The sequence below is a fragment of the Phytophthora infestans genome, genomic scaffold (genome assembly GCF_000142945.1).
Source record: "Phytophthora infestans T30-4 supercont1.9 genomic scaffold, whole genome shotgun sequence".
Classification (NCBI taxonomy): Eukaryota; Oomycota; class Peronosporomycetes; order Peronosporales; family Peronosporaceae; genus Phytophthora; species Phytophthora infestans.
The window spans coordinates 926,181-996,764 of record NW_003303750.1 but is presented as its reverse complement, the minus strand read 5'-3'; the positions used below and the strand labels follow the sequence as shown (position 1 = coordinate 996,764).

Sequence of the window (70,584 nt, the reverse complement as noted above, 5' to 3'; positions counted from 1 at the left end):
TTGGGCGTGGGCAAGAGTCCTTAAAACGGATGCCGCTCGACACAAGTAACCACTTGAAGCATACTACGATGGCGATCTGCAGCTGTTTGTATTTTCCACATTTCGTCTAGAAATTGCTAATAGAAAAATATGTAATTACCCCAAAAAAACGTAAAAGCTTGCATGGAAACACTTCGCATTTCTAGCTGCATACAATGGAGCCCCTCGACATCCAATTAATCCACCGACATAAAAACCAAATGTCATAGAAAGAATCCGAAATGACACGACTTAGAAAATAGCCAAACAGTATCATAAAAAATCCGACCCGTAATTTAATTACGCAAGGCCTCCGATCTTACGTAGAGACAGAAAGTAACATTCGCCGGCCATTTTCTCCTTCGTAGGTTCACTCAAGGGGCCTGGTCGAAATGGATAGAGACATTGATACAGGTATGCAGAGCTCAAAAGACTTGATGCAGAACTCGTCCTGGCGTTAGCCGCATAAAATAGCATGTACAGCTCCCTTTAGCTCTTAGTATCATACTGTAACACGATAATTGCTTGGCTAGATAGGAGCGATGTGTTTCACCGAAAGTTTTGTACTTTGAAGCGCTTTCCATTTTATGGTACTACCTAAGCTTTACCATATCCAGGATGGTTTAATGGCGCCCTACCTAGGAGTGGAGGTCCTACAAAGGGCCCTAAATCGGAGGGTACTTTGGCAGAAAGGGACAATACAACTGCAGTATGAAAAATGCAAAAGTAATCTATGAATGAACAAAATCAATTGCTAACCATGACGAATAACCAAGGTATTCCAGCAAGCTGACAGCTTAGACGTACAGCCGATCGGAATCTTGATCTCAATATCGCCACAGGAGGGCTGCCGCACTCCGGCCTGTAAAAACCCATCCACATGCTATATTTATTTACAGTCCAAGTTTCGAAATCAATAAGATACTGTGTAGTCGTTACGAGCAGCGAAGCTCGGCATGACGAAAAGATGCTGAAATTTATTCCATCAAAGACGACAAAACCTTCTTGACGAGCCTACCCCCCCCCCCTCTCTCCACACAATATACACTGATCTAAAAATTGTATCATGATTGATAAAAAAAAATTGAGGTGAGACATAGTAAAACGAGGGTGCTATATCCGGTTAATGTTTTGTCGATCTTTTGGGAGATGTTGTCCCGAGTGCCACCGCTTTGTGGTGGAGGCGAATTCATATTACTACCGTGTGGTGCATCCGTTCGCTCGCTGCGGACTCGCTGCAGTACTCACCTGATTCATGGAAAAGCTGTAAATAAAGCAGGCTCGCTCGGTAGATTCCCAAATGGTACGTATGCGGAACTGATCGGATTAGAGATCAGGATTTGAGACCTGAATTATGAACAGACTGAAACCAAAGAAAAACACTTTTAAAGGGGAGAAGATGAAGCATTTACCGAGGTCTTCTGGTTGCTACACGGACATATCTACAACGTAGCACTAGTGAGTGTACTACCGTCCGCTGCGGGTGTAGCAACTGCCTCCAGTTCCTCCAGTGGAGGATCCACGTCGCTGTCAACGTCAGAGGGAATGTCCACAACCTGTGGTAGCTGAATGACCTCGCGAGGAACACGGCGGGCTCGCCCACGAGGAACATCAGCAACGCGGCGTACGTACTCAGCTGATATAGCCTTGATCACCGTCACAAATGTCGCCATTGAAGGATGCGGGGTTGGGAAACGTGTATTAAGCTCCCTGTTAAACCTCTCCAGGGGATTATTCGTTCGTGCGACCAACTCGTTGTTCATGCCGAATACGTTCCAGACATCGATGGTATACTGCTCCAGCCAAGTGCGGTTGAAATACCCCCAAAAATCGGCCCATTTTTCAGTAGAGTAGGTCACGCCAGCTTGAGCACAGCGCAACTTGATCTCACGCTTTACCCACTTAATACCTCGCTCGATGTGAGCAGGATCAATCACCGTCAGGGTGTCTAGGACACCACGTGTCATTGCAATCAGACACTCTTCCTCCGGAATAGCATAGCGCTTCATAGCCCGTCGGAGTGCTTGTTTCAGATGAAACAAGCACCCCAACACAATTGCGTTCGGAAACTGTGTTTGTAGTGCGTCCAACAGTGGCGCTTCGAAGTCACAAACAATTTCGGCCGGTTCGAGTTGCTGGTCCGTTGATTGTACGATAAAATGAATCATATCCCAGTAGGCGTCGCCAGTACGCGAGGTGCTCAGAATGTAGAACACCGGCACGAACACTCCAGAGGCTCGGTCGTGGACCATGAACACAACGCACTGTGCGTAACCCGGCGGGACACACCGAAAAGTGCCATCCACAAACAACGTGGTACCATGATAGCGTAGTAGCGCGACCAGAGATGGATGCGCCCACCCAAGCAAGCGGGAAGGCTTGTTCAAATCGTTGCGGTTAATGGTGACGTAGTGAAACTGGAAAAAGGAAAGCTCCTCGTCTAGTGCCAATGAAAGCGGAGGAATTTCAATAGAGCCGTGAACATTGCTAGAGTAATGCGCGCTTCTTGCTCGGTGTACTCGTCGGACAACTTGTTGCTCTGACAACCCACGAACAACGTTGGGATTGTCAGCTGAGTAGAACTGGCGTCGCAATTCTTCCCACACTTGGCGCACAGGCCAAGCGACGTGCTCAATCGCAAGAAGGTCGGCTTGAGCTTTCATCTGGTCCTCAACGTTGATGACGACGTTGGCAATGGCTTCGATGCGGCATGTGTGCAGCTTTACAGCAGCATACGCCATCGATGCAATAGTAAACTCCAGCTTTCCTCTGCAACCTTGGCGAAACTTAGAGCATCTGTACACAATTTTCCTTGAGGACGACCATGCCTTGCAGTACTTATAGCCCTTGTAGAAGCATGTCGTCCGCTCACCACGTCGTGGCACAGACCCCACATCATTTGCGAGTTGCTGTCGAGCTTGCTCGAACAGCAACTCAGTGCTAACGACGTCCTCGACCGGCTCAGCTGGCTCCACTCCGCCATCCTCCGGCGCGCCCTCAGCCGGCTCAGCAGGCTCCACCTCGGCATCCACCGACGCGCCCTCGTTTGCCTCTCGATTCATCTTCTCCACTGACCAACGCACGAGCAGCCTCGAGGCTGAAGAAGTGCGTGAACTTACCAATCATTTTCAGATCCCATGTCAGATCTCCAGTGAGATAAATATCTGATCTAGAATCTGATCAGTTCCGTATACGTACCTTTTCGGAGCTAACCGCTCGCTCAGCTCGGCAGTCAATGAATTTCAGATCGAATCGAATGACGGACGGACACGCATATACATTTGTTATTTAATGGCACGGCTTGTTAAAGAAAAACATGTTTTTGAATTTGAAATGCTTTGCGATTTCGCGTACGGCAAAGTTCGATCCTGTACAAATACTTCGTCGTCTCGGCTGGCCTCCTTTAAATTGAATTTACGCACTTAAAACATCCGTGATCGTACACGGTTTTTGTAACCTCTTGTGTGTTTCGAAAGCTTCCGTAGTTCGGTACTTCGCATCGAGCTCCACCCTCTTCAGTGGTCCGAGCTCTTTCAGATTTTTTGGCCGGTCGCTGTGAGCTCGCCCAGTGATTCGTACTGCTCATTGGTCATGCTTTCTTCCTTGGCTTTGTGTTTTACCGTTATACGGCGCTTTTTCGGGGCTCCTAACAAAACTTTGATAAGCCTCCGTGGCGCCATCTTTTTCAGTAACCGTGGTCGTCAAAGGTCCGTGAGCGTCGGTGGCCTTTTTCCTCTGGTGGCTTCGTTACTGCGTACTCTCTCGTTGTTATTTGCGTCCCTTTATTTCCGGTGGTACGGAATGCTCTGTCGTTGGTGCCATTATGCCCCCCCCCCGCGTGTTCCATTTTGTATTTTACACCGCTTTCTACCGAGTATATGTGTCTAGTGGATTGGTGTTCCTCTGTGATTTCCCGTGACTTCGTCCCTGCAAGCTCTTTTGTGGCTACGCGGTATCGAGATCTAACGTTGTCCGTCATATTACGGACTCATAGTGTGTTTCTGTCGCTCGTGCTATCTCGTTCTACCGTAGTATTGTGCTCTATAGATCGGTGAGCTCCGTTTGTACCCGCCTCCTTTCGCACCTAATCGGCTCGAGATGTTGGTAACATGATCCGCGGATCAATGGTTTCACGACCATGGTCTGACGTGGCTACGTGTTCTTTCGAGTTTTGCTTTTTGCGTGCTCATCCTTGGTCTGTGGGTTCAGAAATTTGAAGCGATTAATGGTACGGTTCTGTGCCGTGGCACGTGTGCTATCGTTTCGTGTACTTCCGTCTTTTCCTGGCTGGGGGATCTTTCGTGACTCGTGCCATTCAAATTAATTTGGGGGCCTTCCTTGGCTCAGTCCTCAGTCCTCACTCGTTAATCGTGACCCTCCGTGATTTCGACTCTCCGTGCTTCCGCTTTCATTCCATCGTGTACACTGGGCGGTCTACATAGGATCAGTGCTCTCCTCTGATTCGTGATTCCATTTAACTCCCATCGTACACATTAAATTTGGTTTAATGTATTAGTAGTGTATGTGTATGGCGCATACCGTTTTGGAAAGCTCACACGCTTTACTACCCCGACACTCTTTGTGTGAAAGTGTAAAACGTTTCAAATATATATTCGCAGTACTGGTAAACCTACCAAGAACAATAATATCAAAGTATAACTCTAACAAGGAAAACACCATTCAAGGCCTCTTGAAACAAGACTCAGCTGTTGACTTTAATTCTTCTTAAAAAAAATTACTTAAAAATGGTAGTGGAAAGCGCAAGCGTGGCGTAATATGATCTACTCCGATTAGTGGTCGAGATCCATAGCAGATTGCACTGCTACTAAAGCATAACTAAATACGAGTACAATCAAACTCATGTTACAAATAAATATTATTAACGTTATTGGAAATTTGTGTTTATTGAATAATAAACAAGCGCTCGCATGTCCACCGACGTACTAAGTAAAAAGCGTGGAGTATCCGATAGCTATTAGGATGGACATGCGATGCCACACACCGTTTCAGGTTGTGTCCGCATGCGCGGACTCTAGGGTGACTGTAAAAATGTCATTTCTTACGCTCCAACAAAAGGAAACGATTAGAGCTCCCAATTTGCACTACATAGGACCGGGTTTGAGAAGTAGACTCTACATTGCATGAAGCCCGATGTTCAATGCCAGTCGATGGCATTCAATCGGTAGCATTCATTGTGCTTACAGAGTGCTTGATTTCGTCCAGCCGGAAGTGCGAGAGACGATCTACCGACAAAATTGGCCTTAGTGCGACAACTATTTTGTCGTCAAAGTCATGTCAGCTACAAAACCTCGCTAGGAGTTTTAATGGACCCTTTAGATTACATCCGTCCTATACAGACAGCAGATTGTATTTTAGAGATCTATCTCTGGAGGATGTGCCACCCATAAAAACTAGGACGTCGTGGAGGGGGGGGTTAGTACTTGTCTAACGGATTTATTCAGAATTTCAGATAGCCAATAGAATGCGTGAAGATGCCTCTTCTATATTAGTCATAACTATAACTGCAATGTTGGAAAAGCTAAGTCGATAGCATTGGTCAACAAGCGTGTCTCAAACTTGCATCCGAATTAGAATGACCTGATGTTACTCTCCCTCTATGTGGGATTTGGAAAATTCAAGAGTGATTTAATTTGTTGAGTTAAGCAAAGAGAATATAGTTCACGAATCTGGGGTCATCAACGTTCCAAGCTGGCTACCTCAGCACTCCCCCACCAGCGCTGAAGACGGCGTCGGTAGTGAGCTCCACAACACCGATGGTGGATCTTAGCTCACGAAAGCAAACAGTTCCAAGTGCCTTGTTCAAGCCATCGGCCAACCTGATGGGCGTGGGGCAATAAGCGAGCTGGACGTCACCTGAGCTGACGGCGTCACGGATTGAGAAGAAGCGGCAATGCACAGACTTTTGAGCCTCCGACTTTTTTCGTTGGTCAGTCTTTTGATAGTCGATTTGCTATCTATCATGGCTGGAATAATGGACATCTGTTGGGTCCCCATCAATCTTTGAAGCGTTGAACGTGTTCATAACGCTTCCACGGCTCCGTCGCTGCGGCAATGTATTCTGCAATAGTTGACGAGCTGGACACGAGTCGTTGCCGCTTGGTCTGCCATGATACAGTGTTTCCGTAAACTTGGAGAAGAATCCCCGATACCAATTTTTGATCCTCCTCATAATTAGCTTAATCCTCGTCTGTATGGAGCTTGACGGGTCTGAATCTTCATTTCTTTTACAGACTAGTCCCTTTTGTTTGGTTCCTTCAATGTACCGTAAAATGTTTTTCACTGCATTCCAATGCGCATTGCTTGGGTTGGATGCGTGAACAGCGACTTGATTGACGGCGAAGGCGATGTCTGGTCTTGCAACTCGTGCAAGATAAAACAGGGCGCCGACAGCTTGTCTGTAGGGAGCATTCCTGCATCATCTTCATCCGGAGCTTTGCTGTATAATAGTACTCCATGATCAAGTGACGTTTTGCGAGGACGGCAATCGTCCATTCCGAAGCGCCGAAGAAGCTCGACCGCAAATTTATATTGGTCGAGAGTAGTCCCTCCGCTCGATGGGTCCATGGTGATCTCTATTCCGAGAAACCAACGCACGTCACCTAAGTCCTTAAATTGGTACTTGTTCTTCATGGCTTGCATTAGTCCTTGAGGTACCGGTTTATCTCTGTAGCCTATCAGAATATCATCGCCATTAATGAATACAATCAGGTCGTCAGCTGGATGGGTGTACACGCATGGCTCCTCTCTCGTGGGTTGAAGTCCATATGAGACTAAGAACTTGTTCAGCTCCATGTTCCACTCTCGCCCGGCTTGTTTGAGGCCGTACAGGGCCTTTACCAGGCGCCACACATGCGACGTACTAGTTTCTTCAAAACCGCGGGGTTGCTAACTTCAGTCAACCCTACGCTGTAGGGACATCGCCCTGGCGTACGCGCGTCTTTTTTTAGTAGCCAACGCAAGAAATACGCGTATTGAGTTGAGTTTGGCTACTGGAGCGTATGTCTCAAAGTCATCCTTCAGAAAGTCTTGTGTAAATCCTTGAGCACAAATGCGGGCCTTCAGCTGCCCAACTTCCCCATGTTCGCTCATTTTAACGCGAAACACGATGGTCGAACCAATTTTACGGGAACCAAGTAGGGTTTTCACCACGTCGAACTTGTCGTTGTTATGTAAGGCCTCAATTTCCCTCCTGATTGCTTGCTCCCATTGGAGCCACTCGTTTGATGCTTTTGCTTCGTTTTCGTTGAGTGGCTCGCGAAAAATTTCTCTCAGGGTAACGTGGGCAGCGCTTGGATCGAGTCCAAGCGAACGGTTTGCAACTCGTTCGGATCGTCGGGTACGCGTCAATTCATTAGTACCGTTCAGCTCTGCCACTTGAGAGGGAGAAAAAGCATGGTCGGATTGGTCGTGCTGGATAGTGCTCCGATTGAGTCTCTCTCAGACCACGCTGGCTGAAAGTCTCTGACTCACCCCTACCCCAGCTCGAGTCGGCTGAAACTTCATCTTGCTGTTCTGCATCTTCATTTGCACTCGTGGCTGCTTGGAACGGGTCCTCGTGGCTGCTCGGGTCGCGAGAAGCTGCTTTGGGTTCGGAGGCTCGAGAAAAATGACACTACGGCTGTGAGCTACCCGGTTTCCTTGCCCGGAAACGTACACGAAATACCCTTTTCTTTGCGGATCACTTCCGATGAATACGCCTGACCTTCCCTTTGTTCTGAATTCGTAAGCTGTAGTGATTTAATTGTTGAGTTAAGCGAAGAGAATCCAGTACACAAATCTGAGGTCATCAACGGCTCCAAGCTGGCTACCTCAACATGACCCACATCCGCTTGCTGCAGTATGGTACGAGTGGTTGCACGCTTGTACGCATCTCGCTATGTCAAAAAGACTAACGTTGTTCGAGTTTTGACACACCAGAGGACGTATGATATTGTTCATATCCAGTGGATTACGTCGGGCTGCATTGGGCAGCTAAAGTTCTTTGTCGCCGTTTGGCTGTGCTGCATCACGTAGTCCCTGTTCACTGCAATTCTGGCACTCGGACCTTTTCGAGTGGTATATGCCCTCGAGGAGACATAGATTTTACTGTAACACTGTTCTAGTAGTACGTTGTTCTTTTTGGGACACTTTTGGCTGTAGCTCGTACGGTATATAGTTTACTAACCATTGTTGTTTTTCCTAGCGCCATGCGTTCCTTAACCATCGGCTTCTCAGTGGAGCTGAATATGCTGTACATGGCTCGCTTTTGAAAGTCTACCACGACGAAACGTTGATGTGACCGCCTAGGTCCGCGTGCGGAAATAATCGTTCTGGGAGATCGCGATTGCTTCGCATTCCTTCACTATTGCACCGGACGAGCTGGGGCCGCTAGTATCATGACGAGGATGGAAGGTATTCAAAGCTCATGGGAGCCATCACAAAACTCCAAAAGTGAGGTCCAAGCTTTGGTGTCGATTCGACACTGTGAAGTATGCGTTGATGAATGGCGTTGATGAACAGCAGGGAGATAAACTAATTTGTTGGTTATACTTTAATTCTTTGGTCGGATACAGATTAGTTTCGTCTCACCCTCGACGCCTCTCAGATTGCGACTGCGATGCGACGGTGTGCACTTATAGTGAGCTGTATGTTGGTTGAATAGAGCGCGTTCATCGAGAGCAGCAGGTTTAGAGCAGGAAGTACTCGCTGCTGCACTGGCACTTACAAGCATCATGCCGATGCCGTATGTCAATCTCTTTCCGCCTCACGAGGAGTTTTAAATAAAGTCTCTGCTTAGGAATCACGCAATGCCAATACTACTACAAAATCGGTCGCTCTGCTTTGTATTTGTGTCTGGCGGTCGGTACTGTGCCTTTCTTCGCTTTGATGATGCTGTACAAACACGTTTACATCCATCAGCTCGTTCTCGAATAGAATGGTATTTTCGCTAATGGTTTAAAAATGCAAACTTTGATAAAAGACGCTGAATATATATTTTTAATCGGTGTTAAATCTTGGTTTAAAAAAACTACCGATCTATCTCGTCTATAGATTATTGCGAATCAAACAAAAAAACAATAGAAACGGAATTTATTCCTAAGACCTAACCACTTTGAGCAGGTCATGGACTGAAAAATTTCTAAGCCCGTAGACGTCCTTGGGAAGCACTGGGAGAAGACATCGACCCCTCTTGAGCTTAGCATCTTGTCAGCAACGTAATAATTGGGTTTCAGTAGCTCAATTGACGCGATGCCGGACCCAAAAAGCCTTTACAGCTCGCTTTAGTGCATCTTCGGAGAATCCTATCGCGATATTTTACTTTTTCCTGCCGAAGGATCTGTGGCGAAAGATTGCAGCCGAGACGAACAAGTATCGTACGGACAGCATCGACAGTACTTCGCAGCAAATGCGTGCACGGGCACGTCAGCGGCGCGAACGCGTCCCCTCAACAATAGTGCTGACCATTGATGAGTACAAGGCAAAACTAGCGCGCAAGCCATCCATCCGGCCCCACGAGATCATTCGGTTCATCGGTTTGCTTATCGCACGAGCACTGGAGCCACGCCGAGAGAGTCTAAGTCGGCACTGGGTCACGAAGGTCAAGGGTGCACTCGCGCGCGGCACGTTTGGCCAGTTCTTGAGTCGGGACCGGCTCCAAGACATTGCGCGGTATCTCCACTTCAACGACAACGAACGACAGTCCGACAGTGGGGATCGGGTCTTCAAAATTCGGCCCGTGGTTCAAGCGTTGCAGAAGATGTTCTTCAGAGGATACCGAATGGGTGCACGGATTTCGTTCGACGAAGGGATGGTGCCGATGCGTCATCGCCGCAGCCCAATGCGCCAGTACATGCCGGCAAAGCGATACTCCATCCAACGCTTGATTCGCATGCGGAAGTACTACAAGACGATATTTCTCGGTCTCGTTGATATTGCAATGGTGAACACGTTCATCGTCCACAAGATTGCGATGCGCAGCCGCGGGAAACCGGTGCCGACCCATGCGGCATTCATGCGGCGACTGTATACCGATCTGCTGAATTAAGCAAGTGAGGATTTTGCTGCTGGTGACGACTTAGCAGGTCTAGTTACAGAGCCTCTCCCATGTCAACCTCACACACTCGAGAAGACCAAGGAAATGAACGGCGTGAAGCGTCGTCAGTGGTTGTGCAAGGTGCGCTCAGCGTACGCTGGGCCTGGCGTACGGAGCTACGAGACCAGCTACTTCTGTGCTTCGTGCTCAACGGTCAAGAAGGGGAGAGTCACCTTGTGTAACAAGGCGCGCAGATTGGGGCACGGCAGCGCTCTAACATGCAATGAGGTGTGGCACCAGAGCTGGAAGAACGGCATACCCATCCCCCCAGAGATGCAGCACAAGATCAGGTTTGTTAGGAAGCGTAGGCCCGAAGTTGAGAGCGAGGTCGACGAGGAGTAAGTGAATGAGCAGTTGTGTGAGTTCTAGTGTTGTCTCGTTGTTGCTGTACGGTGTAACGGTTTTGCAGGGAGATCGCAATTGAAAGTTTTATGGACAAGTTCTGTTCTGCACATCATTCACAATTAGCCAATCACATGCCATAATCTGGACACGTGTCACGCGAAACGGCTCACAACAGGGTAAATTGTACTGATTTTCCGGCATACATTAACTCATATATTAAGAATTACGGATACTCCGGAATAATCTTCGGATTAGAGGGGTTAACAGAAACTTGTTATGGGTCCCGGAAATACCCTATGGAAACAGTACGCAGGAGATGTATTAAAACTAGAGGCCTGCAATAAAATGAATACACGTACAAGTACGTGAACGGAGCAAGCACATTGCTGCATGTTTACACTTCATTAGACACTTGGCGACGTTGTCAGAGGCTCTGATCTAATAAACAACTTTGACTTTGTTTTAGATTTATGGTACTAACACACACTTAGCTTTAGTATGCGAGTACGGCTCTCATTACTCTATTCACATGTAAGTATGCTATCGGTTTCTCTAGCGCAAAGGTACCATACCATACCATCATACCATCACCCATTGGAGAATTAAAAGAAGAATATATCTGTAGTAGCCACATATAATCCAGAGCTGTCCCGTACAAATGCGCAATAATATATGAAAATGTTGAAAAGGGAAGCTGCAGGTGGAAATAGCACACCTTTCACCTTCAAAATGGCAAGTTCGTAGCTCAAGATGGCAAAATGTAAATTCAAAATGTCACCTCGTCTGAAAAGCGAACAAAAGCGATATGTGCTTCTCAGCGAATATGCCATGTGATTAGATACTACAGGTCTTGGTTGATAAACACTTCGCGCGAGAGTGACCGTCTCGGTTTGCCGATCTTAATGGGGATGCTGCATTCACCCACCATCATTACGATCTACGGAGGGGCCTGAATTTTTGCCGTGGTGAAGAATTGACAGCGTTAACGGCGCGATGTTTCAATCTAACAAATGAAAGCAGAGATGATTGGCAGCAGTATAAGCAGTTGCCATTTTGAAGGTGAAAAGGTGCAGACAAAAATATGTGTGATATATGCAATGCTGCAGTTATTAATACTTGTACAACTTAGCACGAGAAACGCAATTATGTTGCATACTTCAAAGTGTTTAATAGTAGCCTTACTATTTTTGATAAGTTGTCTTTTAATGGGTAAGGCGCAATGGAGTCGGGCGTAAATACATGTATATGAAAAAAAAACGAATCCAATGAGCGAGCTTGAGTTAGTGATGCACAGACGAGCTGGCTGATTGTAAGCGTAAGAGCTGACACGCTTCGCAAGCTAACGGAACGTCCGAAAAACAAGCTAGCAGTGTGTCTAGTAGTATACACTGCTCAGGTGTTTTCATAGGAGCGGGAGATTAACCACTTGGTGGAGTTGTACGTAATATACTCCGCAAGTAATTTCTTGCAACAGGCGATCTCTTTCCATCTTCTAGCGAGAAAGGCTTGAATCTATTGAGCTGTTGTATTCTTCTTCATCTTGTTTGCTTGTCGATCCTGCCTTGTCGTTCTTTTTCCGTTTCTCGCGCTTCCGCCTCTTGCGTTTTTCCTTCTGCGTGGCAGACAAAGTCTTGCGTTTTTTACCTTTTTGTAGCGTATCGACTTTTGCCGTGTCTTCCTTTAACAAAGTTGGTAAGGACGTCAGATTAGTGCTGCTGGGTGTCTCCTGCCCTTGTGCAATGCTATCAGCTCGTTCGAAATACGCCACAAAGAATCCGTTAGTCGAGTCCTCGAGCCCATTGGCTCGCACTAACGCTTGGGCCTGTTCAGCCGTCAGCCCTGCAACTTGAAGCCCACGACGTGGCCACGACGTAAGCGCTGGTTTAAGCACAAATGGACGCGTCACGCCGCTGTTCTCTTCTGATTCCAGAGCTGCAGCCACAACCTCCTCGTCTTCTTTCTGGAAAATCGAACACGTCGAGTACACGACACGTTTGACCTGTGGGAAGGAAAACGCTTTGCGCAGCGCCTGTAGCTGAAAGTCAGCGAGCGATTGCAAACGTTTCGCTGTGTCTTCCTCGTATTCCGCGCCATGGTCAGGCTCTAGTACCGTGTCATGCGAACTAGCAATGTCTAGCAAGTGATCTAGGCGGTTTGTCATGCCTGAACCAGAGCAAGATGGATCGAGTAGAATGCTACGAACATTACGGTACATGTCGTCATCCACCGGCACGTCCAGGAAGCTCTGGAGTTCGACTTGTACTCGAGTCGCCGCCCCCGCGAGCGTCATACGGCGCTTTAGTAAGTCGAGTCGCTTGGGTGACCGATCGAACGCAAACACGCGTCGCTTGGGACATGTGGCGTCCTCTCCGTCGCCATCTTGTTGCTGCAAGAGCATGGCGAGATGACTCGTCTTGTTGCCAGGCGCAGCACACGCGTCGATGACGTCGCCCTGGTTGTCCTGGGCTTCCGCGTGCTCTCCATGCAGCACATAGGCCGGGAAGCAACTGGCTTTATCCTGTAGCACGAGTTTTCCGCTCTTGACCATCTCGTGCTCGTGCAGCTCCGTGCCCGACGGTAGTACGAGCAGGTCGCGTACGTCTCGGTCCTGTTTGGCATCGTACTCGCTCGCAAAGGCCTTAGCCTCCTCGGGCGAGGCCAGTAGCGTGTTAATACGCACGTAGCGAGGCAATGCAAGGTGTTGCTGACGGTTCTCGGGCGGCAGCAACGCCTCATTGGACGCCACTTTGCGCTTAATTTTAAGTCTCGCCAGCGCCGCGCGGAAGCTCGTCTGGTGCTGCATAAGCGCCTTCTTGACGTAGCCACCGCCCTGAATCTTCTGGCGACCGAGCAACAGGTCGTAGAGCGCCACAAACACGAGCGCAGGCGGCTCCTTTGCGTTCTTGGGCGTCTTGAGAGCCTTGTAGCACTCGGGCACGGCCGCCAGCAGCTCGCGAAGCAATGGTTTGTAACGCAGCGTCTCACACACCAGCGCGAACGAGCTGCGTTTGTGCACTGTAGAGTCCGCATACGCCAGGCTCTTGAGCCCACCCTGACGCTGCTCCAGCTTGTGCAGGAGCGCCGCGGCCTCCTTATACAGTTCGCTCATGCTGGTCAATACAATCGATGACTGGTCCGGCAAAATGTAATGTTTAGCTTTAAACAAATTTAAGTTTCAGCTTTAGCTACAGTCAAAATATCAATCGGTAGTCTAATCCAAATATTTGGGGTTCTGAGACTCAGAATCAGAATCTGAGCAGTTGTTGTCATGTGATTACTCATCATCAGCGCCAAAACAAATTTATATTTTAGAAAAAAAATATCTTTCTCAGTAGTAAATATCAATAGCAGCTTAGATTTTCAAAAGTTGACATTTTTTTAATATTAGCTCGAAGATTTAAAAAATATTAGATACTAGATGATACTTTATGACATTTTACTTAAGTACGTTTCTTGCCACCTTACCCTCTGCTGAGTGAACCGAGGGCTCACCAAAGAACTCATTCGGTCAGAATCTACGGCAGCAGTAGTGATGGCAGGCTTTAAAACTGACGAGTATTTGCTCTATTGTACTGGCGAGATGAAATGCACCACCAAATGTTGCCCAATTACCCAAATTATATAAGATTTTTTGTTGTTGGAATTAAGTAGTCATAATCAGTCTTGAATATCTGCTCAAATTCGCATGCTACACTACACAAATAGTATTTCACTGTGACAGGCAAGTCGGCACTTTCTTTTGAAACGATAATAAATAATGTGCCCTTATTAATAAATGTTCTGGAAGCTAGCTCTTCTCTGACAATGCCGTTTCGATTTTTTAAGGGATTTGCTAAGTCAAAAAGTAGTATGGATCTGACATTTGGTGATATCAGAGGAACAAGCACGTCTACTACCAGGGGTTAATGGTGACTCCAGAATCGGTGAAGTAACATCGCAGCTAATTAAAAATATTTCATAATATAATCTTCTGAGACGAAATGATATTCTTTAGTTTCTGGCTTAATTAAAGTGAATACGATATTATATTTTCAATGACTGCGTAATCGGTTTTAATCCACCGACCGATGAAGCCCGGAACAATTGTGAGAGTAATAGTAAGGTTGGTGTGGTGTGTTGACACTGCTGAGCGCCTTAATCTAGCGTCACAGGCTACAGATTTATTTAGATGCACGATGTGGACGAGGCTGTCGACAGAGAACAAGAACAAACACCTTGGTTTCGCTTTATCGACTTTAAACAACTGCAACCGTTTGCATTTTTTAAATCTCGATCGCCTACATGCCTGCAGATTAACTAATTAAGTGCAGGTGCGCTGAGCCGATTACATGTACCTGTTTTGAAGTGTGTAATTTCAAATGATTATTATCTGTCACTACAGCTCTTATCACAGGCTCATAGATGAGTTACCAAGCTGCTCAAAGTTTGTCATTGGCACTTTAAAATTAGTTTACCGGCGTCCGTAACAGGTGATAGCTCGTAGTAGTTTACTTTGTCACGCTATCAGCAAAGGCTACTCCTTTCAGGCCACCTCTCTCGCCGGGGTTGGCCGACTACTGTATGCTGATGGCGCCCAAGATTCGGCACTGCATATCCTCTCGCACGATACAGTGCTTACTCACTTTTGACGCTGGAAAGGTCCGCAAAATAACATCTGGCCACGAAAAGAGTACAGTAAGGAATACAATCGAAGTTTTGCCAACAGTTGGACTGATGTCCAATAGTAATATGAGAATTCTGAATATTCAATTTTCAAAATACTATCGCCCTCTGGCTCGATAGTAATACCACGAAGTCGCTTTCACTAAATTTGGTGGAAAAAATCAGATCGACTCAGCCCATTCGTTTCCACTTTTTCGCATCTTTCGTCCTGGTGAACATGACGGACGCAGTTACACAGGCGAAGCTTAGCGGATCCATTGACACACCTTTGAGATCAGTACTGTTTTCGTGCCTGGAAGACGTAGCGCTGCTAACGACCGCATCAGAAAAAAATGGGAGGAAGAATACGTTGAGAAATTCAGCGCTGCTGCTCTGCTTAATTCTATCGTGGGGACGTCGTAAGTTTATCGAGAGCCGTTCGACCGAGTGGTCAGCCGTTTAACGACTCGTTTGCCATCACGGCAACGTGTCACTGGACGCCAAAATAGTTCGGGACGGGCGATTCTTCAATCATTTTCGATGCCACCGTCATGCTGTCAAGTCTCAATAAACGCAGTCAAACGCGATGGACTATTTGTTGTCACGAGTCAAAGACAGAGGAAGAATGGTCTAATAACGACGAGTGTACTCCTCCCACCGCGCTTGATACCACGGATCCAGAGTTGGTGGAACACTCCCCACAGTGCGTCGCGGCGCTAGAGAAGGCGATTGTCCTAGCGACGGTACAAGCCGAAGCGCTCGCTACAAATCAGCGCCGACGACGTGTCCGACGGGTGTCCAAAAATTGCCGTACACTGAGCAAATTGGACCTTACGAGTGCGCATTTCAGACGCGTGCAGAGCTCCAAGCCCGGCTCGAACCAGACCGAGACTCGGCGTGAGATTTTGGCGAGGCAAGAGATGCAGCGCATGCGTCAACAGGTGTTGGCTTTGGAGAGACGACAAGCGCTGCTCTCGGCACTGAGCCTAGCTCGTCGAGCGAATGCCATGCAGCTCGTGGCGGACAAAGTACACGCGTACTACCGCAGCTTCTCGCACGGATACGACCCAAACCACAGCAATGCGCCGATGGTTGAAGCGCTGCTGCGAAGCATGATGCTACCAGACGTGCAGTCTTCCGCTTTCCGTGACCTAGACACGTTCCTAATGCAGTGGCACAACTACTCGCGCTACCACGCAGAGATCACGCTACATTGCCAGGAGATCCAGCCGCTGCAGAGCGACGACCCGGACGTGTATCCTGTCCAGTGTATTGGCCGAAGCACCCTGCGAATCTCACGTGACACTATCAAACATTTCTTTCAGCCACTTCTTGCGGATGAAGACATGGTACAGCGTCTTGTCGGCAAGACTTATGACTTCCCCTTCGTATCGCGCTTTCACTTCAATTCTACTGGTCGAGTTTTCAAACTGGAGCCCCGTGCCGAGTTGGCAGCAGGACTCTTGGACCTCGTTGTGGATCCGTTTTCTACAGTACGCATGCTTGGTGCCTCCAGGTTGACTGACGATGGATGTCTTCATGCTTACTCTAATCAAGAAAAAGCTGTAGTCGAGGGTTCATGAGGCTGCAAGCTTAATGCAAAGTTGATAATCTTACTGTGAATTCCGGTCCTACAACATTGAAGCACATGCAACATTTAGGCACTTGCACTCACTTCAAAATTACCAGTTTTTATTGAAATCGCAAGCGCTAGCACGTGAGCCTATTCGAAGTGATAGCAGGAACTACATCTAAATAGTACGCTCTAACTCTTAAATCTGAGTGAGTTACAACCACCGATGTAGTGCGTGATGCGCGGAGTGTGGCGTAATAAACTAACCGAGAAAAACGTTTTTTAGTCAGCCTGGAACAATTATAAACCATTAGAAATGTTTATTGAAGTTGTATGCCAGCGAGCTCGGGTTGGACCAGATGGGCCGTCGTAGAGGGGTAATGCATCGTGTTGCACTTGGCCCGCGTGGCGTTCATCGAACACCTCCCACCCCTCTGCTTGAAGTCTGTCAAGCTCTGGACCAGTCACGCTAAACTCCACTGGCACTTCGTCACGCTCAGTTGCCACGTCGTCATCAGCTTGGTCATCAACAGCAACAGCAACTGCCTCGTCCTCTTCATCGTTCTCGTCCGCCAGAATGGACTCTTCGTTAGCTTCCGCTTCGGAATCTAGAGGGATCAACCAGTCGCCACCTCCAATGTTTATATCATCAGCATCAGTTGGCCCAAACAGCCGGTCCCGTCGCAGTGCATCCAAGAAGGTATTTTAATCGAAGTCATCTAGAGAAATTCCAGATTGCTCCGCGCTTGGAACTGCTGTCGGAGTGGGTACCGCCGTAATAGACGATTCAGAAGTTTCCTCAACCTCGACAGGGGTATCCGGAACAGGTTGCGGGGTATTATCCGTGGTATGTAAGGTCGTTTTCTGAACACCAGGAACTGCACAATCCGTAACAAGAATTTTAATATATATTTCGCAACAGTCAGCATCAGAAACTCAAACGTACCAGTACGGGGTCGTTTCGTAGACGTTCTTGTACTCGATGTCTTGCGCTTGCCTTTCGGTCGAGGCTGCGGATCCGTTTCAATGTCGTGTGCCGAACTAGTTGCCTTGCTTGCGGGTCGTGGTCTGCTAGAACCTCTGGCCTTGCCAGGGGCAGGTGGTACGCTTGAGATAGTCAACGCTCTCGCTGGGGCAGTGGCTTTGGCAGCAGCCCTCGGCCAAGCAATCGCAGTGTTCTTCGCAGCAGCTTCCTTCGGTGCGGCAACGGGTGCAGCTAATCCAGGCTCGGACGGCGCAGGCACCGCTTCGGAATCTCCTTCTGACCGTGCGGGATTCTCTTCAGACAGTGCTGACGTAGTCTCGGACGGACCAGGAGCATTTTTGGGTTGCTCGGGATCGGCGACGGTCGGCGTAGAAGCTGGTGGAGCTGTCTCAAAGGCAAGCCATCCTTTACGGCGGCAGTAGCGAAGCAGACTCATCTCGCCTGACAAGCGTACACGGTTAGTTGCCGATACAGCACATTCGCATCGGTAGTCTTACCTCCAAAGTAGTCCACGCCTTCCGATCCCGCGAGGATGCCACTGGGGGGGAGGTAGCGGGGGGCGTTGCTGAGGCCTGAGGATTTTCGATACAGCCAGCCTTTCTTCTTCAATTCGCGCCATATCTGGTTGAACGATTTCTCGAAGGTGAACATCTTCAGTAGTGATGGTCTCTTCTCCGGCGCTGATTTCCAAATGGAGGGCTGGGAGAGTCTCTTGACTCCTTATATCTGTAAACCTAACCGCTTCCTGACAATCCCGTGTCGCATGTGGTGTGCAGCTTACACTTAACCCGTTTAAATTTATCGCATACAAAATTCATTATGCCGAATTGTCGTTCCTCGAATGTTGTTGCGGACATCTCGGAACAATTTTACTTCTATAAATTAGATTCCGGATTATCCGTAATGTCGTAGTGGAAGGGTTAAAACCATTTTTGTGTTCACTAACCATCCTGAAGTCAGCCATCCCCTAAGTAAAGGGCAAAACCGTATATTTGTCTAGAAATAGATCGCAATGTCAAAAAAATATGACTGAAGGATAATGCCTGGAAAAGGTTAGCAGTTGGCAGCCAGAAGTATTTGTCGCGTTTAAATACGAATCCAGGCCTTAGTAAAGAAATTTACAGAAAATAAACACGTAAGTACGAAATTATGATCATTGCCGCAGAGAGTCTGAGAGCACGAGACCTGCACCAACTACAGCACTTCTCCAGAATGATTATCACAAAAGGAAGCTTGGCGTTAAATGGCTCGTCTTGGCGTTGATAATACAGCTAGCTTTAGCAATTTCGCTCAAATAAAAAACGCATTTGAAAATAATCCTTGCTCCGATTTACTTAAGTTCTTCTTAATTACTACTTCGTTTCAAAAATCCAGTACGTTTCTTTTATAAGATATCGTAAAAGTATGACATTTTGGTTACCATTAGCCGTTTTCGTAATTTAGTATTATTAAATTAGATAAATTTTGCTATTTTGAATGCTTTCTCTGAGCTTCAACAAATATTGTAGATGGCATTTTATGTTCCTGGTGGCTGGTGTCTAGGATTGAAGTTTGGACATAGACAGAGGTCACCGAAACAGTGCTGCCTTAAGGCTACATGTAGGGTTATTTATCACGACCGGCCACAAAAACATCAACATTTTCGCAAACGGCCCAAATTTAACCAGCCGGTAATTTGATCGATTCTTTGCCTTGAAGCAGAAAAAAATAGTTCAAACGCTCTTAGTGTCAGAAATGAAGACGAGCTGGAACAAGATCGATGATGCTTTCAATATTACTTCTCTACAATCATGGACACAAGTAACATCAACTTATCGGCACGGTTCTGACGTGAGACTATTATGCACGACGTGTTCGCGACTGCGCGGGACTGCACGTCATTTCTACGCGCGTATGCATTTAGTCCATTGAGCAAAAAAGTCATTCAGGTCACAAAAATGTATGGGGTTGTCCATCGAGTGTGTGCGACTGGCATGTTGCTTTTTCAAAAAAAGCGTCTGTCTAAACGTGTTAGCACTAAACTCGCTTTATGTCCTCCAAACGCTTGGTTTGTCAGCTCTATGGACCATAACGCTGCCAAATGCCCGAATCAGTCGAAAGATAACCTTGACACGGACGTTCATCCAGGAAGCTATGTCGTGGGTAAATGCCCTTTCTAAATAATCCAGCAGCGTAACACATTTATCAGCACGGCCGTAGAAGACCAAACGATAGTTGAAGAGTATAGTTTCTGATAAAAGACAGACGGGATTCCAGCAACAACATTTTCTATAAAAGCGTATACAATACGAAGCTTAATTAGAAGAAGCTAATCAACTTATCGATGAGCAATAATACCATTTATATCTAGTTTGCTCATTGGAGTCGCTGAATGCCATCGGAACCTAATAAATTATTAAACAAGAATCACACTCAGTCCAGCAAAAAAAGCTAAACAGAATCACAAGAAGAAGCACGTACCCATAAGCGGTAGCGAGTGCTTTCCGACCAATCGTCATAGATCTTGTTGCTTCTCATCAGGTACGCGAAGTAGGTGTATTTATTTTCACCATCCTGGAACTTCACCTTGCCCAGACTATGCGCAAGCTGAGCACTCACCTGCACAATCACGAGTAAGCTATACTTATATCAACACCTAAGCTGACAAAAGTGGACGTACCCCTCCTTCTTCGATGACTTCACGCAACGCTGCCTTCTTAATGCTCTCACCCAAGAGGTAGAAAGTCACTTTTTTTCGGGTTCGAGCTCGAAATCAGAAGCATCTGATGTTCTCCCTTCTCATTAACACGTGTAACAACCCCCGCGGATAGCAACCGACTGCCATCTCTACCAAAGCGCTGACCTTCACGGCCCACATGAGACTCGAGAAACTGTCTAGGAACCGTGCTCATACCTGGGAATTTCTCCATACTCCTACGCATGCTACCAGGCGTCAACTTGGAGCCCTTGATGCCCTTTTCGATATCGATCTTCCTCAATTTCTCGATGGTGGCCAACTGCTTCAGCGTCGAGAGACTCAAACCTTGAGCGTATGGGTACCTTTCTGACAGTTGGCTCGCTAACAGTACGCGCTCAATAGATATCTTAGTGAGCACTGATTTCAATCCAGTTCGCGCTTTTGTCACAATTGTCTCCACTGGACCTGAGATACTGAAGCCTCTCTCTTCATCTTCGTCATCATCTTCAGCCAGCTTCTCTTGATCAATCTGTCGGAGAGATCGCGTGGCTTGCGTAGCTAACACGCGCGACACAGCATCCGCTTCCGAGTTGATTTTCACTGTGCTGGTCGTGTGGGACTTGGTAGCGGTCTTAACAGCAGCGCAGCGTAATACGAGTGCAGCGACATAGATCAACTGTAGTACTCGCATGAGGTCGACGAAAGTTTTGGTGCGATGGTCTTTGGCCCGCAAGTTGGTTGGAGTGTCTGGGAGTTTAAAAATTGTTTGACGATCGCAGTTCGGATTGCTTCGACACGTTGTGCTGCATGTACGGTTGGTCATTTTACGTGTTCGTAATCTATTATAGAGATTTCTATATACATGTAGTTTACGTGTGTGTATTCCTGTATTGGCACTGAATGTACATGTTTGTACAGGTACAATGTATTGTGCATTGTCGAAAGAATGCCGCTTCCTATTTTATACGTTTACTTCCGGAAGAAATTACCGAGATCGAGTATTATCCTTGTTGGTTGTAGTGCTTCCTAGTGCGGGGCGTTTACCCGTCAGTAAAATTTACTGGACACTATAATAACTTAGCTCATGTGGTAGTAGCGAAGACCTCCCAGCAACTCGATAAATGAGGTCAGAGGTCTGCGAGAACAGGTCAGTTCCTCTCACATCCTTTTCGCACTTTTCGTTGAGAATTGACATCTAAAAAACGAGCACTCATAAAATACTATTGACAATTTTTTTAATATCTAAAAAAGAAATAAATAATATTAGTATTTTTCGCATTACCGGTAAGTTTCACGAAATAATAATATTTTACAGCAACTAATTTTAATTTTTACTATCAGTCCAACTCTCTAGTTCCTCTAGCTCCAGAGCTTCTTTGCACCGCTTCGTTATTGCCAACCAACATCAGGCTAAATATCCAGCCAGACCAGGTTACTTTTGCGTGACCTGTTCAGCTCAAAACAAAACGGCCCTTTCTGACGGTTTGGCACTGAGTGTTTAGCAAAAGCGAGTGGCTCACCAAGCTCAACGCAAACTTCGCAGCCAATTCTAGTTGCTATCACTTACATCGCAATTTTCGAAGCTACGACATTGAAATAAAAGAGTGGCTCCTGTGATTTCTTCTTCTAGCCTCACGACGAAGGAGCCCATTGCTAAGAGATTTGCCTTGCTCACTGCAAGTAGCCACCCGGTGCAGGCGATTCTAAGCTCGTGTTCCTGCTAAGCCGTCACGATGACTCCCGCGCGCAGTACGCATCGCACAGCCACGGTACCGAGCGCCCCCTTCAAACTTTTGTTTTCGCAAATTAGGAAATCTATCATTGCTACTAGAGGCCCGGGTGGGTGATCGTGCGGGGCATGCCGCTTTGCGGAGTCGACGACGAGCTTACAAGGAAATCTAAGTGGTGATCGACCGACTCAAAAGCTGTCAAAGTAGAGATATTACAGTTGCTACAAAGTAGGGTGTCGTGATCGCCGAAGCGATTAGCATCCTGTTCGGCATTATGTACGACGGCTGGGCATATACGGCACCATGCATTTTGCTGCTGTCATCGAACCCTACGTGGCCATGGGACCATGCAATTTGCTGCTGTCATCGGACTCTACGTGGGAAAAATATAAGTCTGGCGATTTAACTTGTAGAAGGACCTGGTGCCATCAACAAACGACCACAAAAAGTTAATGGGGTCTTTCAAGCAGGCCTTCCATTGCAGCGAAAATAAAGTGGCAATATTTGTGTGGAATAATCTTTTTTTCAGTTGCGAACCTAAAATTCAGAATTATATTTTCAGAATCCTCATGAATTATTTGTAGTCCAGGCTTCACAAAACTACTCAATCCGAGCAAAGCGAAACTGAGTACCAACCACTGCTTGGTTGGTTGGCAAGTCCTTGGGAGCATCCAGCTCAGTCCTCCCCATTATCCAGTCCACTATGTTATTGACAGCCCCTTCACCAACCAGCAATGTATTTTGGAAGTAGTGGTGTGATATGGCTCTTATCGAAGAAATTACGTATTTGCAAATACCAAATATTGTCCTGTACGTACTGAATTCACTAAAAAGCAAGAATCTCATTGCAGTTGTATTATCGGTGGCCTGTTTACAAGCACTTATTAATGTTGAAAGTGTGCGCAATCGCTTGCTGTCGGAGGGAACGACCATGCAGCTTGGTGCGTTTCCTTTTCGATTCGATCACGGCAGGTATTCTTGAAGCTAAGGCAACGCGCATCCCAATTGGTCTTGGCTCCCGTTTAGGCTGCGCACGTAGCGAATCGCATGCTTCGTTCGTGGTAAGTCCAACACTCATCCGAAATCTCAGCGACTCCAAAAGCCCGGCGGTTTTGTCATCGCGGTTTGTTACGTTGACATGACTTGCAACCGCTCATCGACTTCAACATCTAGGACCAATACCAAGGCCTCGCTAGCGTCAAGTACGTCCGGTGGTCACCTGGGTGTCCACCGCAGTTGGAGTCGTGACACTAGCTGATTATCGTTTGACAAAGCGTGGTATCGCTCGGGACAGCTCAACGAGGCACAACATCGGTTGGTGATTGATACCACATTAGCCCGTTGGATTCGGAGAAGCACCGAAATCGGTGCTTCACTCGAAAGCTCGATTTCCCAGTGCGATGCTTGACGGCTTCAAGGAGAGATTGAATGCCTCGATCCTTCTTGTACGCCTTCTATAGTGCGACTACTAATTCGCTGTTCGTCTTGCCTTCCGTTATACGTATGCAAGGTATCATTGAAGCAGGTAAAATGTAAGACGTGGAAATACTTCGTATCTCGCTGCAAGTCTTTGTCGCCGACTGATCGCGACGGCGCTGTCGCTCTGTGCTCCAGGAAAATAAGAGAATGCTGATAGCCCTAGGAGGATGTCATACCATCCTGTGAGCCTCCGATCCGTCATTTGTTTTAGCAAAGATCCCTTCCGGGTTTTGTTGTCTGTTTCAACAGTTGGAGGATGTCCAGACAGTAGATGCAAAGCTGCTACCGCGTTTACCATCGCTATTAGCTCCTGTTGTTTAAGGGGATAGTTGAGCTCATTAGACCTCATCTACCGACCGGTGGAGGCGGTGGGACGTTCAGCTTCGCCAGCCACTTGACATAGTACCCCTTCAGCTGCGAACTTACTTGCGTCCGTGCGCAAGCGAATAGGCTGGCTGAAGTCCAGCAAGTGTTACACAGGTGGGCGACACAGCCGTTGTTTCAGCTCCTTGAAGCTCTTCGGTTGCTCATCGCTGAAGTGTAGTTTCGCACTGCATTAGCTCTTCTTCTTTAAAGCGTGACCATACTAGCCCCAAGCGACGCGTAGACGAGGCACGAGCACTGTACGTATCCGGTCAGCCCAATAAAGATGTGAAGCTCCTCTTAAGTACGTGGCACAGTAATGGTATGTACCTTGTCGGGCGTCCATCTGTACTCGACTTCGTCCCCCAAAATTACCAAGACACCGATTCTCGTTGGCGCAGAAGCACTTCATATTTTGATGAAAAACTTGTTCTCCCACAGAATGTCGATTTATTACGCAACGCTTCAAGACGATCCTCAATCTTGAGCGAATTTGGGAGTACATATCATCGTAGAAGAATTTCGTATTCTCCGATTCTCAGAAGAGCTAGGAAGTATCATCGTAGAAGAATTTCGTATTCTCCGATTCTCAGAAGAGCTAGGAAGTCAGTCGTCGCATCGTCGCTGGTGCATTGCATACTCCCGGGGGTACCACCAGAGACCGTTGGATGCCAGAAATACGATGAACTTGATGTCTGCTTCCAGCATACGTACTTTGTAGTACGCAGGCATTAAGTCCATTTTAGAGAACCAGTACACTCCGGACATTGCATCCGAATTGTCTTCCTTCCTTCCTCGTCATCGGAATATTTTGACGTACTATGTTCGAGCTTAAGAGCCGGTAACCGTGCACGATCGGCCACCCGGCACGTATCCTGACACAGCATATTGGTGCGGCAAGTGGACTGATGCTTGGACGTATAAGCTTCTTCCGGATAATATCCTCAACCCAGCGCACAACCTCGCGTTGCTGCTTTGGTGACTACCGCCATTACCTCGCAATCTTTGATAAAGTGCAGGCGGATCCGATGGTTAATCTTGCGTTTCTCGGGTAAACCCTTCAGGAAGTTCCGGACCGAACGCATTGTTCTTGTACTCTGTGAGGAGGCTGAAGGCATAATTATTCCGAAACGTATCCTAGTTTGTTTCCAGATACCACTGTGCTTTGGCACTTCCGACGTTGTTTGGTTGATCGCGCCACAGCAACGAGCGAGCGACTTGCTTGATCGTCTCATTCGACAGAACCAACATGGAATCAGTTTCGCTCATTGACTTGGCCTTGACTCCCAGGAGCTTGCAAAGCTACTTTCGCGTGATGTAATTGGTCTGTATACCAGCATTATCAACAACACACACCGTGAACATTTTCATCACGTTGCTGTTTTTACCCCGGAACTACTGCTGTCATGAGATCTCTCCTGCAGTACCATCGCGTTCTGACGACTCCCAGTCCTCGTTTTCCGCCGAAACCTTGTCAGCTGACGCGTTTCCTTGTTGCTTGCAAACAACACATGGGCACTTCGTCTGCACTGCGTCACGAGCAGATCTGACCGTGGACTTCGCATCCGTTTCCAGTCAGGCACCTCGACAGGGATCGGGTCTTTTTATTTCGCGTCGACAGATCTCCGAATCCTCGTGGCGATCACTGGCCCTCCTTCCTCGATCGGTTCACATGTCTCGCATATTCACTGCCAGCACAAAGTCTTCTCTGTTGTTCCATCAATCCGTCGACCTCTCCAGTCGATCTGCGGCTGCGTATCCTCAAAGAACGGTATTTCAAGGATGCAATTGAATTCATCGGGAGCAGCATAAACCACAGCAGCGCAATGATATGCTTTGGCTACACCAGAAATCTCGATTTTCATTAGTAAACTTTTAAGTCGGTTGTCTCCCATCTTGACCGGAAAGCTCTTACCTTTGAGCTTCGTCGTCTGGAACTGATGTTCCGTGACCCAACTGTGAACAGGTATATCGTGGTAGCCCCACAGCCAAATAATATACCCGACGTGGTAATACTAGTGTCATCCACACAGATTTCTCCTGATACCGAAAATAGGGGTTTTACATAGAGCACTAAAATTGATATTTTCCAACTTAGTTGTTCTGGTTGAGTTTTCCTCCACGCCAGAACCCAATTTTGATAAAGTAGAATGAGTTTCCGTACTTAGCCTCCCCTCTCTTCCAAGCGCAGCAATCAAACTTGATGTGACCTGGTTTTTGTTTTACAGAAATGACATGTACGTCCTTTGGTACGTTTCGTTTCGGGTTTTGGTTTGAACTGTTCTTTCTCACGGAGATGTTTTCCTTGAAGCTTTGTAGCTTCGTGACTCTGGTTGATTGAGCTGCGTATATTGTCGTTGTGGACTAGAAGATCGCGAGCTTCCTTTACATAGTGGATTACCTTGTACGTGACAGCCAAATCCACCGCGTCACTCGGCGTCAGAGGATTTCCAATCTCAGCATAGCTGCGTGTATGTGGGCTCAGCTCATTCGCTCTGCATAACTCCTGATCAAGTATACTCGTTCCTTCGACTTTGTAGATCAGCTCTTAGTACTCACCACCGTACGTCTCAATTTCGGCTGTTTGCTTTCGTCGCTGAATCTTCGCGCGTAGGACGGCGTAGTAATTCGACGCCTCGAAATGTTACAGCATGCTCACTGAAACCCCCCACATAAGCTCCTCAATTCTTGTCGTCGGTGACCAGTGCATGACCCCGCAATTCCTGGTACCATATACGAGATCTCCTTCTTCAGAGAGATGTCCTTGTTCAGACCGGTGATAGTGCTTATAAACCCCAACGCGTCATTTTAAATCTCCAAATACAGAGTGCACAAACAGTAGGCACTGGCTATAAAGGACCGCCGTTAATTGCAATAAACTCGCAATGGCGCACGAAAGCGATCAACAGGGCAGCAAAAAGGAGGGACTAGGACGCGATAAAAGCCCAAACAATTCAAAAGGGTTGCGATAACATATCACCGCAAACCTGAAGTAATTGAGGGCTACGATGCCATCATCGCGAGAGCCAAAATGCATCGAGATGTCAGCTTTTTCATCCCACTTTGCCTCTTAACCAAGCTCCAGAAAAAGCGGCAGATAGACAATTGGCTCGAACAACGCGAGTGTATCGGTTGTACAAAGCGGATCTGAGAAGGCTAACATCGTTGCCAGGCAACATGATCGAAATAGTAAAACACAGCAGAGTCTTCTTGACTCTCAGCCTGACTGGAAGCTGTTTGAGTGACTGTTGTAAGCGGTTCCGGTAGCTTGGCATGTTGTCAACCCCCGTCTTGATATTGATACTCTTTTTGCTGAGAATAGTAAAGTCGATAGATAAACAAGGAGCTGCACTTTGTCGAGAAACATTCATTTCAGTGTGCAGAGATGGGTAGGGGTGGGTTGGGGTATACAATCTGTGCTCACATGGCGACACAGCAGCTTCAACAATATAGGGTCTGACGTAGGAGATCTCGTATACGGTAGGCGCGATGCCGTTGATGAGACACGCGCTCTCCATTTGGAATAATCATTCCCGCATGCTCCCCCCCTCTCTCTCTTGCCCGTGAGCTTGGAGAGGTTGGTTGGTAAGCGCGCGCGATCGGCTACAGTATTGCTTGGTTAAGCCGGTCTAATTCGCTTGCAACTGACGTCTTCGGCATGCAATCTTGTGGTCAGGATGCTGGGATCAAATTGGGCTACCAGTATGTCAAAAAGATAGGTTGCTGAGGGGAAGAGCGGGCAAAAGCAAAGTAACCGCCTTGCAGCTCAGATGGATGGAAGCTTGTAAAAGCTTACCGCCTTGCAGTTCAGATGGATGGAGCTTTTTCAAGCAAAAGTAAAAAAAAAGCTTGTAAAAACTTTTTTATCTTTGATTTCACAAACTTCCATCCATCTGAACTGCAAGGCGGTAGGATGGATGGCTTCCACAGCCATCCTACTTAACATTATAATGATTTTGAAAACTATACACTCGTTCTGTAGGCTCTTCCTGGATTATAGCCAATCACGCTACACGGTAATCCAAACTTACTGTCTCTTTCAAAAGTACATAAGCTTTTATCACAGCAGTAGTAGTAGTAGTAGTAGCTGTAGTAGTAGTAGTAGTAGCTGTAGTAGTAGTAGTAGTAGCTGAAGTAGTAGTCAAATAAAACATTTGATGTAGTAATGCACAAACATAAAAAGTAGGAAAACTTGAATAAGAGCTCTGAAATGCGCCGCTAATTCTGCACCACTCTTTTTTAGAGGGGCACATGAAACGTGCCAGTCGAAAAATATCTGGCCATGAGGGCTTTCTAATTTTATACAACGCCCTTTCAAGGCGCGTGCCGGTAGTAATCGAAGTGCGGGGGCGTTTTATTCGGTATTATACGTCAGTACTGTTGTAATATTTCGATCTCGGCAAATTAATTGTACACATGGCTTTAAGAGCTCCCGACATCACTCGTGGGCCAAGCTTAAAAGGAGATCTCCGTCGACGCTGTACAGCTGAGCATCAAGCCCTGCGGCTTCAGCAACGATGCCAGCGAGTTGTGCATTAAGCTTGATGTATACGGCTCGCAGCTCAGCGCGACACGGGAGCTACAAGCGGGTGACGAGAGCGACTCCAAACCAGAGTTCAAAGCAGAAACGGAGTCGGTAAGGAAAATTCTCGATGACATTGTTATCGAAAACAGGTCTAGCGGTTAGTTCAAGCGGTTTCCTTGCAACGAACGATTTTAAAAGAGATTACTACCTTATACATGTAGCAGTGTGTCGATGCGTGCTTCCGAATGGCCTCGCTTCATTACTAGCTGCTCTTATGTGGCCAGTTAAATCAAATTTGAACCCCCAAAAACCCAAACTTTATTATTAGTATTATTATGTTGTACTACAGTAGTACGTGGATTCCTTTTTGATTTTAGCTTCCAAGTATTAGTACTACTAAAACAGCATGTGCTACTTGATACTTCAAAGTACATAGTAGTACTACTAAACGTTCAAAAAATATTGAGAAGCTATCCACATGTTGAAGTGCCTTTTCTTGGAACAAGATCATAATGCAAGTCATGCAACATGCTCGTCAGTATCTCTGGCACTTTTCCTATATCTGGCCAAACCGTCAAGTTTATCAAAGTCTTTTTTGGTATTTTTTGGCCTCTTTTCCTGTTGCTTGATCCTGCTTCCCCTGTCCGAAAACTTAACAAGTTGGCACGTTCTCTTTCGCGCCACGTCTCCTTTCAGCAGCAGGCAAAGCAAAATCCATTGCTAACCACTTAACCCAGCAGGATCTTGTTGTCCTCAATGAACTTGTATGGCGGGATCTCGAGGTTGAGCGGAGCGGGGCCCTTGCGGATACGGCCCGACAGGTCGTAGTGCGAGCCGTGGCACGGGCAGAACCAACCGCCGTACTCGCCAGCGTCCGACGTGGGCACACAGCCCAAGTGGGTGCACACACCGAGCACCACGAGCCATTCGGGCTTCTGCACACGGACAGCGTCCGTCTCGGGGTCACGCAGGTTGCCCACGTCCACCTGGTTCGAGATATCGATCTCCTTGGTCGTACGGTGCTTAATGAAGATGGGCTTACCACGCCACTTGACGGTGACCGTCGAGCCCTCGTTAATGTTGCTCAGATCGAACTCGGCCGTCGCCAGAGCCAGCACATCGGCGGACGCGCTCATACTGCCCACAAACTTGACGACTGCCAGACGCGCAGCCGTCGCGTACGCCACACGGGCGCCACCAAGCATAAAGTATGTGAACGCGCGCTTGCTCGGGTCTCCAGCATCGATACGGTCCTTCTCGAAGTAGTGGTCGGGCGACTCGTACGTGTCCACAACAGCCTTGGAGCTCAAGGCGCGGCCTGCTTCAGTGGGAGCTTATTAGACGGTGTATAGAGAGTATGGGTGTATACACAACGCACCCTGGAAGGCCTGGCTGCAGCGCGGGGCCACAGAGGAGCTCAACTTCTTCAGCATCATGATGGCAGGACGGAGGAGCTGTGACTGTCTGCGTCGGTCTCTGTGTGGCGCAGCGTAGACCGCACGTGGGGGAGGATGGACGAAACGAGATAGAGGGGGTGAGATTCTGACGGTCCAGCCACGATTGGCAGAAACACGACTTGAACCTTCAGACAAGAAAATGCCGTTGAGGAGGAAAACACTAACATAAAGACGCGAAATTTGACTATGCTTTTTTGGTTCTTTCATAAATCCGAAGCATTACTATTGATGCGCTTGGATAGGAAAATGCTGGGTAGTTATCGCCTTTTTTTGGTTTTCCACATAAGTTGCGTGCACCACACAGTTGTTAGAGACTCTTTTAGGGCCATTCGAGAAGCTCCACAGCCCTACGCAGGTACAATGTCATTCTTCCAGCGTCTCGTTTCGTACGTGATCAACGACGTGGCCGTCAAGGCGCTGTCCAACTCACGCGCCTTCCAGCGCTTCGCTCTCAAGACGCACTACCACGTGGAGGACGCCAAGACCATGGCTTCTACTGGCGCCGACGTGCTCAAGAACTCGGTGGATAACTACGCGCCCAAGGTCAAGGAGTTCACACAGGCCTTCCGGGAGGAAGTCGCACGAGACCTCAAGAAAATGAAGTGAACAGGGGAACTTGCAACTAGTAGCAGAGATTACAGTGGTGTACATCGTTTATAATGCATTTTCTTTTGGTCATAGAAACTGGTGTTGGCTAAAGCTGCCGAGCACACGACTGGCCTTCAGTGACAGCCATATTGGAGCAGCCCTCTCCGACTAGCGAGAGGCCTCGCCCACCTATACCCTCAGCCTAGATCTCATTTCCCTTTTTTTTCTTTAAGGGGGGGTCATTTGATTATTTCGTGAATGCAACGTTTTATTAATACCACGTAGTAAAATGTTTTATAGCGTGTGATTGCGGGGTTATTTACCTTCGTTTCACTTTCGCGCTAGCTGTGGTGGCGTACTGATGGCATTAATGCTGTCTTCAATATCCAAAGGATAAAACAGCCCTTCGATGGCGGGATCACACCTAACAGACTTCGTCAGCACTGGTCTGTTCTGCTTGGATGGATCCGTCATCGTCTGCGAATATTCCGGTAACAAAGGGACACGAAATGCGGACGCCGATCCATTAAGGACTTTCTCAAAGTCATCGCAGTACGGGGTAGGTCCAGCAAGCCACGGATTCGCTCTACCTTTCATACGAATCACCAGTTCATCAACCCACGCCCAGAAGAACGAGATGTTGGTCTCGCCAATGAAGATCCAGGATAAATCCGAAGACAACTGCGTCACATTTCGAGGCAGTTGTTGAATATTCATCTCACTAATGCCAAGATACATCATTCCGTTAACCTCAAAAATCTCAGGAGGCAGATCTGTGATAGGATTGCCAGTCACAGCCAAGTAATACGGCTGAAGTCGCCATAGTACAGAGGGGACGGACGTTAGTTGACTGTATTCAACTTGGACAATTGCTGCTGAAGGCCATTTTGTGTCGAGATCGTCAGGAAGCGTATGCAGATTCGTGACACAAATCTCAATGTCATAAAGTGTAGGCGGAAAATCTGACGACTGGAAACCCGCTGGGAGCACGCCATTCGTCATATTCACTCGAACGATCATGAGCGACGACATTCCGGGGTGATTGCTGCTCGTAATCGCCGCTGAATCGCTCCACTCAGCAATAGTTGTGTTGTATACTTTGATCCCGCGAAGTCCACTAAAATCAGTAAAAATATCTGGTACTTCCAGTGCAGGACAGTGTCGAATAAGTAGCTGAACGACAGTGGAGGCGTCAAATTCGCTCCATTTCTCCTCAACCTCGTCAAGCGATCCAGATATCTCCAGTGTGTAGCAATCCAATCCTGCCAAATAGCATGAAGGACGTGAGACAGCCCAAGGTCTCACTTGCATCAAACATTGAGGTAGTGTTGGCTGTACTGCTGCATGGATGTGGAACCCAAGAACTAGGATGCCCCAGGCCCCAAACAACAAATGTGCTGCTCGAAGCATCAGCCGTCCAGTACGTGAGCGTAGATTAGTATCACGATAGCTGTCACCACGTTTCAAGTAGCGTTTAGAGAGCTGAGGTCCCAAAGGTGGTACCTTTGGACCTACGTTATTGAATTTATCCCCCGAAATCTGAGCATTCTTTCCGACATCAGCAATCGTTGGAGAAGTCGATTGAGCAACTTGATTCACATTCCTTGGTAGAGATTGAAGCAGCTCCTTCATATTCAGTGTTGTCATCACCAGTCCAAGCGAGAAGATGGAACGACTAGCAAGGTCTGACCAGGAGACCACGACCATCATCCGAAATTCGTTTAACGCTCGTGCTACCCACTCATCGTCGTACCAGATGATCTCATAAAACCCACGTATCTTGACATTGTAGTCCCCTACGTAGCTTAGCAGCACCATCAACTCGATGCCCATACAAGCCACTAGATCCAGGATACAGTCCAGGACGATGCATGCAAACCGTCTCTGTGCTTCATCTCGTCTGAATAGTACCGAGTACACGATCACGGAGGACCAACAGTTGACTGCAAGTAATAGGACGTAAAACCGGTTTAGTAGAGTTCGAGGAAGTAGTACACTCATACGATACGCTTGAACCGTCTGGAGTGCCGTCTCTAGCACCTCACGGCAAATGAGAACAGCGTGGAAGTGAATGCCATTGACACCGAGAAGACCGTGGCGGTCCGACAATTTGTCGTACACTTTCGAGAAACTCTTGAGTACAACAGAATCTGTACGACTGGCCTTCGTGTCTTCCTTTTTACTGCTCTTTGGCCAGGGGGAAAAGACGAGTGAACGTTTCCATAGTGAACCACTTACCATAAACAAAATGCAAATACCATGAACCGATGACATGATGACATGAACGACGGCGATAGTACGGTGATATGGTGGCGGCATGCCGATCTGGTACGACTCGAGGTACATATTGAGGAAGGTGTCTTGGAGATGCCAGTAGCAGTAGGCGTAAAGTGCGTTGTATGCGCTCGTAACCACGTGAACAGAAAGGATAATTATCCACCATACTGCGAAGACCCAGTACGATAGGTTAACAACCTCCGTCGAGGCCTTCGGTGGCATCACTTCACAGTCTTGAGTTCTGTTGATTTCTTAAAGTGTGTGCGAAGACCAACATGACAAAGACACACAAGGACAATTTTCTATTTTCATCAACGCCCATTCTCCTACTCCCGTAACACCACTAAAATACATGCCTGCGTAGCCAAAATTAGCAATGATTTCTTATGTCATAATTACTTCGGAATATTGATTGGCGCATCTTGGGCTATTTCTCACTTGCGTTTTCAAGATAGTGCAAAAAAAAATATTCGCTTTCTTGCCGTGGTGTGGATTTTCTCATGTAAACGATTTTTTTTTATTTGGGAAATGTTTTTTTATTTGAACGTCTACAGGTGAGCGTCTACATGTACATGTATGTACACCTCAGCTTATTTTATCTGTGTATCGCCATTTTAACGGATGTGGTGAGCTGATAGAGTTGATTCTGTCATCGTAACTTAGAGGATAATACAGGCTTTCCGTATGCGTATCACAATCCACGGTTTGTAAAATTATTTCTCGTTGTTCCTCCTCTTGTGCAGAGCTCATGAGGATCTGAGAGAATTCGAGCGAAATCGGGAGGTGGAAGGTACTCGCATTACCGGACTTGAGATTCTCCAATTTATCGCAATACGGAGAATGTGCTGCTCTCACGGGGAAGCGTTTCCCTCTTGTGCGCTCAACGAACTCATCTATCCACGACCAAAAAAACGAAATATTGGTATTCACGATGCATATCCGTGCCAACGTCGAGGACAACTTTGTGACTTTCTGTGGTAATTCGTAAAGATTCAAGTCGCTAATCCCAAGATAAAGTAGATTCGGAATTTCGAAAAGTTCCGGGGGGAGTTCTGTAATCGGGTTTCCTGTTATTGCCAGGTAGGTTGGCTCAAGACGTAGCAGCACCTCGGGAACAGAGATCAGTTGCGCATGTTCCACATAAATCAGTCCGCTCGCTGGCCATTTTGTTGCAAGATCATCCGGCAATGATCTTAAGTTTGTGACGCAGATCTCGATATCATTCAGAGTACTCGGATGCTCTGACGATTGGATACCGAGAGGAAGTACGCCGTTGGTAAAGTTGACACGAACAAAGTACAGTGAAGCCATTGTAGGGTGGTTTGAGTGCGTGATCGCTGCTGATTCGTCCCACTGTGTAATAGTAGTGTTGTACACTTTTATCCCATGAATACCTCTAAATTTTGTAAGAACATTAGGCATTTCGAGTCCCGGACAATGACGAATCAATAGTTGAACAACGGTAGAGGCGTCAAACTCGCGCCACATCGTCTCGACCGCATCTTTTTCTCCAGAAATGCCTAATTTATAGCAATCTAGACCAACCAAATAGCACGAAGGGCGTGAAACAGTCCACGGTCGCACCTGCATGAAGCAATGAGTTAATGATGGCTGCACCGATGCGTGGATATGAAGTCCTAGTATCACGATCCCCCATGTTCCAAACAAGACATGAGCGATTCGAAGAACGATACGCTCTCGACGAGATATCAACCCATTAATAAAGGTGACCAGAGTCTCAACGAACGAGGCTTTAGTCTTCACTGGTGGTCTCATTTCCTCGATACCTGTCGGTCCTGGTTTGCTGAGACCAAGAACCTTTTTAGACGTTCCAACCGACAAAACTGTCGGCGTGGGGGAATGCACTACACGGCTTGTATTTCGTGGCAATCGCCATAGTAATCGCTTCATATTTGTAGTCGTGATGACCAATCCAAGTGAGAAGATGGTACGACTTACAAGGTCTGAATACGAAACCACAACGACCATCCGGAACTCGTTTAAAGCTCGAGCGACCCATTCATCGTTGTACCATATCGTTTCGTCAAAGCCGTGATAACTAGTGTTGTAGTCTTTGATGTAGTTGATCATGACTAACAGTTGCACGCCCATACACGCCATGAGGTCCAGCATGCCGTCTAAGACGATACAGGTGAACCTCCTCCTTGCTTCGTCGCGCCCGAAAAAGACCGAATCGGCAATGATTGACGTCCAGCAGTTCGCCGCAAGTAAGATAACATAGGCTCGATTTAACAGCGTTCGAGGTAGTAATACACTCATTCGATACGCTTGCGCAGTCTGCAGCGCAGTCTCCACAATCTCACGGCAGATCATAGCAGCGTTAAAGTATTGCCCGTCTACACCACACAATCCGCATAGATGGGTAACATTGCCATAGACTTTTGTAACATTTTGAAGCACTGCCGAACTAGTGTTACGGCTTGACTTTCGTTCATCCCCGACAGTACTCGACGACCAGGGTGTGAATGCTAACGCCTTCTGTCGTAGTGAACCTCCCACCATTAACAGGATGCAAGCTCCATGAACGGCACACACGGTACCGTGAACAAAAGCAATTGTGTGATGGTAGGGCTGTGACATGCCGATGCGGTAGAACTCGAGACAGGTATTGAGGTACGTCCCGTTCAAGTTCCAATACCCGTAAGCATACAGTGCGTTGAATACACAGGTGACGACGTGTACAGCGAGGATGATGACCCACCAGACGGCGAAGTGCCAGTACGAGAGCTTAATCGCCTTCTTGGGCGCCTGCAGTACAGCCCGCGATATCTGTCGGAGCATGTTTTCTCTTGGAAAGTGCGGTGGTGATCTCTATTTGTGGTCATGGATTATAATACTATATCATCAAGCGGAGAGGTTTTGTAAAAGCTGTAATTTTGAGTAAAAATCTAAAAATGTCAGTATTTTCTTGATTTCTCTTGGATCTATTTTTTTTTCTTCTCTGTCGGTTTGAGATTACAAGAATAGCTGTCTTCATGCTGTATGCTTCCACTTTTTTCTTTACATTATCATACACGACGATCAAAGCAAATACTTGAGACGCTTAAAAAATGAAGAAGAAGCCCTCCATTATTCGGCAGATGTCTCGACTATTCCCGAAGGCGTCGACCGAGGTGGGTGAAGCTCTCGTATTGGGTGTTTGCCGTTTGGTGGGTCGTTATTCTCGCCCGTCCACGTAGTCACGTGTGGCTACACTGGCATAAGTTCGCCTACAGGCTACTGCCAGCTGCAAGGACACATTTCCTCAACCTTGTACTTGGGAATCGTAACGAGATCGGGTTGCCCAAGTTCGGTACCATAACCACGATCGGCTAATGTCCACATTATCATATCGGTACCTCACGGGGGCCTGCATCGTTCTTGATGCCTGGGAGTCTCGATTTACCAGCGATCCCTGGCTTTTACGCCGTGTACCTCGTGCGACGCGACGCTAAACTCGAGGAAACTAAGTCAGATCGCACCAGCTCCGTTATCCTTCAAAGCTTCTCGAAAATGTACGAAAAAATATCAGATCGACACGGTCTTTGTGGTGTCAATAGCGACCATTTTCACGGTGTTCTAATACTACGAGAAGTCGTCGAGACGGCGTTGCAAACGGTGCAGGCGTATCGGATGAGTCAGCTGCTTCCAAGGACTCTACTCAATCGCTTCTACGCTGTGCTACTTGCAGTCAACTGTTGGTCTTCCGTCATCGTCTACTCGTTCTTCTTTAAGAAGGATGAAGCGCGTAGACGACTCGCGTGTATTGTGTCAGACTGCGTGCTTGACTTCATGTCGTGTATGGGCGTCGAGTTGATCGTCTTGCTGAGCTACGCGGGTGATTATGACACGTCGATTCTTGGTTTCCCGGAGATTATGTGGTACAATGACGAGTGGAACGCGCGAGCTCTCAACGAACTGAAGATGGTACTTGTGGTTTCCTGGACGGACCTGGCAAGTCGCTCAATCTTCTCACTTGGGTTAATCCTCACTACGATGAGTATGAAAGAACTCTTGGCACGCTTACCTCGACGTAAGAATCAAGTTTCGCACTTTGGCGATGTCAAAACAAAAGGCAACGCTAGAACCGAGAGTGACACCTTTTGGGATGCCAAACTGAACGCAGTGGCTCCAAAGACTTTTGCCCCATCTCTACCGATCCCCGAAAGGCCAAAACGCAATATTCTGGTAAGAAATGACAACGGCACAAATCTTCGTAGTAACGGAGCACGGTTCATGTTGCGTTCGGCACATTTGTTGTTTGGTTTATGGGGTTTCGTGGTCCTTGGCTTCCACATTCAAGCTTCTATGCAGCCAATACAACCGCAGTGTTTGATGCAAGTTCGACCGTGGGCAGTGACACGAACATCATGTTATTTGGCTGGTCTTGACTGTCATACGCTTGGTATAAGCGGGAAGAAGGACGAAGTAGATGAAAAATGGCGAGAATTTGACGCTTCCACTGTCGTTCAGCTACTCATTCGACACTGTCCTGAGCTCGAGATACCGGATATTTTCTGTGAATTTCGTGAACTTCGCAACATCAAAGTATACAATTCAACTATCAACGAGTGGGGGGAATCAGCAGCCATTACAAGCACTAACCACCCCGGTATGTCGTCGCTATTACTCGTTCGTGTTAACATGACGGATGGGCTATTGCCTGTTGGGTTATTATCTGAAGATTTCCCTCAGACTCTGTACGATCTCGGGAGCATTGCGTCACGAATCTACGTACACTACCGGATGATCTTGACGCGATATGGCCCCTGTACGCTATATAGTAGAGTACAGTCAACTCACCAGCGTCCCTGCTGTGTTGCCTCGATTGGAACCCTATTATCTGGCGTTGACCGGGAATCCGTTATCGGAGGTTCCTCCAGAGGTTTTCGAGGTGCAAGGCATGCTCTTCCTCAGCATCAGTAACATGAATATCCATCAACTTCCCCGCAACGTAACGCAGTTATCGGCTGAGCTATCGTGGATATTTATTGGCGACACTAATGTTTCATTCTTTTGGGCATGGACGGATGAGCTTGTGGAACGCATGAAGGGGAGAGCAAACCCGTGGCTGGCGGGACCGTCTCCATATTGTGATGATCTTGAAAAGATTGAAACTGGTTCCGCTACGACGTTTAGTGTTCCGCTGTCACCTGTATACTCGCAGACTCTCATGAACCCATCGGAGGCGAATCGAAACGTCATCTTAAAAGCTGTTCGGTGTGACCCTACAATCGAAGGCCTGTTCTACCCTCTGGAGTTGGAAGACAGTATCAATGCAATCAGCACTCCGCCACCTCTGGTTCAGCCGCAATAAGGGAAAAAACTTAATCACAAAACCTAAAATTAAAAATTAACGAGACTGTCGTTTCAGGAATCATTTACAGTCCTCAAATAGGCGCTTCATTGTAAATTCTTCTCCCACTCGACACCGACCGCTTCGCCGAATCAAGATGCACCGCGCCAAGCCCAAAGCCCCACTTAGCGTAGGTGGTGTGCAGGTATCTTCTACACGATGAGGTTGGTATTTGACAAACGTGAATGAATTCTCGCAGATCATGGAGAAGCGGATTCCGCAGAACCCAAAGTACAAGAACACGCAGAGCAAGATCGACTCAGGCACAACAGTGAATAAAGTTCGTCTGATCTGTAAGTTCTAGATTTTAAAGAATCTTATTTTCGGATCGTACCCTAAAACTCTACCGTAACTATCACAGCTCACAAAGAATTTCTAAAGCGCCGAGACGAAACTTTTCGTCGTATCACGTGCCGTTGTCTTGCTGAGCTCTTTAACGAGTACGAAGACACTGGAGGTGCCAGTCAGCCAGAAATGGTCGCGAGAATGGTGAAAGGACCCAACGGAGATTTCACAATGGAGCGAGTCCCCGTAGGCGAAGATAACCAAGAAAGCTGCGGTCCTCGAATCGTCAGCTATGAGGCAGACGAGAAGGAAGACTACGACGCGCCATATCTGGTCCTAGATACTCGTTCTAAAGAGGAATTTGCAGCCAATCGCATTCATCGAGCCAAGAACTACCCCACAACCTTCTTGAACCGAGATGTGCTGTTACCTGAGATGCACCAGTTCAAGAACCAGGACTCGAAGCTTATTATTATCTACGATCTGGACGACAAGACTGTAGCCCAGACGGCGCACACGTTGGTTCAACGAGGCTTCGACAACATCTACGTGCTTACGGGAGGACTACTTGACTTTGCTGACGAGTATCCAGAGCATATCGAAGGCACCCCGTTACCTCCAAAGCCTGTGGATCTCGCAAAGAAGAACACAAAGCGCGACGTTCACAGAGGCTCATCGGCCCTTTCCAGTACTCGCAGTGTCCGTGGCGTGGCTACCCGTCGAAAGGGCACTCCGTCTGATGTTAGCTCGGTCATGAGCAACCTTTCGGTTGCAGAGTCCGTCATCTCCAAGGCTACCGCACGTAAGGAACGTGTAGTAGGCGCTTCGAACTTCAGATAAGGTGAAGATAGCTTTTGGTATTTTACCGAACCAGTGAACTTTCCGCTCAATAATATTTTTTTATAAAAACAGTAGTTCTGCTTCTAATTTCGTCCGACATGACGGGCGTCAATTGTTGAGGGTCAGAGTAACCAGATTCTTGGCGTCATCTTCATCAACGTGAGCGGCTTGCATGTTAAACAGCTCATCTCTCGCCAACCCATACATACGAATTTAAACTTTTGATACAGGAAGCAAGGTTACAGTAGCTTTACGTCCGATGCATTCAAGTCTTGGACCAAGAAGATCTCTTGCTGCGTTTGGTTTCAATAGTCGTTACCAGCACAGCATGATGCGGGTCTGTACATGCATTTTTAAGCGATATACTCGTATTCGCTCACAGAGCTTCAGCGGCTGCTTCGCGCCGTAATCTCCTGCTACAGTAACCCGGTTGTACATGACTTTGCTGCGGTGGCCTCCACGTCTGCGACGATTGCTTCGGTCCTTTTTTCTAGTTGACGTCCTTGCCATCATCAAGACCTCGTGGCCCAAAGTCATCAAATCCACTTCACCTAATTTCACTAAGTGTGTTAATGCCGCGGCCAATTCTCCAATTTTGGGTAGCACGATTTTAATATTTTCGGGCACCGATCCTATGCATTTACCAAGGATTTTCTGATAAATTCTGATTCTACTTAAAATATATGAAATTACACAGTCGCTCAGCTACGAGTCGGGCAAGACGCTGATGGCCGAGGGGCCTCAAGTTTTCCATGATCTGCTGGCTAGCAAGCTCCCAGCTGCAACCGGCCGCCCATTACCGCGATTGGAAGTTCGCTTCAGCAACTTGTCCCTCTCTGCCGACATCGCTGTTGCCGATGATCACTCTACTAAGTACGAGCTTCCGACAATCCCGAACGAGCTCAAGAAAACCCTCATGGGACCCAAGAAGAAAACCGTCCGTAAGGAGATCCTGAAAGGAGTCAGTGGTCGCTTCACGCCAGGCAAGATCACGTTGCTATTGGGTCAACCTGGATCCGGTAAATCGGCTCTCATGAAGATCCTCAGTGGCCGGTTCCCCATGACCAAGAACATCACATTGGAAGGTGAAGTGTCGTTTAACAACGTACCAAGAGAGCAGCTCAAAGACCGATTGGCGCAGTTCGTGTCGTACGTGAACCAACACGACAAGCATTTTCCAATCTTAACGGTTAAGGAGACTCTCGAGTTCGCACACACGTTCTGTGGTGGGAAATCTCTGGAACAAGGCGAGGGAATGCTCAACATGGCGTCCAGTGCACACAAAGATGTGGCTGCACTTGAACAAGTGAAGAAGATCTTCGCCCACTATCCCGAAGTTGTGATCCAGCAATTAGGGCTGCAAATCTGCCAAGATACCGTCGTCGGTGACAACATGTTACGTGGTATTTCCGGTGGTGAACGTAAGCGTGTGACGACTGGCGAGATGGAGTTTGGTATGAAATACGTGTCACTCATGGACGAGATCACCACTGGTCTCGACGCTGCGGCGGCATACGATATCGTCGATACTCAGCGTAGTGTCGCGCATCGGATGCACAAGACGGTCGTCATCGCCTTGCTTCAGCCATCCCCCGAGCTTTTCGCGCTGTTCGACGATGTCATGATCCTGAATGAAGGTGAACTCATGTACCACGGTCCGTGTAACAAAGTGGAAGCGTACTTTGAAACCCAAGCGGAAGGGATATCGCCGATTATCTACTGGATTTGGGCACCAAACAGCAACATCGGTATGAAGTTCCGCATCCAGTCAAACAACCGCGAAGTCCCGCTGAATTCGGCGAGAGTTTCCGGCTAACTCAGATGTATCAGGAGACTTTGAGCATCGTGGAGGCGCCGTATGACCCCGATTTGGTCGAAAGTGCCAAGGACATCATCGACCCCATGCCTGCTTTCCACCAATCGGTGTTTGCCAGTGTCATGGCGTTGCAGTGGCGAGCATTATTGATCACGTACCGTAACCAAGCGTTCGTGATGGGCAAGTTGGCTATGGTCATCATCATGGGGTTACTGTACTGTTCAATCTTTTACCAGTTTGACTCGACTCAGATCGCAGTGGTGATGGGCGTCATGTTCGCTGCCGTCATGTTCCTGTCCATGGGTCAAGGTGCCATGATCCCCGTCTACATCTCTGGACGAGCCATCTTCTACAAGCAACGTCGAGCCAATCTCTTCCGAACGGGGTCGTATGTTCTAGCGACGACAGTGAGTCAGATTCCGTTGGCACTAGCAGAGACGCTGATCTTCGGCTCTATCGTGTATTGGGTCTGCGGATTTGCGTCCGAATTTAAGCTGTTCGTGATCTTCGAAATCATCCTCTTTGTGTCGAATCTGGCGATGGGCATGTGGTTCTTCTTCCTAGCTGGTGTCTGTCCCGATGCAAACGTGGTGATGCCAGTGGGGATGGTCTCGATCCTGGTGTTTATCATCTTTGCGGGGTTCGTCGTGACCAAGAGTTTGATCCCCGACTACCTCATCTGGGCACATTGGATCAGTCCGATAGCGTGGGCACTAAAGCTATGGCGATCAACCAGTACCGATCAAGTGAATTCGACGTCTGTGTGTACGACGATGTCGACTACTGTGCCAAGTACAACGGCATGACTATGGGGGAATACTATCTGGATCTTTTCGACTTTGTGACGGAAAAAGAATGGGTGGCGTACGGGATTATTTATCTCTTGGCCATCTACGTCGTTTTCATGTTCTTGTCATATTTGGCACTCGAGTACGTTCGGTACGAGACCCCAGAAAACGTCGACGTATCTGTGAAGCCAATTGAAGATGAGAGCTCGTACATCCTCACTGAAACGCCGAAAGCAGCGAATAAACCGGACGTCGTTGTCGAGTTGCCAGTGGGAGCTCGTGAGAGGAACTTTGTACAGTACCTGTCACGGTAGCGTTCCAAGATCTGCATTACTTCGTTCCGGATCCGCATAATCCGAAGGAACAACTTGAACTTCTGAAAGGAATCAACGGCTACGCAGTCCCCGGCTCGATTACGGCGTTGATGGGGTCGACTGGAGCTGGTAAAACCACTCTTATGGACGTGATTGCGGGTCGTAAAACAGGGGGCAAGATTACGGGTAACATCATGTTGAGCGGCTACGAAGCGAGCGACTTGGCTATCCGCCGTGCTACGGGCTATTGCGAGCAGATGGATGTACACTCGGAGGCTGCTACGATCCGTGAAGCGTTGACTTTCAGCTCGTTTTTACGTCAAGACGCGACCATTTCCGACGCGAAAAAGTACGATTCGGTGAACGAATGTATTGAACTTCTCGGGTTGGAAGATATCGCAGACCAGACCATCCGCGGTAGCTCCGTGGAGCAGATGAAGCGCTTGCCTATTGGGCCCCAGCCAAGTGTCATTTTCCTTGATGAACCGACCAGCGGATTGGACGCTCGTTCTGCCAAGATTATCATGGATGGCGTTCGGAAGGTGGCGGATTCGGGACGTACTATCATCTGTACGATCCATCAGCCATCAGCTGAGGTGTTTTTCCTGTTCGACAGACTACTATTACTACAACGTGGTGGCCAGACTGCGTTCTACGGTGACTTGGGTGACAACTGTCGTAATTTGATCGATTATTTCGAAAACATCCCTGGCGTAGCTCCTCTTCCTGAAGGGTATAACCAGCCACGTGTGTGCTGGAGTGTATCGGCGCTGGTGTTGGACATGGGAGCACAGACGCGACTGATATTGTGTCGTTCTTCAGGAACAGTCCGTACAATCAGCAACTCGAAAGTACTATGGCGAAAGAAGGCATTACTACTCCGTCTCCGGATCTTCCGGAAATGGTGTTCGGGAAGAAACGTGCGGCGAATTCGATGACTCAGATGAAGTTCGTGGTGTGGCGATACTTCCAGATGTACTGGCGCACACCGACGTACAACCTGACTCGGATGTACCTCGCCATCTTCTTGGGGATTTTGTTCGGATTGATCTTCGTGAGTAACGACGACTACGCTTCGTACTCCGGATTGAATTCCGGAGTTGGTATGGTGTTCATGTCTTCGCTCTTCAACTCGATGGCAGTTTTCGAGAGCGTCATGCCCTTGACGTGTGCCGAACGTGAATCGTTCTATCGTGAGCGTGCGTCACAGACGTACAACGCCTTCTGGTACTTTGTCGCGTCGACGTTGGCTGAGATCCCGTACTGCTTTGTCAGCTCACTACTGTTCACCGTTTTCTTCTACTACTTTGTCGGGTTTACCGGGTTCTCGACGATGATCGTTTTCTGGCTCCAATCGTCACTTCTGGTGCTCATGATGGTCTACCTGGCTCAATTCTTCGTCTTCTTGACTCCTAGCGAGGAAGTGGCGCAAATCGTAGGAATGTTATTCAACTCGGTCTTTATGAGAGACCGCGAGTGCACACTTTTGCTGGTCACCGTGCTTGGCCAACACTTCGTCCGACGTCTGGAAATGGTACCGACTCACCGAGTCGCAGCTCCACACGCTGCCCATCTACGTCGTGTTCGTGGCCTGTCTTGTACGCTCGATCTGCTTCCGTACGCGTCTCCAGTTATTACTTTAGCCTCATGAAGTCATAGCCTCCTATCAGCAACTAAAATGTGGATCTTCGATTGACACAGAATCAATTTAGCTTAATTAGTGTGTAGCCTGCTGCATGCGTAGAGAAACTCGATAATCGAAGCAACGTCGATAAAGGAGCGCGTACTGTAATGGGTACATTGAAAAGTATCCATTTCAATTGAAGTTGGTTGAGTTATGGTCCTGTTGGTTTCCCTTTGGTTTGTACTTGGTCCGCGCCCACATTTGCGCGCGCTTTTACGGATGAAGGATATCCGCTCGTGGCTTGTGGCACCACCGACCTTGGCCAAGCCAGATCAGGCCTATGTGCCACCTAGTCTGTCCACCGAAGCGGAGGGTGGTCATCAAGACGCCGATCTCAGTGGCACACGTCGAGTCGTGATGTCTAGCACACACAAGCGTCCTCGCAGCACACCATGGCTCCAGACGCGTAAAAGGCTGAAGTTATCGGTTGAAGAATGCTCGTTAAAGAGACGTGTCCAGATATCTGGCGAAATAGTGGTAAAAGTATGAAAACCTTGTACCTTATCGTTTTAAAAGTGCATTAAGACTCTTGTAATTAATTTTTTTACAGGAACTCAAAGAAAATAGCATCGTTTTAGGCCCGTTTGGAAATGAGATGGTTGATGGAGGTACTGGCGATGAAGGTTTGAGAGACAAACTCAAACCGATTACGGCTCCGTCGGGGACTGGTATTGCAGATTGTACCAGTACGTTTGTGGAGAATGTGATTGATGTGGATTCTGGAGCTTCACTATGGACTGTCAACGGAGGTTCTAATGGTGGACAATTCGCGTCTGCGATTAAGGTGTCTGCTGATGTCACCGAAGAGATACCTCCACGAGGTTTGTGGATTGCTACATGCCAGCGATTTCAGTGTAGCCGTGGGTGGGGCTGCCGAGTTTTAAATCATGCCGGGTGCAGGAACGCTAATGGGAAAATTACCATGAAAAACGTCAGCCAAATAAAATGCACGACCCACGGCTGTACGACAATCGCATATTATGGGGTAAGGGGTAAAAAACCAAGACACTGCTCAAAGCACAGGTCTCCCAATGAAGCTGACATCATCACTCCGCGTTGCAAAGAGTGCGAGCTGATGGCTCGGAGCGCAAATCCACTCTACCAACCTCATTGCTACCGATGCTACTGTGATTTAAATCCAGATGCCGCGAAGAACTACCGCATTCGTGAGTTGGCGTTCACACAGAAGCTGCAGAAGACCTATCGGCTAATGAACTTAAACAAGAGAATCCCGGGCGGCAAGTCCAAGCGCAGACCGGACGGGTTTCTCGATCTTCCATCGCATTGTGTTGTCGTGGAGATCGATGAAGATCAACATGCAGCGTACGGATCTGCAAATGAAGCCCAGCGGATGGAAGAAATTTTTGAAGATACCAAGAACAAGACTGACTGCTATCACCGTCCGCCTAAATCCGGACAGGTACAAGTCCAAACTCGGAGTGGTCCACCCTCCAGTGGTCAAGTTTACAGCAAAAAAAATCATCACGAACAAGGAAGAATTTCAGAGCCGCTTCAAGGTGCTAAAGAATGCTGTGGAGTGTGCGGTCATGGCGATACCGAAGCCGGGTGAGAAGGCAGCAATCAGGGTAAAGGAGTTGTTTTTCGACGGGTTTGAGGATGTCGAGTAGTTTTACTTGGGTAGATCCTCGCAAATTGCTTTTTTCTTCTTTTCCAATTATTTTGATTTCACTTTATTCGACTTAATCCTTGCGCGAGCATATATGATAAACTATACTATACAAACTTAAGATACTTATTTAGAAGCGGGAGTTTGAGGCTTCCTTTTATGAAGCTACATTGCTGTTGCCAGTCAAAATACGAAGTTCGAGGACGGTGTTCCATCCGACGCGACGGATCCCAATATGGGATAAACTATACTATACAAACTTAAGATACTTATTTGGAAGCGGGAGTTTGATACATTGCTGTTGCAATTTTTTTTTGGGATGTGTATTCGTACCTAATTGAATTGCTCGCTCACTTCATGATAGCCCCACCGTGTTTATTTTCGGCATGTTTTATTAATAAGAACATTGCTCTCTTTTAAGGGGTATTTTCTCGCACTTTATGGAGAGGGGAAGATCAGTGCTACATTTTACCGCGAAAGCGCTATTTCCTTCCTCTCCCGTTTTAAAAGACATCTTACACATATAAACAAGCTTTGTGTTAATGATGATACTACGCCAAAAGAATACGGATACAAAAATGCCTAGATTAATCGAGGAAAATAACAAGTTGTCTTGTTGATTCAGACTGTAATGGTCCCCTCCAATTACATAAGTTAGATAGATACCTCTTGCGTTATTGCATAAGTAGACAGAGCATGCAAGGCCAAGTCGTCATTATCTGATTGATTGATAGTGGGGAAACAGACTCACTTATAAACCAATCGGGTGCTGACCTGTCTTTGAGTGGTTCACACGAGGCCAGGGGTAGCCGCCCTGGTCCAAAAAATCAGAGTTGAAATATTCACAGATCTAACCCTTGACTTTAAAATCGCAAGCTTCCTCTACACTACAGTGTAAGCTAGTACATGTAGCTGCAATTCTTCTATTCTGTCGGATTCAGCCCTCCAGCGTACAAGATCCCGTCGGGCTACGAGTGGCTGTACAAGATCTGCATCTTCAAGTTCCCGATCGCGAACCTCATTTCGATGATTTTTGCGGAGTGCGACGAGCTGCCGACACGACGCAAGCGTACGAGAACGTTGGATCTCAACTGGGTTGCCAACCCATGGCAGGGTCTTCGGAAACGGTCGGCCACATCACCATCAAGGAGTACACGGAGCAGTACTTTGGCATGAAACACCACCAGATTGCGCGGAATTTCGGCATTACCATCGGTCTCATTGCGCTGTTCCGAATCTGGGCGGCGCTGGCGATGCGTTATGTCAATCACCAGAAGAAGTAGTGACGGAGGACAGCGAGTAGCAATGCATTTATATTTTTTAGTTCTAAAAAAGAAATAAAGCAAAATAAATTCTAGAAAAAGAGATTTATTAAAAAAAACCCTAGTCTGTGGGGGGGGGCATGATTCAGAAAGCAACCGGCCAAGACTTCAGTGAAGTTGAGATAACAAACCTACATATAAACGGTGTCACATTTCACTTTTGCGGCCTGGTGGCTCGTCATACTTGGAGTTCACGTGCTCAGTGGGGTCTCTATGAAGCAATCGGTGCTTTTAGAAACCTTTTTGAAATTATGCATTTGACGCAGATTACTGATAGCATTGTGCCACTACTACTTCTAAATTTGAGCTAACATAACTTTTCATCGAGATTTCCTATTTCATCGAGAAAGACACTCATAAAATGCACTCTTATCGGGCAATTATAATCTGAGAACTGTAATACGCTTACCACTTTGGGTTATAAATTTACAACTGTCCTCATTTTAGCGGTTGTCCGCTTTTCGCTTAGAAGTTTGCAAGAGTGCAAATCAATCCAGATCGACAAAAGTACAAATTGTGATCTATAATTGGCTAAAATTACTGGCAAGAAGCTCAGTACCTTAAGGCTAAAAATGATGATTAAACTCAATACCAGTAACTCGATCTCTGTAGAATGTCAAATTCGTCTCGAGCTGGCCACTGCCATCGGTAACCCGACCGGGCTCAAGGCACAACTAGCCTGTGCGACAGCATTAAGACGGAGACTTTCGCAGCCGACAGCTTCACGTCTCATGATCTTGACGGCGGCTACAACGACCTGTTCCGTGGCGGAATGAGTGACGAGGCGAGCTCTGAATTTTACACCTCATACGATATCCGGAAGCGGCTGACCACCTTCAGAGTATTGACAGGGTCTTAACAATACATACTGCAACTTATAATGCTGAGATCTTTTAACTTCCACCGTGCCTAAGATACTCGCGAGTCGCACGCAGACACCGGACTTGCTGGATCACAGAACCTTTCCACCACGTAAGAAGCCCCCTCGCCGTGCCGTTAAGTTCTAACACACTTTTTTTTTTCAAATCACTATTTTACTGGAAAGACCTCGTAGAGGCTGTGCTACAGTTTGAGTCACGCTATCCTGTAATGCCCTAAGTTGCTGCATAGGAGTGTACCTGTCGCGTCTGGAAAAAAATATCAGTGCTCTAAAACCTCGACAACGTCTGCTATACTGCTGCAGCGAAAGTGTGGTTGGCCTTGATGTAAGGTTCTTCATTCACAGCGTGAGAATGTTTTTTGGAATGGGGTTGCTGCCAATTTCATGTCCATTTCAACTATCATTTTAGAGAGGGATGCTGTTTCTTTTCTCTTTGCCGTAAAAGATAAGTGGAATCAAAACTTAAAACAAACTGCATAAAGAGGAAAATGAGATTAATCTGGTCATATAGTGCTAAGAGCTATCAATCAATTTGCATACATATTTTACCTAATCATATGGATCTTAAAGGGACAAATCACACATACAAGGCTTCTTACAGAAAAATCGGAGCTATTATAAATAATTATTTTCTAGACCGGAGAGGTAAACAAGAAAGAAAATGACCCTGCTCTGCCCCGTCGTACACTGGAGGACTTATTCCGGGTCAAATTGTTTAGAGGAATTTCCATAAGTCAGTAATAAGTGGAGGGTTGGGAAGTACTATTCAAGTTTTAAAGCAAATAATATCACTATTTTGAAACACCAGGAACGCTTTGTAAAAACTGTGGGAAAATTTGCGAGAGAATTTTCAATCTATTTTTACTAGGACTCAACAGATCCGGTATTGCGATTGATCTGTCTAAAGAGGACGACGGCGTCACTTACGCCCGGCGTGAAAATGTGGCGGCTGAGATTCATGGGACTCAAAAGAAACCTTAAAAGGCTCGCTTCGGTTTATTTCTAACCAGAAACCGAAATGCTGATCCGTAGTACACCTTTTTCAGTCCAAAGTAAGCTACATTCATCCAAAACAAAAATCAAAGTGCAAGTCAAAAAGAGCATGGCTGTTAAAAATGAAATACTGTGAGAAGTGATAAAGTGCAAAATTTGATACAGAGACAGATCAGGTGAGCAAAAGCTTAGGTTCCGACGGGCAAGTTCTGCAAGTCACTTACCTCAGCATGGAAGCGGGGTGTGTGTCAATATTATTTGCGGCAGCTCGCTGCAGTGGTTAACTAAGGCAGATGTCGGCTTGCAGCTGCATCTATAAAATACAAACGATCTTTCATGGCCACACCTCTAGAAACCACAAAAAGGTATTACCGACTTTCTCGCATGAACGCCTTCACCGATGACTTGAGCGTACATAACACATTCTCTATTGTGTAAAGCATCGATGAATATGGCCCAAGTCGCGGCAGCTGTGCATCTAGAAACGCTTCCTCTTCAAAGACGATTTTAGGGCGGCAATGGCACAGTGCATTGTCAAGCGCCATCGTGACGTCAGCTAGTGTAAGCTCCGACGAGTATCGGAAGTGGCACAGGAGAGGGCGTGTAAAGGCGTTCGTGTTGGCGTACCGGCTCAAAACAAATCTGGTTTCGTAGTACACTAGCCCGTTTCGCGGTGTTGTGGCTAGCTTAGTCGTCACCTCCCACACACCATCCCTCTGAGCGACCTCCAGGACTCGTAGCTTGGTCTTCCGTGTGTAGTGCTCGTAGCGTTTTGGCATCTTCGGCTAGTAGGTGCTACCGAGGCTGCAAAATGGAAAAACAAGTACTAACAACGCGCAATGAAGGCGCTGCGGCTTGGTTATGACTGGTGGGCGCGCTCTGGCGCGAAACCAATCTTGCGCGAGGTGCTACATCTACACCAAGAAGTTCAATCTGCAAGCTTGGCGCTAAATGAGTACTTTCATGGCGCGCTTGACGTTGAGATCGTCATATGTATGTCCTGTGTAAATCGATTTCTGCTCAGCACATCTGAATATCATGTTGGAAGGGCTATTGATAAACTTGAAGTTGTACTTTAAAATATTACTTTTCTTTGAGTAAATGTAACCCACTCTTGATCAACTTGGACTAGAAAATGTATGCATGCACTTCCCAAATCCAAATCGCAGTACTTATTACTGACTTGCGGGAAAGTGTGTTTTCACAGGTGCCCAGTTGTGTGGTCGCTGCAAAAATGAACGCTGCGTGGGGTTTCAAATTGTACGTGCGCTCAATTTAAACAAAAAAGAAATGTATTAGTGGTTCATCGCAGCAATAGTAAATTGGAAGGTAGACATTAATAAAGTAATAAACAATTAGTACTGTATTGTGTTCTAAAATGCTAAGAATCACCAGTGCTTTCAACAACAAATCGTAGTCGCTGTTAAATATTTTGACCGAAAGTAATTTCGTTTTGTGACAATATTCGTTTATCGAGCATGTTTGTTTTAAGAAGTACTTATCAAAATCTACTTATTCGAAATCGTCTATGCAACGGTAAGGGCAACGCTAGCTGGTGACGGTGGTAGCCTGCGGGTGGTTCGTGGCAAGAAACAGAGCGGGCCAAGCTTCCTACAATAGGCTTCGGCGGAGCTGGAGGTGACAGAGTCGTATGAGACAGCCGTGGCTACGGAAGATAAGAAGACTATGGAGTCGGTGGGCGCTGTGAAGGAGAGCAATATTATGGGGTAGGCCACGATCATAAAAGTGGCAGTTGAGACCGAGGAGAATTTTGAGATGGATGCCGACGTGAAGACGATGAAGGCGGATGCTCTCGACGACTAGAAAACCCTCGAAGCATGATTGCCGCCCAAGATAGCCTTATTCCACCCGTTGGTCCCTTGTCCCGTTCATCTTCACCGCGCAGCTTTGGTCTCGATGGTGACTTAGAAACGCCATTGTCGGTGATGATGTTCTTGGACTTCATGGCGTTCGGACGCAGCCGAAGCGGTAAAGATCGGTGAGCGCCCGATGCAGAAACGTGGCATCCTTACACTGTCGAGCTGTCTGCAACGAGTGAGGCCGGTTCGGTGTTGCTGACGCCACTCTGCACCAAGAAGAACTTGCGCCCCATACTTTGCGAGCTGACCATGAGCACGTTTGACGAGCGCTTCGACACGCGTGCGGTGCGGTGTGATATTGCGTCCTCCTCAAGAACCAAACCGCTATGATTAGCCTAGAGACACGAGTGCACGCTTTTGCTGGTCACCGTGCTCCTAACGAAAACTGTTATGTGTATTTTCGATTGACATGGAATTAATTTAGCTTAATTAGTGGGTTGCCTGTCGGATGCGTAGAGAACCTCGAGAGGAAAGCGACGTCGAGAAGGAGCGCGTACTGTAACGAGTACATTGAAAATAATCCATTTCAGTTGAAGTTGGCTGAGTGATGGTCATGTTGATTCCCGCTTGGTTTTCACTTGGTCCACGTTCCAATTTGCGCGGTTTTAGACATGAAGGATACCTGCTCGTGGCTTGTGGCGTCATCGACCTCGGCCAAGCCAGATGTGCCACAGAGTCTGTCCACCTGAGCGGAGGGTATTCATCAAGACGCCGATCTCGGTTGCACACGTCCAGTCGTGCCGTCAAGCACACACAAGGGCCCACGCAGCACACCATGACTCCAGACGCGTAAAAGCGTGAAGCTATTCGCCGAAGCGCGCTCATCAAAGGGGCGGCTTCAGATATCCTGCGCAATAGCGGTAGGAGGATGAAAACCTTGCGCCTTATCTTTTTAGAAGTACTCTAAGACTCTGTACTTAACATTTTCACATATCTCAAAGAAAATAAAATGGGTTAGTCGCTGGAATTGAGATGTCGCTGAGTATGTATGGATAAGTCAGCGACAGCTCAAATCCAATACTGCTCCGTGGGGACTGGTGTCGCAGGTTGTAACAGTACATTTGTCACGATTGTGATTGATGTGGGTTCTGGAGCTGCACTGTGGACTCTCGTCTAATATTCTAATGGGAAAATTCGCGTCTGCGATCAAGGTGTCTGCTAATGTCACTGAAGAGATACCTCCACTAGGTTATGAATTGCTACATGCCAGATATATCAGTGCAGCCGTGGGTGGGGCTGCCGGGTTTTGAATCATGCCGGGTGTCATGGAACCATGTGCTGAAAATTGGCAGCACATGTACCGGATGGTACATTGGTTTGTTGCCGCAAATGCGTCGCGTTTCTCCGTAAGCTGGCCAAAGATGTCTTAAAGAGCGCCCTCATCCTTTGCTTTCAGTGCATCAATAACAATAAGCGCGCGACTTCAGGATGCAAGAAGAATGGTCAAAGCGGGTGTCCCAAGCGGCAATACATCTTGCCAGCATTTTCCGGAAATCGTTTTCAAGAGATAGCTCTTCAGGGCTTGCGTTTCTAAAACAAACCAAAAAGTATGCCCGACAACAATGGCAAAGTTTGCATCGAGTGTCGTAATAAACCCAGTGTGTTTGGAAGGATTGGAGATGTTCTAACCCATTGCCGAACATGTGGTCCAATGCACGATTTGGTGAGTCTCTACCTCCAAACCCGATATTGCCGCTTTAATCTCGCCAGCGCTACGGGTTGTACCAAACCTGCATACTGGATCGAAAAAGGAAGAAACATTTGTGGAGATCACTAGAGTGAATGCTCCATGTGTATCCATTGCTGAAGTGAACCGGGACGTGGAAGGGACAAAAAGACCAGTTGTCTACTGCAACATTAGCGCTATGAAGCGCCAAATTAAGAGCGCCGAGTGTTGCGATGACTGCAGCATTGTCGGCAAATTGAACCAGGCTCAGTATGGTTTCACAGGTGTCAAGTTGTGTGGTCGTTGCCGAAACGAACGCTGCGTGGGGTTTCAAATGGTAAGTGTGCTATTGCATGCGCTGTGCTAAATTAAAACAATAAAGAAATGTATTAGTGGCTCATCGCAGCAATAGTAAATTGGAAGATAGTCATTAATAAAGTTGTAAACAATAAGTACAGTATTGTGCTTTAAAATGCTAAAAATCACCAGTGCTTTCAACAACAAAACGCAGTCGCTGTTAAATATTTTGAGCGAAAATAATTTCGTTTTGTGACAATATTCGTTTACCGAACAGTGTTTGTTTTTAAAACGTACTTATCAAAATCTACTTATTTAAAATCGTCCATGCAACGGTAAGGGCAACGCTCGAGCTGGTTACGGCGGCAGCATGCGGGTGGTTCGTGGCAAGAAACAGAGAGGGTAGAGCTTGGTACAACAGCCTTCGGTGGAGCTGGAGGTGACAGAATCGTACGAGACAGCCGTGGCTACGGAAGATAAGAAGACTATGGAGTCGGTGGGCGCTGTGAAGGAGAGCAATATTATGGGGTAGGCCACGATCATAAAAGTGGCAGTTGAGACCGAGGAGAATTTTGAGATGGATGCCGACGTGAAAACTGTGAAGGCGGATGCTCTCAACGACTAGAAAACCCTCGAAACAGAAGTGCCGCCCACGATAGCCTTATTCCGCACGTTGGTCCCTTGTCCCGTTCATCTTCACCGCGCCGTTTTGGTCTCAATAGTGACTTTGAAACGCTATTGTCGGTGATGATGTTCTTGGACTTGGTGGCGTTCGGACGCAGCCGAAGTGGTAAAGATCGGTGAGCGCTCGAGGCAGAAACGTGGCAGCTTTACACTGTCGGGCTGTCTGCAGCGAGTGTGGCCGCTTCGGTGTTGCTGACGCCACTCTGCACCAAGAAGAACTTGCGCCCCATTCTTTGCAAGCTGCCCAAGAGTAACGTTGACGACCACTTCGGCACGCGTGCGGTGCGGTGTGATATTGCGTCATCCTCGAGAACAGATCCGCTAGTGTTAAGCTAGTAAAACGAGGGCACGCTTTTGCCGGTCACCGTGCTCCTAACAAAAACTGTTATGTGTATTTTCGATTGACATGGAATCAATTTAGCTTAATTAGTGGGTTGCTTGTCGGATGCGTAGAGAACCTCGAGAGGCAAAGCGACGTCGAGAAGGAGCGCGTACTGTAACGAGTACATTGAAAATAATCCATTTCAGTTGAAGTTGGCTGAGTGATGGTCATGTTGATTCCCGCTTGGTTTTCACTGGGTCCAGGTTCCAATTTGCGCGGTTTTAGGCATGAAGGATACCGGCTCGTGGCTTGTGGCGTCATCGTCCTCGTCCAAGCCAGATGTGCCACAGAGTCTGTCCACCGGAGCGGAGGGTGTTCATCAAGACGCCCATCTCAGTGGCGCACGTCCAGTCGTGCCGTCAAGCACACACAAGCGCCCACGCAGCACACCATGGCTCCAGACGCGTAAAAGCGTGAAGCTATTCGCCGAAGCGCGCTCATCAAAGGGGCGGGTTTAGATATCCTGCGCAATAGCGGTAAAAGGATGAAAACCTTGCGCCCTATCTTTTTAGAAGTACTCTAAGACTCTTGTACTTAACATTTTCACAATATCTCAAAGAAAATAAAATGGGTTTAGGTCCGCTTGGAATTGAGATGGTCGCTGGAGGTATTGTAATGGATAAGTCAGCGACAAGCTCAAATCCAATACTGCTCCGTGGGGACTGGTACCGCAGGTTGTAACAGTACATTTGTCACGATTGTGATTGATGTGGGTTCTGGAGCTGTACTGTGGACTCTCGTCTAATATTCTAATGGGAAAATTCGCGTCTGCGATCAAGGTGTCTGCTAATGTCACTGAAGAGATACCTCCACTAGGTTATGAATTGCTACATGCCAGATATATCAGTGTAGCCGTGGGTGGGGCGGCCGGGTTTTGAATCATGCCTGCTGTCATGGAACCATGTGCAGAAAATTGGCAGCACATGTACCGGATGGTACATTGGTTTGTTGCCGCAAATGCGTCGCGTTTCTCCGAAAGCCGGCCAAAGATGTCTTAAAGAGCGCCCTCATCCTTTGCTTTCAGTGCATCAATAACAATAAGCGCGCGACTTCAGGATGCAAGAAGAATGGTCAAAGCGGGTGTCCCAAGCGGCAATACATCTTGCCAGCCGTTTCCGGAAATCGTTTTCAAGAGATAGCTCTTCAGGGCTTGCGTTCCTAAAACAAACCAAAAAGTATGCCCGACAACAATGGCAAAGTTTGCATCGAGTGTCGTAATAAACCCAGTGTGTTTGGAAGGATTGGAGATGTTCTAACCCATTGCCGAACATGTGGTCCAATGCCCGATTTGGTGAGTCTCTACCTCAAAACCCGATATTGCCGCTTTAATCTCGCCAGCGCTACGGGTTGTACCAAACCTGCATACTGGATCGAAAAAGGAAGAAACATTTGTGGAGATCACTAGAGTGAATGCTCCATGTGTATCCATTGCTGAAGTGAACCGGGACGTGGAAGGGACAAAAAGACCAGTTGTCTACTGCAACATTAGCGCTATGAAGCGCCAAATTAAGAGCGCCGAGTGTTGCGATGACTGCAGCATTGTCGGCAAATTGAACCAGGCTCAGTATGGTTTCACAGGTGTCAAGTTGTGTGGTCGTTGCCGAAACGAACGCTGCGTGGGGTTTCAAATGGTAAGTGTGCTATTGCATGCGCTGTGCTAAATTAAAACAATAAAGAAATGTATTAGTGGCTCATCGCAGCAAAAGTAAATTGGAAGATAATCATTAATAAAGTTGTAAACAATAAGTACAGTATTGTGCTTTAAAATGCTAAAAATCACCAGTGCTTTCAACAACAAAACGCAGTCGCTGTTAAATATTTTGAGCGAAAATAATTTCGTTTTGTGACAATATTCGTTTACCGAACAGTGTTTGTTTTTAAAACGTACTTATCAAAATCTACTTATTTAAAATCGTCCATGCAACGGTAAGGGCAACGCTCGAGCTGGTTACGGCGGCAGCATGCGGGTGGTTCGTGGCAAGAAACAGAGAGGGTAGAGCTTGGTACAACAGCCTTCGGTGGAGCCGGAGGTGACAGAATCGTACGAGACAGCCGTGGCTACGGAAGATAAGAAGACTATGGAGTCGGTGGGCGCTGTGAAGGAGAGCAATATTATGGGGTAGGCCACGATCATAAAAGTGGCAGTTGAGACCGAGGAGAATTTTGAGATGGATGCCGACGTGAAAACTGTGAAGGCGGATGCTCTCAACGACTAGAAAACCCTCGAAACAGAAGTGCCGCCCACGATAGCCTTATTCCGCACGTTGGTCCCTTGTCCCGTTCATCTTCACCGCGCCGTTTTGGTCTCAATAGTGACTTTGAAACGCTATTGTCGGTGATGATGTTCTTGGACTTGGTGGCGTTCGGACGCAGCCGAAGAGGTGAAGATCGGTGAACGCTCGAGGCAGAAACGTGGCAGCTTTACACTGTCGGGCTGTCTGCAACGAGTGTGGCCGCTTCGGTGTTGCCGACGCCACTCTGCACCAAGAAGAACTTGCGGCCCATACTTTGCAAGCTGCCCAAGAGCAACGTTGACGACCACTTCGGCACGCGTGCGGTGCGGTGTGATATTGCGTCATCCTCGAGAACTGAGCCGCGAGTGTTACCCTAGAGACACGAGTGCACGCTTTTGCCGGTCACCGTGCTCCTAACAAAAAAGGGTATGTGTATCTTCGATTGACATGGAATTAATTTAGCTTAATTAGTGGGTTGCCTGTCGGATGCGTAGAGAACCTCGAGAGGAAAGCGACGTCGAGAAGGAGCGCGTACTGTAACGAGTACATTGAAAATAATCCATTTCAGTTGAAGTTGGCTGAGTGATGGTCATGTTGATTCCCGCTTGGTTTTCACTTGGTCCAGGTTCCAATTTGCGCGGTTTTAGGCATGAAGGATACCTGCTCGTGGCTTGTGGCGTCATCGTCCTCGGCCAAGCCAGATGTGCCACAGAGTCTGTCCACCGGAGCGGAGGGTGTTCATCAAGACGCCCATCTCAGTGGCGCACGTCCAGTCGTGCCGTCAAGCACACACAAGCGCCCACGCAGCACACCATGGCTCCAGACGCGTAAAAGCGTGAAGCTATTCGCCGAAGCGCGCTCATCAAAGGGGCGGGTTCAGATATCCTGCACAATAGCGGTAGGAGAATGAAAACCTTGCGCCTTATCTTTAGAAGTACTCTAAGACTCTTGTACTTAACATTTTCACAGGTCTCAAAGAAAATAACATGGGTTTAGGTCCGCTTGGAATTGAGATAGTCGCTGGAGGTATTGTAATGGATAAGTCAGCGATAAGCTCAAATCCAATACTGCTCCGTCGGGGACTGGTGTCGCAGGTTGTAACAGTACATTTGTCACGATTGTGATTGATGTGGGTTCTGGAGCTGCACTGTGGACTCTCGTCCAATATTCTGATGGGAAAATTCGCGTCTGCGATCAAGGTGTCTGCTAATGTCACTGAAGAGATACCTCCACTAGGTTATGAATTGCTACATGCCAGATATATCAGTGCAGCCGTGGGTGGGGCTGCCGGGTTTTGAATCATGCCGGGTGTCATGGAACCATGTGCTGAAAATTGGCAGCACATGTACCGGATGGTACATTGGTTTGTTGCCGCAAATGCGTCGCGTTTCTCCGTAAGCTGGCCAAAGATGTCTTAAAGAGCGCCCTCATCCTTTGCTTTCAGTGCATCAATAACAATAAGCGCGCGACTTCAGGATGCAAGAAGAATGGTCAAAGCGGGTGTCCCAAGCGGCAATACATCTTGCCAGCATTTTCCGGAAATCGTTTTCAAGAGATAGCTCTTCAGGGCTTGCGTTTCTAAAACAAACCAAAAAGTATGCCCGACAACAATGGCAAAGTTTGCATCGAGTGTCGTAATAAACCCAGTGTGTTTGGAAGGATTGGAGATGTTCTAACCCATTGCCGAACATGTGGTCCAATGCACGATTTGGTGAGTCTCTACCTCAAAACCCGATATTGCCGCTTTAATCTCGCCAGCGCTACGGGTTGTACCAAACCTGCATACTGGATCGAAAAAGGAAGAAACATTTGTGGAGATCACTAGAGTGAATGCTCCATGTGTATCCATTGCTGAAGTGAACCGGGACGTGGAAGGGACAAAAAGACCAGTTGTCTACTGCAACATTAGCGCTATGAAGCGCCAAATTAAGAGCGCCGAGTGTTGCGATGACTGCAGCATTGTCGGCAAATTGAACCAGGCTCAGTATGGTTTCACAGGTGTCAAGTTGTGTGGTCGTTGCCGAAACGAACGCTGCGTGGGGTTTCAAATGGTAAGTGTGCTATTGCATGCGCTGTGCTAAATTAAAACAATAAAGAAATGTATTAGTGGCTCATCGCAGCAAAAGTAAATTGGAAGATAATCATTAATAAAGTTGTAAACAATAAGTACAGTATTGTGCTTTAAAATGCTAAAAATCACCAGTGCTTTCAACAACAAAACGCAGTCGCTGTTAAATATTTTGAGCGAAAATAATTTCGTTTTGTGACAATATTCGTTTACCGAACAGTGTTTGTTTTTAAAACGTACTTATCAAAATCTACTTATTTAAAATCGTCCATGCAACGGTAAGGGCAACGCTCGAGCTAGTTACGGCGGCAGCATGCGGGTGGTTCGTGGCAAGAAACAGAGAGGGTAGAGCTTGGTACAACAGCCTTCGGTGGAGCTGGAGGTGACAGAATCGTACGAGACAGCCGTGGCTACGGAAGATAAGAAGACTATGGAGTCGGTGGGCGCTGTGAAGGAGAGCAATATTATGGGGTAGGCCACGATCATAAAAGTGGCAGTTGAGACCGAGGAGAATTTTGAGATGGATGCCGACGTGAAAACTGTGAAGGCGGATGCTCTCAACGACTAGAAAACCCTCGAAACAGAAGTGCCGCCCACGATAGCCTTATTCCGCACGTTGGTCCCTTGTCCCGTTCATCTTCACCGCGCAGTTTTGGTCTCAATAGTGACTTAAAAACGCTATTGTCGGTGATGATGTTCTTGGACTTGGTGGCGTTCGGACGCAGCCGAAGAGGTGAAGATCGGTGAACGCTCGAGGCAGAAACGTGGCAGCTTTACACTGTCGGGCTGTCTGCAACGAGTGTGGCCGCTTCGGTGTTGCCGACGCCACTCTGCACCAAGAAGAACTTGCGGCCCATACTTTGCAAGCTGCCCAAGAGCAACGTTGACGACCACTTCGGCACGCGTGCGGTGCGGTGTGATATTGCGTCATCCTCGAGAACTGAGCCGCGAGTGTTACCCTAGAGACACGAGTGCACGCTTTTGCCGGTCACCGTGCTCCTAACAAAAAAGGGTATGTGTATCTTCGATTGACATGGAATTAATTTAGCTTAATTAGTGGGTTGCCTGTCGGATGCGTAGAGAACCTCGAGAGGAAAGCGACGTCGAGAAGGAGCGCGTACTGTAACGAGTACATTGAAAATAATCCATTTCAGTTGAAGTTGGCTGAGTGATGGTCATGTTGATTCCCGCTTGGTTTTCACTTGGTCCAGGTTCCAATTTGCGCGGTTTTAGGCATGAAGGATACCTGCTCGTGGCTTGTGGCGTCATCGTCCTCGGCCAAGCCAGATGTGCCACAGAGTCTGTCCACCGGAGCGGAGGGTGTTCATCAAGACGCCCATCTCAGTGGCGCACGTCCAGTCGTGCCGTCAAGCACACACAAGCGCCCACGCAGCACACCATGGCTCCAGACGCGTAAAAGCGTGAAGCTATTCGCCGAAGCGCGCTCATCAAAGGGGCGGGTTTAGATATCCTGCGCAATAGCGGTAGGAGGATGAAAACCTTGCGCCTTATCTTTTTAGAAGTACTCTAAGACTCTTGTACTTAACATTTTCACAATATCTCAAAGAAAATAAAATGGGTTTAGGTCCGCTTGGAATTGAGATGGTCGCTGGAGGTATTGTAATGGATAAGTCAGCGACAAGCTCAAATCCAATACTGCTCCGTGGGGACTGGTACCGCAGGTTGTAACAGTACATTTGTCACGATTGTGATTGATGTGGGTTCTGGAGCTGCACTGTGGACTCTCGTCTAATATTCTGATGGGAAAATTCGCGTCTGCGATCAAGGTGTCTGCTAATGTCACTGAAGAGATACCTCCACTAGGTTATGAATTGCTACATGCCAGATATATCAGTGTAGCCGTGGGTGGGGCGGCCAGGTTTTGAATCATGCCTGCTGTCATGGAACCATGTGCTGAAAATTGGCAGCACATGTACCGGATGGTACATTAGTTTATTTCCGCAAATGCGTCGCGTTTCTCCGTAAGCTGGCCAAAGATGTCTTAAAGAGCGCCCTCATCCTTTGCTTTCAGTGCATCAATAACAATAAGCGCGCGACTTCAGGACGCAAGAAGAATGGTCAAAGCGGGTGTCCCAAGCGGCAATACATCTTGCCAGCATTTTCCGGAAATCGTTTTCAATAGATAGCTCTTCAGGGCTTGCGTTTCTAAAACAAACCAAAAAGTATGCCCGACAACAATGGCAAAGTTTGCATCGAGTGTCGTAATAAACCCAGTGTGTTTGGAAGGATTGGAGATGTTCTAACCCATTGCCGAACATGTGGTCCAATGCACGATTTGGTGAGTCTCTACCTCCAAACCCGATATTGCCGCTTTAATCTCGCCAGCGCTACGGGTTGTACCAAACCTGCATACTGGATCGAAAAAGGAAGAAACATTTGTGGAGATCACTAGAGTGAATGCTCCATGTGTATCCATTGCTGAAGTGAACCGGGACGTGGAAGGGACAAAAAGACCAGTTGTCTACTGCAACATTAGCGCTATGAAGCGCCAAATTAAGAGCGCCGAGTGTTGCGATGACTGCAGCATTGTCGGCAAATTGAACCAGGCTCAGTATGGTTTCACAGGTGTCAAGTTGTGTGGTCGTTGCCGAAACGAACGCTGCGTGGGGTTTCAAATGGTAAGTGTGCTATTGCATGCGCTGTGCTAAATTAAAACAATAAAGAAATGTATTAGTGGCTCATCGCAGCAAAAGTAAATTGGAAGATAATCATTAATAAAGTTGTAAACAATAAGTACAGTATTGTGCTTTAAAATGCTAAAAATCACCAGTGCTTTCAACAACAAAACGCAGTCGCTGTTAAATATTTTGAGCGAATTTTTTTTTGTTTTGTGACAATATTCGTTTACCGAACAGTGTTTGTTTTTAAAACGTACTTATCAATATCTACTTATTCGAAATCGTCCATGCAACGGTAAGGGCAACGCTCGAGCTAGTTACGGCGGCAGCATGCGGGTGGTTCGTGGCAAGAAACAGAGAGGGTAGAGCTTGGTACAACAGCCTTCGGTGGAGCCGGAGGTGACAGAATCGTACGAGACAGCCGTGGCTACGGAAGATAAGAAGACTATGGAGTCGGTGGGCGCTGTGAAGGAGAGCAATATTATGGGGTAGGCCACGATCATAAAAGTGGCAGTTGAGACCGAGGAGAATTTTGAGATGGATGCCGACGTGAAAACTGTGAAGGCGGATGCTCTCAACGACTAGAAACCCCTCGAAACAGAAGTGCCGCCCACGATAGCCTTATTCCGCACGTTGGTCCCTTGTCCCGTTCATCTTCACCGCGCCGTTTTGGTCTCAATAGTGACTTTGAAACGCTATTGTCGGTGATGATGTTCTTGGACTTGGTGGCGTTCGGACGCAGCCGAAGAGGTGAAGATCGGTGAACGCTCGAGGCAGAAACGTGGCAGCTTTACACTGTCGGGCTGTCTGCAACGAGTGTGGGCCGCTTCGGTGTTGCCGACGCCACTCTGCACCAAGAAGAACTTGCGGCCCATACTTTGCAAGCTGCCCAAGAGCAACGTTGACGACCACTTCGGCACGCGTGCGGTGCGGTGTGATATTGCGTCATCCTCGAGAACTGAGCCGCGAGTGTTACCCTAGAGACACGAGTGCACGTTTTTGCCGGTCACCGTGCTCCTAACAAAAAAGGGTATGTGTATCTTCGATTGACATGGAATTAATTTAGCTTAATTAGTGGGTTGCCTGTCGGATGCGTAGAGAACCTCGAGAGGAAAGCGACGTCGAGAAGGAGCGCGTACTGTAACGAGTACATTGAAAATAATCCATTTCAGTTGAAGTTGGCTGAGTGATGGTCATGTTGATTCCCGCTTGGTTTTCACTTGGTCCACGTTCCAATTTGCGCGGTTTTAGACATGAAGGATACCTGCTCGTGGCTTGTGGCGTCATCGACCTCGGCCAAGCCAGATGTGCCACAGAGTCTGTCCACCTGAGCGGAGGGTATTCATCAAGACGCCGATCTCGGTTGCACACGTCCAGTCGTGCCGTCAAGCACACACAAGGGCCCACGCAGCACACCATGACTCCAGACGCGTAAAAGCGTGAAGCTATTCGCCGAAGCGCGCTCATCAAAGGGGCGGCTTCAGATATCCTGCGCAATAGCGGTAGGAGGATGAAAACCTTGCGCCTTATCTTTTTAGAAGTACTCTAAGACTCTTGTACTTAACATTTTCACAATATCTTAAAGAAAATAAAATGGGTTTAGGTCCGCTTGGAATTGAGATGGTCGCTGGAGGTATTGTAATGGATAAGTCAGCGACAAGCTCAAATCCAATACTGCTCCGTGGGGACTGGTGTCGCAGGTTGTAACAGTACATTTGTCACGATTGTGATTGATGTGGGTTCTGGCGCTGCACTGTGGACTCTCGTCTAATATTCTAATGGGAAAATTCGCGTCTGCGATCAAGGTGTCTGCTAATGTCACTGAAGAGATACCTCCACTAGGTTATGAATTGCTACATGCCAGATATATCAGTGCAGCCGTGGGTGGGGCTGCCGGGTTTTGAATCATGCCTGCTGTCATGGAACCATGTGCTGAAAATTGGCAGCACATGTACCGGATGGTACATTGGTTTGTTGCCGCAAATGCGTCGCGTTTCTCCGTAAGCTGGCCAAAGATGTCTTAAAGAGCGCCCTCATCCTTTGCTTTCAGTGCATCAATAACAATAAGCGCGCGACTTCAGGATGCAAGAAGAATGGTCAAAGCGGGTGTCCCAAGCGGCAATACATCTTGCCAGCCGTTTCCGGAAATCGTTTTCAAGAGATAGCTCTTCAGGGCTTGCGTTCCTAAAACAAACCAAAAAGTATGCCCGACAACAATGGCAAAGTTTGCATCGAGTGTCGTAATAAACCCAGTGTGTTTGGAAGGATTGGAGATGTTCTAACCCATTGCCGAACATGTGGTCCAATGCCCGATTTGGTGAGTCTCTACCTCAAAACCCGATATTGCCGCTTTAATCTCGCCAGCGCTACGGGTTGTACCAAACCTGCATACTGGATCGAAAAAAAAGAAACATTTGTGGAGATCACTAGAGTGAAGGCTTCATGTGTATCCATTGCTGAAGTGAACCGGGACGTGGAAGGGACAAAAAGACCAGTTGTCTACTGCAACATTAGCGCTATGAAGCGCCAAATTAAGAGCGCCGAGTGTTGCGATGACTGCAGCATTGTCGGCAAATTGAACCAGGCTCAGTATGGTTTCACAGGTGTCAAGTTGTGTGGTCGTTGCCGAAACGAACGCTGCGTGGGGTTTCAAATGGTAAGTGTGCTATTGCATGCGCTGTGCTAAATTAAAACAATAAAGAAATGTATTAGTGGCTCATCGCAGCAATAGTAAGTTGGAAGATAATCATTAATAAAGTTGTAAACAATACGTACAGTATTGTGCTTTAAAATGCTAAAAATCACCAGTGCTTTCAACAACAAAACGCAGTCGCTGTTAAATATTTTGAGCTAAAATAATTTCGTTTTGTGACAATATTCGTTTACCGAACAGTGTTTGTTTTTAAAACGTACTTATCAAAATCTACTTATTTAAAATCGTCCATGCAACGGTAAGGGCAACGCTCGAGCTAGTTACGGCGGCAGCATGCGGGTGGTTCGTGGCAAGAAACAGAGAGGGTAGAGCTTGGTACAACAGCCTTCGGTGGAGCCGGAGGTGACAGAATCGTACGAGACAGCCGTGGCTACGGAAGATAAGAAGACTATGGAGTCGGTGGGCGCTGTGAAGGAGAGCAATATTATGGGGTAGGCCACGATCATAAAAGTGGCAGTTGAGACCGAGGAGAATTTTGAGATGGATGCCGACGTGAAAACTGTGAAGGCGGATGCTCTCAACGACTAGAAACCCCTCGAAACAGAAGTGCCGCCCACGATAGCCTTATTCCGCACGTTGGTCCCTTGTCCCGTTCATCTTCACCGCGCAGTTTTGGTCTCAATAGTGACTTAAAAACGCTATTGTCGGTGATGATGTTCTTGGACTTGGTGGCGTTCGGACGCAGCCGAAGAGGTGAAGATCGGTGAACGCTCGAGGCAGAAACGTGGCAGCTTTACACTGTCGGGCTGTCTGCAACGAGTGTGGCCGCTTCGGTGTTGCCGACGCCACTCTGCACCAAGAAGAACTTGCGGCCCATACTTTGCAAGCTGCCCAAGAGCAACGTTGACGACCACTTCGGCACGCGTGCGGTGCGGTGTGATATTGCGTCATCCTCGAGAACTGAGCCGCGAGTGTTACCCTAGAGACACGAGTGCACGCTTTTGCCGGTCACCGTGCTCCTAACAAAAAAGGGTATGTGTATCTTCGATTGACATGGAATTAATTTAGCTTAATTAGTGGGTTGCCTGTCGGATGCGTAGAGAACCTCGAGAGGAAAGCGACGTCGAGAAGGAGCGCGTACTGTAACGAGTACATTGAAAATAATCCATTTCAGTTGAAGTTGGCTGAGTGATGGTCATGTTGATTCCCGCTTGGTTTTCACTTGGTCCAGGTTCCAATTTGCGCGGTTTTAGGCATGAAGGATACCTGCTCGTGGCTTGTGGCGTCATCGTCCTCGGCCAAGCCAGATGTGCCACAGAGTCTGTCCACCGGAGCGGAGGGTGTTCATCAAGACGCCCATCTCAGTGGCGCACGTCCAGTCGTGCCGTCAAGCACACACAAGCGCCCACGCAGCACACCATGGCTCCAGACGCGTAAAAGCGTGAAGCTATTCGCCGAAGCGCGCTCATCAAAGGGGCGGGTTTAGATATCCTGCGCAATAGCGGTAGGAGGATGAAAACCTTGCGCCTTATCTTTTTAGAAGTACTCTAAGACTCTTGTACTTAACATTTTCACAATATCTCAAAGAAAATAACATGGGTTTAGGTCCGCTTGGAATTGAGATGGTCGCTGGAGGTATTGTAATGGATAAGTCAGTGAGAAGCTCAAATCCAATACTGCTCCGTCGGGGACTGGTACCGCAGGTTGTAACAGTACATTTGTCACGATTGTGATTGATGTGGGTTCTGGAGCTGCACTGTGGACTCTCGTCCAATATTCTGATGGGAAAATTCGCGTCTGCGATCAAGGTGTCTGCTAATGTCACTGAAGAGATACCTCCACTAGGTTATGAATTGCTACATGCCAGATATATCAGTGTAGCCGTGGGTGGGGCGGCCGGGTTTTGAATCATGCCTGCTGTCATGGAACCATGTGCAGAAAATTGGCAGCACATGTACCGGATGGTACATTGGTTTGCTGCCGCAAATGCGTCGCGTTTCTCCGTAAGCTGGCCAAAGATGTCTTAAAGAGCGCCCTCATCCTTTGCTTTCAGTGCATCAATAACAATAAGCGCGCGACTTCAGGATGCAAGAAGAATGGTCAAAGCGGGTGTCCCAAGCGGCAATACATCTTGCCAGCCGTTTCCGGAAATCGTTTTCAAGAGATAGCTCTTCAGGGCTTGCGTTCCTAAAACAAACCAAAACGTATGCCCGACAACAATGGCAAAGTTTGCATGGAGTGTCGTAATAAACCCAGTGTGTTTGGAAGGATTGGAGATGTTCTAACCCATTGCCGAACATGTGGTCCAATGCACGATTTGGTGAGTCTCTACCTCAAAACCCGATATTGCCGCTTTAATCTCGCCAGCGCTACGGGTTGTACCAAACCTGCATACTGGATCGAAAAAAAAAGAAACATTTGTGGAGATCGCGAGAGTGAATGCTCCATGTGTATCCATTGCTGAAGTGAACCGGGACGTGGAAAGGACAAAAAGACCAGTTGTCTACTGCACCATTAGCGCTACGAAGCGCCAAATTAAGAGCGCCAAGTGTTGCGATGACTGCAGCATTTTCGGCAAATTTAACCAGGCTCAGTATGGTTTCACAGGTGTCAAGTTGTGTGGTCGTTGCCAAAACGAACGCTGCGTGGGGTTTCAAATGGTAAGTGTGCTATTGTATGCGCTGTGCTAAATTAAAACAATAAAGAAATGTATTAGTGGCTCATCGCAGCAAAAGTAAATTGGAAGATAGTCATTAATAAAGTTGTAAACAATAAGTACAGTATTGTGCTTTAAAATGCTAAAAATCACCAGTGCTTTCAACAACAAAACGCAGTCGCTGTTAAATATTTTAAACGAAAATAATTTCGTTTTGTGACAATATTCGTTTACCGAACAGTGTTTGTTTTTAAAACGTACTTATCAAAATCTACTTATTTAAAATCGTCCATGCAACGGTAAGGGCAACGCTCGAGCTGGTTACGGCGGCAGCATGCGGGTGGTTCGTGGCAAGAAACAGAGAGGGTAGAGCTTGGTACAACAGCCTTCGGTGGAGCCGGAGGTGACAGAATCGTACAAGACAGCCGTGGCTACGGAAGATAAGAAGACTATGGAGTCGGTGGGCGCTGTGAAGGAGAGCAATATTATGGGGTAGGCCACGATCATAAAAGTGGCAGTTGAGACCGAGGAGAATTTTGAGATGGATGCCGACGTGAAAACTGTGAAGGCGGATGCTCTCAACGACTAGAAACCCCTCGAAACAGAAGTGCCGCCCACGATAGCCTTATTCCGCACGTTGGTCCCTTGTCCCGTTCATCTTCACCGCGCAGTTTTGGTCTCAATAGTGACTTTGAAACGCTATTGTCGGTGATGATGTTCTTGGACTTGGTGGCGTTCGGACGCAGCCGAAGAGGTGAAGATCGGTGAACGCTCGAGGCAGAAACGTGGCAGCTTTACACTGTCGGGCTGTCTGCAACGAGTGTGGCCGCTTCGGTGTTGCCGACGCCACTCTGCACCAAGAAGAACTTGCGGCCCATACTTTGCAAGCTGCCCAAGAGCAACGTTGACGACCACTTCGGCACGCGTGCGGTGCGGTGTGATATTGCGTCATCCTCGAGAACTGAGCCGCGAGTGTTACCCTAGAGACACGAGTGCACGCTTTTGCCGGTCACCGTGCTCCTAACAAAAAAGGGTATGTGTATCTTCGATTGACATGGAATTAATTTAGCTTAATTAGTGGGTTGCCTGTCGGATGCGTAGAGAACCTCGAGAGGAAAGCGACGTCGAGAAGGAGCGCGTACTGTAACGAGTACATTGAAAATAATCCATTTCAGTTGAAGTTGGCTGAGTGATGGTCATGTTGATTCCCGCTTGGTTTTCACTTGGTCCAGGTTCCAATTTGCGCGGTTTTAGTCATGAAGGATATTCGCTCGTGGCTTGTGGCGTCATCGTCCTCGGCCAAGCCAGATGTGCCACAGAGTCTGTCCACCGGAGCGGAGGGTGTTCATCAAGACGCCCATCTCAGTGGCGCACGTCCAGTCGTGCCGTCAAGCACACACAAGCGCCCACGCAGCACACCATGGCTCCAGACGCGTAAAAGCGTGAAGCTATTCGCCGAAGCGCGCTCATCAAAGGGGCGGGTTCAGATATCCTGCGCAATAGCGGTAGGAGGATGAAAACCTTGCGCCTTATCTTTTTAGAAGTACTCTAAGACTCTTGTACTTAACATTTTCACAATATCTCAAAGAAAATAAAATGGGTTTAGGTCCGCTTGGAATTGAGATGGTCGCTGGAGGTATTGTAATGGATAAGTCAGTGAGAAGCTCAAATCCAATACTGCTCCGTCGGGAACTGGTACCGCAGGTTGTAACAGTACATTTGTCACGATTGTGATTGATGTGGGTTCTGGAGCTGCACTGTGGACTCTCGTCCAATATTCTAATGGGAAAATTCGCGTCTGCGATCAAGGTGTCTGCTAATGTCACTGAAGAGATACCTCCACTAGGTTATGAATTGCTACATGCCAGATATATCAGTGTAGCCGTGGGTGGGGCGGCCAGGTTTTGAATCATGCCTGCTGTCATGGAACCATGTGCAGAAAATTGGCAGCACATGTACCGGATGGTACCTTAGTTTATTGCCGCAAATGCGTCGCGTTTCTCCGTAAGCTGGCCAAAGATGTCTTAAAGAGCGCCCTCATCCTTTGCTTTCAGTGCATCAATAACAATAAGCGCGCGACTTCAGGATGCAAGAAGAATGGTCAAAGCGGGTGTCCCAAGCGGCAATACATCTTGCCAGCCGTTTCCGGAAATCGTTTTCAAGAGATAGCTCTTCAGGGCTTGCGTTCCTAAAACAAACCAAAAAGTATGCCCGACAACAATGGCAAAGTTTGCATGGAGTGTCGTAATAAACCCAGTGTGTTTGGAAGGATTGGAGATGTTCTAACCCATTGCCGAACATGTGGTCCAATGCACGATTTGGTGAGTCTCTACCTCAAAACCCGATATTGCCGCTTTAATCTCGCCAGCGCTACGGGTTGTACCAAACCTGCATACTGGATCGAAAAAAAAAGAAACATTTGTGGAGATCGCGAGAGTGAATGCTCCATGTGTATCCATTGCTGAAGTGAACCGGGACGTGGAAAGGACAAAAAGACCAGTTGTCTACTGCACCATTAGCGCTACGAAGCGCCAAATTAAGAGCGCCAAGTGTTGCGATGACTGCAGCATTTTCGGCAAATTTAACCAGGCTCAGTATGGTTTCACAGGTGTCAAGTTGTGTGGTCGTTGCCAAAACGAACGCTGCGTGGGGTTTCAAATGGTAAGTGTGCTATTGTATGCGCTGTGCTAAATTAAAACAATAAAGAAATGTATTAGTGGCTCATCGCAGCAAAAGTAAATTGGAAGATAGTCATTAATAAAGTTGTAAGCAATAAGTACAGTATTGTGCTTTAAAATGCTAAAAATCACCAGTGCTTTCAACAACAAAACGCAGTCGCTGTTAAATATTTTAAACGAAAATAATTTCGTTTTGTGACAATATTCGTTTACCGAACAGTGTTTGTTTTTAAAACGTACTTAGCAAAATCTACTTATTTAAAATCGTCCATGCAACGGTAAGGGCAACGCTCGAGCTGGTTACGGCGGCAGCATGCGGGTGGTTCGTGGCAAGAAACAGAGAGGGTAGAGCTTGGTACAACAGCCTTCGGTGGAGCCGGAGGTGACAGAATCGTACAAGACAGCCGTGGCTACGGAAGATAAGAAGACTATGGAGTCGGTGGGCGCTGTGAAGGAGAGCAATATTATGGGGTAGGCCACGATCATAAAAGTGGCAGTTGAGACCGAGGAGAATTTTGAGATGGATGCCGACGTGAAAACTGTGAAGGCGGATGCTCTCAACGACTAGAAAACCCTCGAAACAGAAGTGCCGCCCACGATAGCCTTATTCCGCACGTTGGTCCCTTGTCCCGTTCATCTTCACCGCGCCGTTTTGGTCTCAATAGTGACTTTGAAACGCTATTGTCGGTGATGATGTTCTTGGACTTGGTGGCGTTCGGACGCAGCCGAAGTGGTAAAGATCGGTGAACGCTCGAGGCAGAAACGTGGCAGCTTTACACTGTCGGGCTGTCTGCAGCGAGTGTGGCCGCTTCGGTGTTGCCGACGCCACTCTGCACCAAGAAGAACTTGCGCCCCATACTTTGCAAGCTGCCCAAGAGCAACGTTGACGACCACTTCGGCACGCGTGCGGTGCGGTGTGATATTGCGTCATCCTCGAGAACTGAGCCGCGAGTGTTACCCTAGAGACACGAGTGCACGCTTTTGCCGGTCTTGTCTTGCGCCGGCTTCTAATTCGTCTTAGATGCATGCGCATGACTTGTAGTGTTTGCTCTACCCAGAATTACCAAAACGAGCTGGCAAGATATACTGACGCTTGAAGCACCCCGCTATATTTCGGTTTCTTGCATCCCCAAGTGGCGCACTTGTTGTTGCTGATACAATGAAAGCAAAATGTTTCTGTCGTTGTTCGGAAAACCATCCGCCCCCTTACAAGTAAATTACACGCACTTGCGACAGCAACCCATGTACCCGTATGTCCCTGTGTGGCAAACTCGCTGCACTTCGTGTCATCGCACCCGTCATGTTTTTTAATTCGACTGTCCTTCCCACAGGCGCACCGAAATTTATGACAAGCTTCTAATCGGCGACACAATTACCAGTACTGTCACGACCCAACCGGCAAGTCCTCAGGAGGTCAAGAGAAAACATACATGAAACTAGAAATACCATAGCACAGCCCAACGACTAATGAAATTGTTTTTTTTCAATGCAGCCGCTATTTTTGCGTCCAACCATGTGTATTGTCCGTCATAAAAAGATGAAAAGGGGTTTTGCCACTTTGCTCGACACGATTGGAGTGTCCTTTATTTATGTATTTCCTTGGCAAGGTCCAAACATCAATGTAGGGCTAGTCTTTAGGTATAAGGGGTCTTTTTAACGGAACGGAGAGGAAAAGGAAGATAAAAAGTGAGATTGCGATACCATTGAAAATAACGAAAAAACACTTGGGTATCCACCAAAGGAGAACTAGTCGACATCCTCAAACCCGTCCAAAACCAACTCCTTCGCTTGGATTGTTGCCTTCTCACCCGGCTTCGGTATCGCACCGACCGCACACTTCACATCCTGTTTGAAAACCTTGAAATTGCGCTTAAATGCCTACTTGCTGCAATGATGCCGTTTTTTTGCAAGCTTCACCAATGGAGGGTGGAACACTCTGGCTTTGGGATGTGTTGATATTCTCTCTTTGAAAAATTTGTGCGTACCCATATGTAAATGAATGCACCACTTCGTACCAAAAATAGATCGGCTGACCTCATAAACAAATACTCGGTGGACATTATAAACACTCAGAAGAATGTTGCCTGTGGC

General features: G+C 47.5%; 10 protein-coding genes across 10 annotated transcripts; 5 read left to right on the top strand and 5 right to left on the bottom strand.

Annotated features, from left to right (window-relative positions):
* Positions 1 to 11,968: 11,968 nt before the first annotated feature.
* On the bottom strand, positions 11,969 to 13,565 carry PITG_05843 (uncharacterized protein; the record flags this gene model as incomplete). Its single annotated transcript, XM_002998038.1, has 2 exons — positions 11,969 to 12,100; positions 12,225 to 13,565. 2 exons carry the CDS (start codon positions 13,563 to 13,565, stop codon positions 11,969 to 11,971), a joined length of 1,473 nt encoding a protein of 490 aa, XP_002998084.1.
* Positions 13,566 to 16,017: 2,452 nt separating this feature from the next.
* PITG_05842 (uncharacterized protein) lies at positions 16,018 to 16,680 on the top strand (the record flags this gene model as incomplete). The annotated part of the gene is made up of 1 exon (XM_002998037.1): positions 16,018 to 16,680. The coding sequence occupies one exon, from the start codon at positions 16,018 to 16,020 to the stop codon at positions 16,678 to 16,680; it is 663 nt and encodes a 220-aa protein (XP_002998083.1).
* Positions 16,681 to 20,360: 3,680 nt separating this feature from the next.
* On the bottom strand, positions 20,361 to 21,023 carry PITG_05841 (secreted RxLR effector peptide protein, putative; the record flags this gene model as incomplete). Its single annotated transcript, XM_002998036.1, has 1 exon — positions 20,361 to 21,023. The coding sequence occupies one exon, from the start codon at positions 21,021 to 21,023 to the stop codon at positions 20,361 to 20,363; it is 663 nt and encodes a 220-aa protein (XP_002998082.1).
* Positions 21,024 to 29,008: 7,985 nt separating this feature from the next.
* On the bottom strand, positions 29,009 to 29,956 carry PITG_05840 (cytochrome b-c1 complex subunit Rieske, putative; the record flags this gene model as incomplete). The annotated part of the gene is made up of 2 exons (XM_002998035.1): positions 29,009 to 29,747; positions 29,808 to 29,956. 2 exons carry the CDS (start codon positions 29,863 to 29,865, stop codon positions 29,158 to 29,160), a joined length of 648 nt encoding a protein of 215 aa, XP_002998081.1.
* A 280-nt stretch (positions 29,957 to 30,236) lies between these two features.
* PITG_05839 (uncharacterized protein) lies at positions 30,237 to 30,778 on the top strand (the record flags this gene model as incomplete). The annotated part of the gene is made up of 1 exon (XM_002998034.1): positions 30,237 to 30,778. The coding sequence occupies one exon, from the start codon at positions 30,247 to 30,249 to the stop codon at positions 30,490 to 30,492; it is 246 nt and encodes an 81-aa protein (XP_002998080.1).
* Positions 30,779 to 30,804: 26 nt separating this feature from the next.
* PITG_05838 (uncharacterized protein) lies at positions 30,805 to 32,973 on the bottom strand (the record flags this gene model as incomplete). The annotated part of the gene is made up of 2 exons (XM_002998033.1): positions 30,805 to 31,956; positions 32,065 to 32,973. The coding sequence occupies 2 exons, from the start codon at positions 32,971 to 32,973 to the stop codon at positions 30,805 to 30,807; spliced, it is 2,061 nt and encodes a 686-aa protein (XP_002998079.1).
* Positions 32,974 to 33,928: 955 nt separating this feature from the next.
* PITG_05837 (uncharacterized protein) lies at positions 33,929 to 35,553 on the bottom strand (the record flags this gene model as incomplete). The annotated part of the gene is made up of 3 exons (XM_002998032.1): positions 33,929 to 33,963; positions 34,041 to 35,150; positions 35,220 to 35,553. 3 exons carry the CDS (start codon positions 35,551 to 35,553, stop codon positions 33,929 to 33,931), a joined length of 1,479 nt encoding a protein of 492 aa, XP_002998078.1.
* An 831-nt stretch (positions 35,554 to 36,384) lies between these two features.
* PITG_05836 (uncharacterized protein) lies at positions 36,385 to 38,068 on the top strand (the record flags this gene model as incomplete). Its single annotated transcript, XM_002998031.1, has 3 exons — positions 36,385 to 36,784; positions 36,980 to 37,451; positions 37,546 to 38,068. 3 exons carry the CDS (start codon positions 36,385 to 36,387, stop codon positions 38,066 to 38,068), a joined length of 1,395 nt encoding a protein of 464 aa, XP_002998077.1.
* Positions 38,069 to 38,204: 136 nt separating this feature from the next.
* On the top strand, positions 38,205 to 39,232 carry PITG_05835 (sporangia induced conserved hypothetical protein; the record flags this gene model as incomplete). The annotated part of the gene is made up of 3 exons (XM_002998030.1): positions 38,205 to 38,237; positions 38,307 to 38,400; positions 38,469 to 39,232. 3 exons carry the CDS (start codon positions 38,205 to 38,207, stop codon positions 39,230 to 39,232), a joined length of 891 nt encoding a protein of 296 aa, XP_002998076.1.
* A 727-nt stretch (positions 39,233 to 39,959) lies between these two features.
* PITG_05834 (ATP-binding Cassette (ABC) Superfamily) lies at positions 39,960 to 43,616 on the top strand (the record flags this gene model as incomplete). Its single annotated transcript, XM_002998029.1, has 6 exons — positions 39,960 to 40,879; positions 40,927 to 41,754; positions 41,796 to 42,115; positions 42,160 to 42,863; positions 42,911 to 43,549; positions 43,590 to 43,616. 6 exons carry the CDS (start codon positions 39,960 to 39,962, stop codon positions 43,614 to 43,616), a joined length of 3,438 nt encoding a protein of 1,145 aa, XP_002998075.1.
* Between the last annotated feature and the right edge of the window lie 26,968 nt (positions 43,617 to 70,584).